The sequence below is a fragment of the Homo sapiens genome, chromosome 2, assembly GCF_000001405.40.
Source record: "Homo sapiens chromosome 2, GRCh38.p14 Primary Assembly".
NCBI classification, from domain to species: domain Eukaryota; kingdom Metazoa; phylum Chordata; class Mammalia; order Primates; family Hominidae; genus Homo; species Homo sapiens.
In genome coordinates this window covers 472,035-526,308 of record NC_000002.12, presented here as the reverse complement: position 1 = coordinate 526,308, position 54,274 = coordinate 472,035, and the positions used below count along the sequence as shown (strand labels likewise).

At 45.3% G+C, this 54,274-nt stretch overlaps 2 long non-coding RNA genes across 3 annotated transcripts, besides 2 other annotated features; one reads left to right on the top strand and one right to left on the bottom strand.

Annotated features, from left to right (window-relative positions):
• Positions 11,814 to 12,396: an enhancer, noted in NCBI's record as "NANOG hESC enhancer chr2:513913-514495 (GRCh37/hg19 assembly coordinates)". NCBI's record gives its function as "activates a minimal SCP1, AML or CMV promoter by ChIP-STARR-seq in primed H9 embryonic stem cells {active_cell/tissue: H9 hESC(primed)}" and the evidence as "EXISTENCE:reporter gene assay evidence [ECO:0000049][PMID:30033119]".
• Positions 29,673 to 30,496, bottom strand: LOC100996637 (uncharacterized). Its single transcript, NR_168371.1, has 2 exons — positions 30,371 to 30,496; positions 29,673 to 30,124 (listed from the first exon to the last, which is right to left on the bottom strand). It is a non-coding gene; the product is annotated as an uncharacterized LOC100996637 (long non-coding RNA).
• Positions 30,048 to 31,247: an enhancer, noted in NCBI's record as "MED14-independent group 3 enhancer chr2:495062-496261 (GRCh37/hg19 assembly coordinates)". NCBI's record gives its function as "activates an origin of replication core promoter dependent on BRD2, BRD4, P300/CBP and CDK7 cofactors, and independent of MED14, by STARR-seq in HCT116 cells {active_cell/tissue: HCT116}" and the evidence as "EXISTENCE:reporter gene assay evidence [ECO:0000049][PMID:35650434]".
• Positions 33,654 to 35,362, top strand: LINC01874 (long intergenic non-protein coding RNA 1874). Of its 2 annotated transcripts, none has more exons than NR_146437.1 (2): positions 33,654 to 33,788; positions 34,991 to 35,362. It is a non-coding gene; the product is annotated as a long intergenic non-protein coding RNA 1874 (long non-coding RNA). The 2 variants fall into 2 exon arrangements; NR_146436.1 differs by having other exon boundaries at positions 34,968 to 35,362.
• Positions 35,363 to 54,274: the final 18,912 nt, after the last annotated feature.

The window sequence follows — 54,274 nt, the reverse complement described above, 5'->3', positions numbered from 1 at the left end:
AAAATAAAACAAAGCAACACTAGTATTCATATAAACTCCCCCAATTTCATTCCCAGCATCCCTTCCCCAGAGATAATCACTATAATGTGAAGTTGGTAAGTACCTGCTTTGTAAAGTGCTTTATGCTTTGACTATACATGCAAGAAGAAGTTGACTTAAAACTAAGAGTTACATATGTATACATACATCCGCATTGCTGTGGGTAAGTTTACATGCCCCCACATGCGAACGGGCACAGGCGAGTACAGGCCGTTCCTTGTTCACTGCTGTGTGATACTCCACTCTCTGTTGCTCACCGTTTTCATCTATGTCCCTGTCCATGGACACTGGCCTGCCCACGTTTTTGGTTCTGTGGCCCATGCTGCACCATGCACCCTTAGCCTGGGCTCCTTGTGCCTGACATGAGCCCCTGCAGGGAAGAGTGGCTGGGCCTTGGTCCTGCATAGGCACTCCTCCAGATTTCCCTTCCTGAAGCCCCCCGGCAGGTCAGAGCTCCTGCTGTTGAACAGGCAGGGCCCGTACGGGGGCTCAGGCGCGAGGTGTCTGGTCTCAGAGTATCTGTGTAGTCCCGGGCCAGCTCCTCGTGGAGGTCTTGGCCTCAGCTACCCTGGTGCAGTCCTGGGCCAGCTCCCTGTGGAAGTCTTGGCCTCAGTTTTCCCGGTGTGGTCTTCGGCCAGCTCCCCATGGAGGTCTTGGCCTCAGTTTCCCCTGTGCTGCTTTTCTCATCGTGACTGGTTGCTTTCATGGCAGGCACTGGCCTTGTCAGCGCTGTGTCACAGCCACACCTCCTCGTCATAAGCCGGGCTTCGGGGGAGCTCTGGGCTCTGTTCTTGGTTCCCTCTGAAATGTGCCCTGGCTCCTGTATTGGATCCGGCTCTTAATACATGGCCAAAAACTTGATTGCATATTTGATTTCAATGAGCTGCATACCACCCCGTGCTTCTATAGATCAGAGGGAGGCCTGGTCCCGTCCCATCTCGCTGCCTTTTGTACAGCAATCATGTCCTTTAGGTCAGGGGTTAGTGGGATTCTCTGTAAATGTCCAGATAGTGACTATTTTAGACTTGGTGCGTCATGCTGTCTCTGTCACAGCCATTTGCGGTTGCAGCACTGGGCAGCCTGGAAAGGAGGCAGGTCTGGGTCCCCACATGAGTGTGGCCTGGGGCACGGAGGCTGGACCAGCCCAGGGGCCACAGCTGTGGACCTCTGTCTCACACACACAATCTAAGGAATCAGTTTCTAAAAGCATATTGTAACTTCCTATATACTAAGAAATGCCTGCGTAAAATAAAAATCATGTAACTCAGCCGTCCTTTTCAGGAACAGAAATCTGTAGAACGACAGAAAGTTAGTGATTTCCTCGTCTTCACTTATTTTAACAAATTAAATCGTGTTTTCCCAATTATGTGCACCAAAGCTGATCAGCTTCTGTTGATTCAGCAATGTTGTGTGTGTGTGCATGTATGCTTGTGTGTGATTTGCGGTATAACTCTTGGAGCTGGTGAGGTGAAGGGAGTACCTTCATCTATGCTGGTTTTTTTTTGCCCCTGAATACAGGAGACAGGAGTGTTCATTTCTACAGGATTCCTGCTCAGGGCGTGCTGACTTTGGCTTAGGGTGAATGACTCTTCACATATCTGTATGGTTGTTCATGGCCTCTGGAGTCTGGCACAATTTGTAAGTTCATGAGAAAGCAGCCTCTTCCAACGTTTGCTGTGGCTCTGTTCACCAGGAATGTTAGACCAAGTCACTGCTATGCCATGTCCTGGTGGAAGGAACTCAGATTAGAGGAGAGTGTCTATATCCCAAATGATCTTTCTCAACTATTACCCAATACCTTTGCAGAGTCTATGAAAGGAAAACTCTCTTAAGCCCACATAGGTTTCATTAAAAGAAATACATTGTGGAGCTCTAAGAAATCATTTTTTTTCCCGAAAACTGGCATATGGTGAAGGTATTCATGACCTTGAGTGATGGGATTTCAGCTTAATTCCTCTTGAGAAAGACAGACGGTGTGATACAAAGATAATACGGTTTGTAAGGATGTGGACTCTGGCTTCACTTTGTCAAATACCTCCATGGTCTCAGGCAAGAAACTGAACCTCTCTGAACTCGTGTTCCTGCTGTAAAAATGTGTTTTGCTTCCTTGTCTCCCAGGGCCACTGGCCATGCCTGGAAAGTACTTTGAGAAATGCAAACTATGCAGTTTTTCTGGCTCTCTGGACCTGCACGGCGACATTGCTGCAAGCCTGGAGCCCCTCAGCCCACATGGGCACTGTGCATCCCCTGAGGTCGGGGTCCTAACATCCAGGAGCCATTTCACCCCCAGCTGTGTGGGGAGCAACAGAGCCAACACCTTCCAAAGGCGGCTTCTGCCATGCGGAGCCTTGGGTCTCAGCTTCTCCCAGGCCATCTGGAGCGAGAGATTCCAACAACCACTGTCATTCCCTGGCATCCTGGGAATCTCACCCTTCCGAGAGAAGAGGACACACTCTCAGCCTGCTGCCCCAGGACAGGAGGGCTTCCCACTTCACGTGCAACTCCCGCCCATGAGACCCTCAGCTGGCTTGTGGAACGTGAACCCAGGTGTCCTCCGGCACAGCTCTCCTCACACAGACTCACACTTCTTCCCTGGCCCTGGTCTCTGGGGCTGTTGAGATCTCTACTCAGGATCAGGAAACTGCCTCTTCCCCCCAGTGCCTTCACAGCCCCTGCCCCGGCCTCTGCTCAGCCTTGATCACAGGAGCCCCGCATCCTCAGTGAATTCTGGGGCACAGAGTTCCCAAATTTCCCTCTTCCTCAGGGCCTGGCCTACATCTCTCAGTGCTGGTTTCTATTTCTAAACAATAATGTTCAAGGTCCTGGCCCCTTTGGGGCTCACCTTGAACACTATAGAGCCCTATCATCTTTCCATGGGAACAACTGATGTTTTCTCACACTTCCTTTCTGTGTAACTCCTGCTATTCTCATGAAAACATCAGGAGCCACACTCATGTCCTACTGGGCCTCCTAATCTTGTCTTTCTCAACTCCACTGCCATTGACTTTAATTTAGCGTTGGCCATCTCTGGAACATGAGCCCTAAAGCACTGACTTCTGATGGGAAGTGTCTGCCCTTCTAAGCATCCTCATTCACTCTGGTGGCTGCACTTGCTCTTTGAACCCTCAAATTTTCCACATTCTCCAACTCAACCCCTTGTTACAGCTCCAACACGCTACCTACTCGTTACGGATCCTCCTCCCACTCTTCGTGAAACACATCAAGCCATGCGTCTTCATATTCAGTGAGAAGCCCTGGAGAGTGCTGGCCGCGGTGTGGGCTTGGGACAGAGACCACATACGTGGCCGCCTGGCTCCCCTGATGGCAGAGGTGCAGGCTGGACTTTCCCTCACCTTTAATCCTCAGTTCCCTCATTTATAAGATCAGAATAATTATAGTACTTACCTCATTGGCATACTGAGAAGATTAAATCAATTAAGTTTCTATGCCTGTAACAGAGAATGTCCTCAGCAAATGTCAGCTAAGGGGTCATCTCTGGTCTTCCCCACCCACTCCTCATGCGATGGTCCCAGCCTTCACCACAACCCTCAAAACGCTCATTCCACCCAGCAGACAGCTACACCTCCTCATTCAGAGTCGAGTGGGCCTGGCACCCTAGGCTTCTCACTCCAAATGCTGGAGTTAAATCCACGTCTTTATCCGCAGGGAGAGAGAACGCCCTTGTCCAGGACCAGGTAGGTTCTCCTGCCTGAGTTCATGCTCCAGTCTCCTCCGGCATCTTCCAGGTTCCGTGCTGCCCTCAGGTTCTGTGCCATAGGGTTCTGAGCCGTCGGGTTCCATCTGTCAGGTTCCAGCTCTGTGCCGTCGAGTTCTGTGCCCTCAGGTTCTGTGCTGTCAGTTCTGGTTCCGTACTGTTGGTTCCGGTTGTGTACTGTTGGGTTCCATGCTGCCGTTGGGTTCCGAGCCGACATCAGGTTCCGTGCTGTCAGTTCCGGTTCCGTGCTTTCGGGTTCCATGCTGCCGTTGGGTTCCGAGCAGACATCAGGTTCTGTGCTGTCAGTTCCGGTTCCGTGCTGTTGGGTTCCATGCTGCCATTGGGTTCCAAGCCACCGTCAGGTTCCATGCTGTCGGGTTCTGGTTCTGTGCCATCAGGTTCCAGTTCCCTGTAGTTGGGTTCCATGCCATCGGGTTCCATGCTGTTGGGTTCTGAGCTGTCGGGTTCTGGTTCTGTGCCGTCAGGTTCCGGTTCGGTGCCATCGGTTCTGGTTCCATGCCATCGGGTTCCGTGGGTTCCATGCCATTGGGTTCCTTGTTGTCACCCCTTCTCCAGACCTCCTTCCACTTCCCACCCCTTTTCACGGACGGCTGCCCTGAGAGCTTCTCATCTCATCAAGTCTACCCAACTTAAAGCATAAAAGACAGAATCTGGGTCTTTCTGTCGCTATTTCTTATAGAATATCCCACAGCCAAACAACACAAATTTCACTAATTACTCTTACAGTATCCCATCCTATCAGGACATTCAAATTCCCAGAGAAAACTGATTCCTCTTTGAAATATGTAGAAAAAAATACAAATTAAAATATCAAAAACAGCCAAATACCCAAGGGAAGTGAAGCATTGGGTCTTCGAATGCAGCTTGCTAAGTGCCCGAGGGTGAAACGGAAGACACTCAGCCTCACAAGTGAAGGTCGTGGCCTCCGTCAGCACTTGGCACTGAGAACATGAACAAAACCACACATTGGAGATTCCCCGACAATCCAGGACTCTTTAGAAAAATTAAATTGAACCCAGCAGAATAGTCAAGTACTATAGGGCTCCTTTCTTAGGGAGGTAGGGGGATCGTTTGAAGGAATCTTCTGTCACCATCATGGATCTGTCTGGAGTCAGAAAGGTCAAGTTCACCCACTGCGAGGGGGGCACCCAAGATATGGATTCTACTTCATTCTGTAATCACCTCACCTCAGAAGACAAAGAGAAAAAGAAACAAAGTAAAGGATTGCAAAGTCAACCTGTGTATGCAACTCACCGGTAGAATATCCTAATGTATCCCATGAGGTTGAGGGGACATCCACGTGGCAGGCCCTGTTCTGAGTGCCTGAGAGGAAGCAGTGAACAAAAAGATCCTCATTCCTGCAGACCCTGGCCTCATCTCTAGGTCTGGCGCTGCGCCTCAGTTCAGATGCCCATCGTCTTTTGCCAGGCCCACAGCAACTGCTTCTGCAATTGGTTTTATATCATTCAAAGAACAGTTACCTACAATTTTCCAGGTGCCATTCTAGGTAATAGTGAATTAAACAGACAAAAACATCCACCCTCCACACTGCAGCCAGAATTATGTCTCCTAAGTGAAAGATGATCTTGTTCCTGTTTTCTCTTCGCTTAAAGCCCTCAGTAACTCCCCTTGAAGACAATGGGAGTCCAGGCCCTGCCCATGTCCCCTGCGCCCATCAGCCTGTGGTGCCAGGAGTCTCAGTGGATCCACAGGGGCCCCTCCGGGGCAGCACGTTGCTCACACTTCTTCCGTCCTTCCTGGTCCTGCCAGGTCCTCTCCTCCCTACGTTTCTTTTCATGTCACTCCTCCACCTCACTCATCTCCAAGATGCAGCTTGTGTCACTGTTTGTGAATCATTTACTGAAAGATTGGGTAGAACTGCCTACAGCTTCCTCTCTGTTTCTTGTACCATTGCTAACACTTTCCTCACTTGTTTCTTGTTTACTTGTGCATGTCTGCAGTCAGATAGACTCCCTGCTCTTTAAACGAAGAATCGTTCCTACGTTCAAAAGTGTCTTGCTCTGCAGCAAGGCCCAGGAGAGTGGGCACTGTTCTTAAGTTTAGACAATCAGAAAGTAGTAGAGTGAAAGTCTGACACCCAATCTGTTGACTCTAAAATTAGTGCTTCTGAAAGTTTAGATCTGGCTGGGTGAGGTGGCTCACACCTGTAATCCCAACACTTTGGGAGGCCAAGGCAGGCGGATCATGAGGTCAGGAGATTGAGACCAGCCTGGCCAACATGGCGAAACCCTGTCTCTACTAAAAATACAGAAATTAGCTGGGCGTGGTGGTGAGCACCTGTAATCCCAGCTACTCCGGAGGCTGAGGCAGGAGAATTGCTTGAACCCAGGAGGTGGAGGTTGCAGTGAGCTGTGATTGCACCATTGCACTCCAGCCTGGGTGACAAAGCGACACTCTGTCTCAATAAATAAATAAATAAATAAATAGAAGTTTAGATGGAGTCTTTGACTTCATGTCCAGCAAGTTGAGAAGCTTCAAGCCAAAGGGTCTTTCCCTGGAATTCCAACAGATAGACACGCTGCCCCTGGTGCTTCAGCTGCCATGCAGCTGACCTGCCTCCATCTTCACAGTCTAAGCATTCGGTTTCTCCCCAGAGTTTGCCTTTCATTTTTGTTCTCATTACATTCATCTATTTAGCTTAATATGTTTAACTAAATGAAGACATTAATAAATATTAAGTGCCTGTTTTCAATGAAAAGCATTGGGCTAGGTGTTTTGGGACATAAAAATGAAATTTATATTCAACTTATTAATAATCATATTTTTATGTTCTGCAAAACTGTCTTTGAATATGGAAAAGTCCTGAGTTTTGCAAAAAATGTAGAATTCCATTCATTTATTTATTGTGTAGAGATGTGGATCCCCTAAGTTGCACAGACTGGTTTCAAGCTCCTGGGCTCAAGCAATCCTCCTGCCTTGGCCTCCCAAAATGTTGGGATTACAGGCATGAGCCACTGCACCCTGCTGCATTCTATTATTTTAAACACAGAATGGAGAAGGTAGGGCTGTTCTATGATTCAATCCACACATCAACATGTTACGAAAAGTTTACTGAGTATGACAGAGCCTTTCTGAGGAATGTGGAGATCAACTGTCCTTCCTAAGCTTGGGTTCAGGCCAATCAATGGCATGGCACCTAGATCTTCAGGAAGTGGAATAATCTCTAGGATAAGAGCATCTGCCTAACAGAGAAAAATCTAGCATTTATTAGGTATTTTCATAAAAATATAGTATGAAGTATTTTTAACATTTAACATTTTAAAAGAATTTTAAATCTATAACAAATTGTTTACTTGGTTGGCAACTGTTGGCTTAGGTCACAGTAATGTCCAGTGACCCTGTCACCTACCACCTAGACTACAAGAAGAAAGAATTTCCAAATGTAAGTGCATTTGTGCACTGGAAGCTACATAGGCATGGCTACAATGGCCAGTGGGACCTCTTGAATGACTCCTGAAATCTACGAGCTTATTGGAATAAGGAGAGGGCAGATTGATAAATGGCTATAAGACAGGGTGGACAAGATGGGTGTCATTAAAAATAGACAGCAATCACATAAGTTGTTACTGTTCCTGGGGTCAGTGGGCAAAGAAGGGAGTGCTTTGCAGAAAAAGTGGCATCTGAAATAGAAAATGAAAGCAAGGACATGTCAAAGTCGGAATGGAGTGGCTGGGGTCAGGAAAGACCCAGGAATTAAGTGTTAATTGACCAGGTAGGATGTAGTGGAACTATAAAGAAAAGCTTAGCAATGTCAGTGGCATTGAGAAATGTCTTGGATATGTTGGTGGGATCCAGAGGTCCGGATGGCAGGGCTGAGAAGCTCAGCTAAGGAGTCTGGACTGTGTTCTGCTGCTGTGACCCTGGAATTTGCTGCTCTGAATTGCCTAGGTGTGGTGTGGTGCAGCTGGAAATCAATGTCTGCAATGTGGAAGGTCTGTGCTGGTGGCTTTCCACTTGGGGATGATATTGGAAAGTGCTTATTTTCTGTATTTATATCTTGCTGGTATGGCATGTCTTCCTGAGAGTGTGGGGACCACGTGCTTGTCCCAACCTCCCAGGAGGATGACTGGCAGGCTCTTTGTGGGGCATCCCACGCCTCTTCAGAGTGAGGCTGAGACTTAGACGTGGACGGCTTTTTTAGTCGTAACACCCAAAATTCACAATCCTAATTTAGCGAAAATCTACCCAGCTATTTCCATGTATTTTTAAATGTTAACTAACAGACGGAGATTTCATTTTATTTATATATGCATAGCAGATAGCAAAACTGTTAAAGAAAAATAGACTGCATTTAAATCAACAGTGTTATCAAGAGCAGTTCCAGAACTGGAACCAAGAGAGAGCCATTCCTTCCCTTGCCTGAACTCGAACACAGGACAGGACACATTTGTTTCTGTTCCAGTCTTTCATTCCGTGCATGGCCTGTGTGGGGCCAACCAGTGGGCAACGCTGAAACACTGTATCTGAGATCTTTCTTTCTGGATTATATTTGTTTGAAAAAATGCTTCCGTTCTTTGGTAATCTCAAATCAGGCAAGGCCAGTTTTTTTGGAAAATATAGTATTAGTTTCCAAGTTGGTTAAAAAAATACAGTCCTCATCTTTTATGTAGGTGAGAATTACCAATTAAACAGCTTTATTTCCTCTCAATCTTCCTAAATGGCAGACTAGTAGAAGGGAGGTCCTTCCTATAAGAAACAAGCTGGCAGCTGCAGAAGTTCAGTGGCAGAGAAGAGAGGGCCAAAATCCCAATGGGAGCAGGACAGTGGGCCGGGTCTGTGGCCTTCACCAAGGGCCGCCACTCCAGGGTTACTATTAGTGATTAAAATCTTACTACAGTTACTCAGAAACATTTAGATTTTGATCAAGATAGTATTTTTCCTAAAGCAAGAACACCAAGATTGATTTTATTTTAAAATGTTTAATGGAAAATGTTGCTTATACTTAAAGACTGTTACAATTATTTGAAAATTTTTACTCATCAGAAACACTTGATTCATTGAGAAATGCCAGATCAATGGAGTGCTGCTGTCCTTGAGAGAGATTTCTCATAAGGTGGGAGGCTGGATGGACACAGTCTATTCTGAGATAGCCTTTTGGGGCCTCTAGAAGCCAAAGTATTCCTTTCAAATGTGCTTGGTGACTATCATGTAGACACTCACAAAGAAACACAAAACTCTTTGAAAACTGGAAGATTTTGCATCTATTCACAGCCACATGCTCACATAGCCCAAAAATACCCACAGCATTAACTTGATTAAGAAGGCGGGGTAGAAGCAAAACAACTCTAAACAAAATCATTTGACGCAGGAAGTCCCAGTTCGTTAGGACTCTATTTAGATGCCTTTGATTGCACTTCTGAGCTGAGAATCCAGGCTCTGAGGAGCACACACTCCAGAGTTAGATGTGGCAGCTGCTCCCAGCTACGCTCCATTCATGGGAAACTACACTTAGTCTGATTGTCTCTCTGAATAACTATGATATCACTGTGGAACTAGCTTGAAAAAAAATAGCAAAGGGAAATTTAGCAAAAGTGTGCGGTAGATGTGTTTTGAATTTTGGAGGAATTTTATGTTATAACTAGAAATTTCACTATACTCATTATACAAGCCAAATGCTAGAATGCAAGCATAGTTTTTAACAGAAATTTAAAGCCTGAAAACTAAATCACCACTTTATTTTTAATCTTTTCAATTGCTTGAAATTTTTCTGGAAACTATTAATACTTTACCTATAAAGAAAAGAAAATTTGAGTTTCATAAAACCAGGTTCAGAATGAGACAAACGAAGTATCTAGAGAACAGCAAAGGCCTGCTGTTGGTCTGCTCTAAACAATTTTTTGGTGTGTGAGTCAGATGCAACACCTACATAAGAAATCTTTTATTCAACAAACATAAAAGTCAGAATAAAGGAATCTATTTCTTGCAGAGATTCAGTTATATCCTTTGACAATTAAGTTAATACTTTAAACCCAAATTGGAAATGACTTCTTGCTTGAAATTTGCCAATGTCTGCTCTCTGTTCAACCCTTGCATTGTGAAGAGGTTGAAACCTGCTAACATTTGTATTATTTAGGTCCATGAGCAGTGATGCTGAGTAACATGTTTGCTGAGATGTGCATCACCCGCTCAGCCATGCCTGTCATCACTGCGTGTCCTTGAGTATCAGCGAGGAAGAAACCAGCTGCAGGGCAGAGCGGGCAGCCACAGACCCGCAGCGCCCAAGCTCCCTAGAATCATCCCCAGCAAGTGTTCAGGGAGGCAGAGGCCGGACAGAGAGGGACAGAAGCCAGCCTGCCCATCACTCATCCTGTCTTCTCCCCTGAACTGTTCAGCTGTCCCAGATAACACTTTCTCATTTTATGATGGGGTGGTAGACAAGATGACTCCAGGATTTTTCTCACTATAAGACTTGACCATTTTGGTTATTGCTTTTCTAATTGCAGTCCTGGAGTTAGTCATTTGTTCTTCCTCCAGCACAGAGGGTCTTTTCCTTCCAAAGTGGACATCATTGACAAGGCTGATCTTCATAGTGAAATATCAGAGACCTCAATCACCAGAGGTCAGACAATGTGCCCTGCACCACTCCAGCGGGCCGTGAGTTCCCTGCAGCCACAGACAGACTCACCTGTGCACCTCCAGTACTTTACGGGGTCTTGGCACATGATCTCTACTTAAGTGAGTTAATCTACCCTCCCTTGTATGGAACCATTTTACACACATAAGCATTTTCCAAATAAGTATCTGGTTTTTATTAAATAAAAACTGAATGCTATTATTTTCTTAGAAAGTGCTCACTGTTTTGTTTCTTTGTGATCACCAGCAAGAGAGTCATGAAGAGCATTTGAAAGGATAATCTGGCTTGGAGAGACTTGGAAGAAAATGAGTCCACCCAGCCTCCCACATTATTCATTATTTTCAGGCTCAGAAACTGGATATATGTGCTTAAAAATGCTTCCATATGTTTGGCAATATTAAGACTGACAGATGTCTATAGGGAATAACCTAAAACTTAGTACATATACCTGAAGATGGTTAAGATCTTGAGGACAGTGCAAATATTTAGGAAATTCTAATGTCTACACTAATAAATTATGCAGTATAATGCACAAAGTCAATGATGGATCAACTAAACTATATCTTTCAAAAAACTGGAAGTGGAAAAACTAATATTGGTAAATACTTTTAAATGCATGTTTTGAAATGCAGGCTATAGAGGAATAGGAAAGCCAGCACATTCCTGGTTTCTGCTCCACATGCAGAGAGCTTGGCCATCACCATTCACATCATCAAAGAAGAAGCTGAACAGAGGGTCGGCAGCTCTTCTTGGATCCAGCAGAAAATTGAGGTCACAGGGCACACTGCTGCCCCCAAACTGGAGAGACAGGCCGGCTGATGCAGAGAGCAGAGCTCACAGCAGCAGAAGCCAGAGGTGGCAGGAGCACTTACAGGGTGATCACCTAGCTCCTGGGACCAACAGTGGCTGAGTGTATTAGTCTGTTCTCATGCTACTAATAAAGACATAGCAGAACCTGGGTAATTTATAAAGGAAAGAGATTTAATTGACTTACAGTTTGTCAGGGCTGGAGAGGCCTCAGGAAACTTACAATCATGGCAGAAGGGGAAGCAAACATATCCTTCTTCACATAGTAGCAGCAAGGAGAAGTGCCGAGCAAAAGGGGGAAAAGTCCCTTATAAAACTGCCAGATCTCCAAGAATTCATTCACTATCACCGGAATGGCATGAAGGTAACTGCCCCATGATTAAATTACCTCCCACCAGGTCCCTCCTACCACACATGGGTATTATGGAAACTACAATCCAAGATGAGATTTTGGTGAGGACATGGCCAAACCATATTAGTGAGCTTGAAAGATAAAATCCCTTTTCTGACCACAACTGTCCTGAGATTGACCTCAAGGAGCCACACCAGGTTCTTTGGGTGAAGATCAGAGAAAAAAATCCCTTGTGCTTCCAGCAGGCACTGGGGGTCAGGGCTCAGAGCACTCTGTCTCACAAGGCCTCTGCCCTCCAGGGAAACGATTTCACCAGAGTCCAACCTACCGGGGCCACATCAGAACCAAGCCCACTGGGTGAAGAAAAACACCCAACTCCAAATCCCATGGGCTTTCATCACCTAAAAGGAGAGGGTGCAAGAAGCACTGGCAAAGACCACAATCTAAGGACAGAGGCTCATTGGATGATGGAGACCTAATCAGAGGTCATGAACTGCCTCCCCTCCCCACTTCTCAGCACTGTATCAACAGGGCTTTTGTATTGCAACAGGGGATTACAATGGAAAGAACTGCACACCTCAGACCATATTAACAAGTCTCTAAGGAAACTCAAAGACAAAAGGGGAGATAAAGACAAGGGCACTGGGGGAAACTTTAGCTTCTGACCCCTGCAGCTACAACAAACAGCAAGCACAGCCTCACTGACTCCTCAGCAGATCAGCATGCAGCCTGACACCAAAGGCCTATTTACCTCTGTTAGTTCAATCCAGTACATCATGTCTAGCTTTCCAAAAATTTCCAAAGTATGCTACAAGGCAAAAGAAACACAGCCAGAACAGACAAAGCAAGCATCAGAACCAGATTCAGATGCTACAAAGATTTCCAAATTATCGAATTAGGAATTTATTTATTTATTTATTTATTTATTTATTTATTTATTGGGACAGAGCCCTGCTGTGTCACCCAGGCTGGAATGCAGTGGCTCGATCTCAGCTCACTGCAACCTCCGCCTCCTGGGTGCAAGTGATTCTCTTGCCTCAGCCTCCCAAGTAGCTGGGATTACAGGTACACACCACTATGCCTGGCTAATTTTTTTGTACTTTTAGTAGAGACGGGGTTTCGCCATGTTGGCCAGGCTGGTCTCAAACTCCTGACCTCTGGTGATCTGCCCACCTCAGCCTCCCAAAGTGCTGGGATTACAGGCGTGAGCCACTGCACCCAGCCATCAAATTAGGAATTTAAAACTAGTATAATTAATATGCTAAGAACTCTAATGGAAAATGTAAGAATGGACAGGTGATATAACCAGAGGAATGGAAACTCAAAGAAAGAATCAAAAGGTAATGCTAGAAATTAAAAATAGTATAACAGAAATTAATGCCTTTGATGGGCTCATCAGAAGACTGGACATGGCCAATGAAAGAATCAGTTCACCTAAGGAGTCAATAAAAATTTCCCAAACTGAAAACCAAGGAGAAAAGAAAAATAAAAACAACAGAATGTTGAAGAAATATCGGACAGTTAAAAAAGCTGTAACATATGCATAATAGGAATACCAGAAGGGGAAGAGAGAGATGATTAAACAGAAGAAATGTTTGAAGTAATAATGGTTGGCTGAGAATTGTCCAAAGTTAATGACAGATACGAAACCACCCATATAGGAAGCTCAGAGGACACCAAGCAGGATAAATACCAAAAAACTAAACCCAAGCATATCATAATCAAACTTCAGAAAGCCAAAGACAACGTCTTGAAAGGATCCAGAGGGGGAACATCCACCTAACCTGGAGAGGAACAGGAGAAGGACAGCACCAGACTTCTCTTCACAAGACACACGAGCAAGGTGAATAATGATATTTAAAATGTTGAAAGAAAAAAAAACCTCATTAACCTAGAATTCTGGCCAATGAAATTATCCTTCAATAATGAAGAAATAAAGACTTTCTCGGGAAAACAACTATTTATGAAATTTTTGGCCAGCAGATCTGCACTGTGAAAAATGTTAAAAGTTCTTCGAAGAGAAAGAAGTTACATAATTCTGAATTTCAGATCTACATAATGTATGCATATTAGAGAAGGGACAGGTTAAAGGGATATTTTAGGGCAGAGGATCAATTTGGTATGATGTTGTAATGGTGGATACATGACATTACCCATTTGTCAAAACTCACACACAACAGAATAATGAACTCTAATACAAACGGTGAACATTATTTAATAATAATATATCAGTATTGATTCATCTAACTATAATGCATTTGCCACCAATATCAGATGTTAATAACAACAGAAGAAACTGGCTGGGCATGGTGGCTCACGCCTGTAATCCCAGCACTTTGGAAGGCCGAGGTGGGTGGATCACAAGGTCAGAAGATCGAGACCATCCTGGCTAACACGGTGAAACCCTGTCTCTACTAAAAACACAAAAAATTAGTTGGGCGTGGTGGCGGGCGCCTGTAGTCCTAGCTACTCTGGAGGCTGAGGCAGGAGAATGGTGTGAACCTGGGAGGCGGAGCTTGCAGTGTCCCGAGATCGTGCCACTGCACTCCAGCCTGGGCGACAAAGTGAGACTCAGTCTCAAAATAATAATAATAGAAGAAACTGTAACTAAGGCAGAGATTACAGGGGATATATGGGAGCTCTGTACTTTCTGCTCAGTTTTCTGTAAACATACCACTGGTCTGAAAACACAGTCGATAAATGTTTAAAAACCTAAATGGCAAAAATTCAGGGCATCTCAGCTTTTCCCCAGACTAATTTATATCACCCTTATCTCCCCACCAATTACTACTAGAGCTAATACTAATATTACTGCACCTTCCAGAGGAATAACTTATAGTCTAGCATTAATTTGTCTATCTCTACTCGTAATGTGTATGTATGTTTTTCTGTCTGCTTGCATGTAGACATGCACGTGTGTGTTTGAAAGAGGTTTAGGATGTGAGGAAAGTGAATTGTGTGACATGTCAGTGAACTCTTTCTTGAGAATAAACACAGGACAAGTTGATTTTTGTTATGGCAATGTGGAAACCCTTCATATTTTCTGTTGAATTATATTTGCAAGTCTCTGCTGTAAGGGGACTAGCCAAGGGGTTCTGGTTGAACATTTGGTGATTATTAGACTTTAGAAACTATATTATAAATTTGGCCTCATCACTTGTTGAGAATGACAGATGGGGAATCATTGCTATCTACATTGAACTACTACTAACTTTAATTTTTTTTTAACTTCAAAAATTGCATTTAAAAGCATAAAGCATGATTACACTCATAAAAGAATCCAAGCTGCTTCATCTACAACTTGGAGTCAAGGCTAATTAAGGATAATTAATCTCTTTTTAAAGAAATGAGGAAAATCTGGGTTGAGGAGCTTCTCAGACTGCAAGGTGAAACAGCCAAAGTGAAACACAGAAGTCAAAACACAATGAGTCATGTGAAGCACTCCCTCCATTCTTGCAAACAACAGACTTTTCAGGACTATTCCCAGGAGCTTCCTGACCCACAGCAGAAACCTTAGAACACTGTCTACAAAAGGCTTCTAGCCCGAAGGGAACACCATGGACTCACTCATCAGAGTGAAGCTTTCCAGATTAAGATGGAAGAAAGGCAGTAGTAGCCTCTGAACTCACATCTACCCTGCTTTGTTGTTTTGGTATTAAACTCCATCACAGGCCCATGGGATCCCATGAAACTCAGCATACAAGGACCCAAGGACCACATAGACCACCTGGATCACATGACAACAAGACACAGGAACACATGGACCACAAAACATACAGATAACAAGACCACAGGACCCCATGAAACTCAAAATGTGAGGACTCAAGAACCACATGCACCACATGACCACAATATACAGGAATACATGGACCACAAAATATGAAGATCACAAGACCATAGGACCTGATGAACCTTAGGATGCAAAAACCCCAGGAACACAGTTCTTGAAGAAACAAGGAACTCAAAACCTGAGGAACACATGTATCTCAGGACACCAGGGCCTAAGGACCACAAGGACCATGCAGACCTCCAAAGCACATGGGCCACAGACCACAAGACAACGTGGACAATAGAACTACAGGGACTCAGGACAACATGGATCACAGGACCCCAAGACCACTTGGATAGCGTGGACCACATAGACACAGGACCATACTGGCCACATGGACCACAGGACCACATGAGCAATAGGGCCTTAGGAATTCCAGGACCACATGGATCACATGAACCACATGGACCACTAAACACAGGACCACATCAACCACATATATCACAGGGCCACATCAACCACAGGAACCACAGGAATCATAGCACCACATGGACCACACAGACTGCAGGAGCACATGAACCATGGTAACACAGAATCATAGCACCACAGGACCACATGGACCACAGGATCATAGAACCAATGGATCAGAAGGACCACAGGACCACATGGGCAATAGGACCCCAGGAACCCCAAGACCGCAGGACAACAGAACCACAGGAAAGCATGGGTCACATGACCACGAGGACCCTAGGACTACATAGACAACATGAACCACAGGACAACATGGACCACTAGACACAGGACCACATCGACTGCAGTAATCACAGGAATTATGGCACCACAGGGACCACACAGACAAAGGGACCACATGGACCACAGGATCATTGACCAATGGACCACAAGGACCACATGGACCACAGAATCACAGCACCACTAAGTCACATGGAGCACATAGACCACAGGACCACAGAATCACAGCACCACATAAACCACATGGAACACATAGACCACAGGACCACATAAACCACATGGCCCATAGGAACCACACGGTCACAGGATTATAGGACTCCTAAACTCATCAACTCTGGACCCACAACAGTCACGAACTCTAAATGCTTCCTTTTTATTTAGACAAGGATTCCTTCATAACTAATTAAGCCTAAAAGAAACAATAAAGACCATTGGTCTTCCCTAGAAAAGGAAACTCCATTCCACTAGGTCATGCCAAAGTCCATGTTCTGAAAAATTCTGTTAAAAATGTCTGTGATCTTTCCCTGTTGCCCATTCTGGCCTTTGGTCAGTAGCAGCCTCAGGATGGTGAGGCCTGGATGCCAGTGCCCGTGGCACTTGATTGAGGTGTTTTTGCAAAGTACAGACGAAGCATTTGCCTGAGGTGCCTGTCCACTGTGAAAGCTCCCCAGGGGCAAGTGGAAGTTACTAGGATGGAAGCCTCCCTGCCACCCTGGGCATCCCCTCTGGGCCAGGCCTTATGGCAGAAATCTGTGTCTCAGTTGAAATTCATTAAGACAATAACTGGAGGACAAATGTTCCCCTCAGAATTCTTATAGGTGACAAATAGGAGACAAAGCCCCTCCTGGAGGCGCACTGAGCTACCTCAGGGCTGGATTGTCGTGACAGTCTGTGTGATCTTGCTGCGATTGTCCTCTTCAAACACAGCCCCCGCCTCAGGTTCCCACCCCACACCAGCCTTCTTCCTGCGTCCTTGGCAGCATCTGTATGGCCCCTTGAGGTGCCGAGCATGCTTGTTGTTCTCTGTAGCCCTGAAGTTCTCAGGGTGCAGTGGCTACACAACTCTGGATGGATGGAGACAAAGGAAGTGGTGAGTCCTTGTCCTTTCACAGTTGCAGAGAGAGAACAACTGGAAATCCTCATATAAATCACCTCTTTGCTTAATTGGAAAACTATTAAGGGCCTTCTAACGTATGTCTTCTTTGTACCGTAGAAAGCTTTTTAGTTTAATGGAATCTTCACATCAGACTCCTTAGGAAATCCACATTTCCTTCATCATCGGCTGAACTGGGAGTAACTGAGCTAATTCAGTTTTATTCATCACACACACACACACTCAGATGCTAATCACTTAATAATCACAAGATACTAAGAATATATAGGAATTAAAAAAAAAAAACCTGGCCTGAAAATTGCAGTCATGTAACACAGGAAAAACTAGGCACATGAGTTCAGTGAAAACCAATATATTTAAAGTAGAAGAGATGCTCAAACAAAACAAAGCCATAGCAATGGAGAAGAGGATGAGGTCTTGCGCACAGGGGCCAACCAGGACAGCGTTGGGAGGGAGGCATGTCTTCCTGGGGGCTCCTGGGACAGGAATCACATAGACCTCAGGACCTGGGTCTCTCTGTGTGAACCCAAGTCTGTGCTCACCCTATTGGCTCTGCTCTTTGCCTTTGGCCATGAACCCATTGGGCCCTTTTGCCCTTTGGCTTCCAGGCTTGAGAATTGGGTTCCCAATAGGGAGCCCTAGCAAGAAAACAGTGTGCAGAGAAATCGAGGCTGGAGTGGGTTTTTGCCTTCCCCTTTCAGTCATGCCAAAGATTGTGCAGCATCTGAGGCCTTGCCTAGGTTGGCTCTCGCCAGGCTGCCACTGTGCCCCACGTCCCTTCCTATCCCTTCTGATGAGGGTGGTGACTGCTCCCACTGTCTGTAATGCTGGGGTGTCTTGCCACCCCTTGGGGCCTCCTTGAGTGGCCCCATAACTCTGCCTATCCCCCACATTGAGCCCTCTCAGTTATGCTCCTCTGCATGCCCTCTGACTGCTAACGGCACAGGGCTGCATCTCTGTAGCAAGTAGATTCCAACACAAGGCAAGACTTGTCCTGGGAAGACTCAAGGGCAGAAAGAGAGCTAATGACAGAAATTCACAGGACCACAGACTTCAGTTCACAGCAAGAAAGGACGTTCTGAGAGCCATGCACAGTGGAATGGCTTGCCTGGCTCCGTGGCCTCCTTGACTCCAGGGTGCATAGGACTTTCCTGGAAATCTGCTTACAAAGCAGGTGGTCAAATTTTCAGCCCAAGAAACTGGAGTGGGGGCAGAGGACATGCATTTTGACAAGATCCCAGGTGGTCTGTAAGCATGTGGATTGAGGGTCCTAATTTGAGAAACTCTGAGCCAGAAGAGTTAAGCCACTTCACTGACCTACCCCATTGCATTGTGAGACAGGTTGTCCATGCTGTCCCTTCTAATGGTGAGATTCCAGGATTCCACAACCAAAGATCTTCTTTGGAAAGATATGTTTGCTTTGTGCTTGCAAAGCAGGCAGGAATCATGGGAAGACCTACAAAGTTCCAACCTTGTCTAGGTGAGGATGTCCCTCCCTGCCCTGGGTCAATGGGAATAAAACAAATCCCTCTCCTTCTGTTCTCTGTTTCTGGCCCTAACCAAGCCACAGGCCTCAGTTACTGTCAGCTGCATCTTAGGCCTTGCCCAGATTCCGCATAGTTATCAGATTGCCCACTGGTGTTCTTTGCTGCAATGAACTAGCAAAAGTATCTAAGAAAAACATCAAATTGACAAAATAAATACTTAGTTATTGTTCTCTAAGAAATGATGATAGTGTAATAATAAAATAATAGAATAAAGGTTTTCAGGACTTAGACTAAAAGAAAATCGTCAATTCACCTGTGGGTGTTTAACTGACCAATATCATACGAATTGTAGATAGCCCTCTTCAAATGGAACACCCATTAAAATTATCCAACATATTACGGAAGTTAGAGTAGAATTCCATGCTATCTGGGAGAAGAATTAAAGAGATGTTCTCAGCTCAGAGGAACATGTGACTGCTGGACCAACAGAGAACCTCTCTCCTGTCTGGTTCCCTCAGCATGCCATCTCCCTGGAGGCTGCATCCGTCCCTCTTTGATGTCTTCCATGATTGTAGTGGCCACACCGGAAGCATCCTTTCTTCTGCCACATCGCCAGCCCCCACAGGTTATGACGGATAAAGGCAATACACTTCATACCATTCAATAGTCAATTTTTTTTTGGTGTATCCAAATATGCTTTCCCTACTGCCTTGGGCTTCCAGGAAAGCTAGAGGGCTGGCTTACTCTGAACTTAAACTATAGGCATCATCACTTTGTGAGAGCCTAGCTTTCAGTTCTTAACACTCCCAGGCTGCCTGTCTTTGCTGACATGCATCATCAGATCTCCAGCAAAGACTGTACTTATAGGCTTTGATTCTGAAAGCCATGTGGTTCTACATCTGGGCCCCATGAGAATTCCTTCTAGCCGCTCTTCTAATTTTCTGGGGTCAGCATTGTCATATGGACACTGGCCATAGGTCGTCTCAGCTATTCCAAGGGGACGGAAAATTGGAGGGTTTTTGAGAGAGTCAAGACCTTTAAAGCATATCCTAATTCTAATTGCGCTGGAAATTTTCCAGTTTCCCAACAAATACAGCATGCGGAATGTGGACAATTTGCCATTCCTTAGAGCAAAACTGAGTTTCAACAACTGATTTATCATTGCCATTTTTAAAGAAGTATCACATGAAGCTTGTGAGAATCGAAACAGAACACTGAGACCAGCACACAGCAACAAAACAGGCCAAGAACAAAGAAAGAAAAATGTCCACAAAAGGGTGACAGAATACACAGGGCTGAGGTGGGTTCTCATGCTCTCAACCAAAATGAGTTAATGACCAAGAAAAGGCATTTTGATCTCTTTGCCATTAAAACAAAACAAAACAAAACAAAACAAAACACAACTTCTCTCTGAAATGAGCTCCTCCACTCCAGGCAGTGATTTGACCTGCTGGTGTGGTTATTGTTCCGAGGGATTGAGGCAACGTTCACTTTGCAAATGTTTAACAAAGACCTGTTACGGGTCAAGCTCTGACCTAGAGGCTAGGGGAAGGAGGAGACGCTGTGCACCCTGGGGTCTTTCCATCCCCTCGGAGGAAGCTGAGACTTAGGTCAAAGCTGAGCATGCCGGCAGGGCTGGCCCTGGGAGCAGCTGACAGTGCCACCCGCCGTGAGGACATGAATCTGTTTCTAAATTCTTTTTTTTCCTAATTTAATTATTTTTGCAAGTACACAGAGCACCTTTCATTCTACACAATAAGGAATTACAAAGATTTAATTTCAAGTTGATTTGGAGTTTTAAATATGACTTCTTGTATAGAAATTGTGGGAAAAGATACAACTAATTATCTTTAGCATGCCATAGAAAACAGCATCGTTAGGGAGGTGGACTCCACTAAGGATTCCACGTGATAATTCTACATTAGGGAGTAGGCAGTGTGCATAAATAAAGCTGTGCTAAAGCTTGAAAATGATCTCAAACTGCCTACACCTAAAAACGTCATTTTTCTCAAATTGGCTATACAAAAGCCCTTACAGTGAAGGGAGGGCCAGGAGGAAACATGTATTTCAAACTCCAGGCCTTCGTTTACCTGCCCGTGCAATTGGTGGGCACCCTTTGTGAAGGCTACACCAGGAGAAGTGGCGTTGGCAAGTTTCAGGGCCGCCGCCTGACACCAGAATCCAGGCTGGCTCCAGCATGATTATCTCAGGAGAAGAATCGACTCTCTAAAGTGAGGGGCAAGGTGCCACGACACTTCCAATTAGGTTGATATGATTTTCATTTGGTGATTTTTTTAGGTCACTTCATGAAAAATGTGACATTTTGAACTGAAAATAATTTGAAAAGATTTAAAGATGAAACAGGTAAAGATTAAAGTTCCAGGTTAACATGAATAGAATAATGATAAAACTTATAATTTGATTGTAGTAATGCTCTGAGCATTATTTTAGTGGTTCCTTATAAGAATCCTACGAAGTAGAGGCTTCCACAGATATTTAATAGAAGAAGTTGGCTCGGAAGTTGCGACTCCCAGGAGTGCCCAGTGACAAGGAGGCGTCACCCAAACCTAGTTCTTTTGTCCCTAAAGGCAGGGTGAATTTTTTTTTCTACACAGGACAGTCTCTTTGGGAATAAAGGATGAAAACATAGCATTTGTGAAGAAAAAAAAGAATACTTCTAAGAAAGTCGTAAGAGGCATATGAATGTGGAAGGAATTGAAAAAGAGAGACACTGAAAGTTCTGAGGTGAAAATTTAACTGAAGATTTACAGCCAAGAAGAAAGGGATAAACCCATCCCTGGTGACAATCCCAGAGGCTCGCAGAAGAGCCGGTCAGCACAGCCTCCTCCGGATAGGTTCCATCTGTCGGGGGCTCCCGGCCTCACATCTAGCACCCAGCACAATGGCAAGCAAGTAATAGGATCAAATGCTTGTTAAATAGATCAATGAATGCAAGAATTAATTCACTTCATGGCTTAATCACCACAGATTGTCCTAGATAGGGCTGGATAGGGCTTGACCATTTCAGCAAAACTCTTATAGTACAATTATGTTTCATTGAATTCTATGAAAATCCAATTAAATATGTTCGGATAACAATGAAAGAAATAAGGGAAGGCAGAAAGGGAGGAAGAAAGGAACAAAGGAATTAAGGGAGGAAGAAAGGAAGGGAGGGAGAGAAGGAAGCGGGGAAAGGAGGAAGGGAAGAAGGGAGGAGGGGAGGAAGGGAGGGAAGGAGGGAAGGAGGAAGGGAGAGAAGGAAGGAAAGGAGAGAAGGGAACAGGGAATGTGCCAGGCAGTTCTACCACCTATCACTCTTCCAATTAATCAATTTGTGTTCTGGAGTGAGTGCAGGATGGTAGGAAAAAACCTGTAATATATATAAAAGAACAGGCAAGACTAAGGCATATGAATTATAGAGACACGTTTTAGAGAATTGTAAAAGCATTGTGATAATTTAGAACTGGCCTTATCCTGGGCCCACGCTGAGTTAGGTCACTCGTGGTGGCAAATGCTGGTGTGTTTATCGGGCTGGGTGTGCGCCCAGGGACCTGGTGCTGCCATATTGTGAAATCATAACAGAGTCTTCCACACCAAGAAGATTTTAGGATTCAGTGATGCCAGGCAGCCATTTTTGCAGACCTGTTGGATTTCTTTCACATTTTACCTTTCGCTTATTTGTTACGTTATTTTCATTGTAAGTGTTTACGGCAGCCAGTGTTTCTGATCTCATGCGTCCTCTCCTCCCTTTCCCAGGCGGCGCTCCATGCGAGTTGTGGCCACCGCAGTACCCCAGCAAAGGCGGGGATCTGATGGGTCAGGTCTCGGCGCTGGACGGAAGGCTGCTGCTCTGGTTTGATCTGGTGGGGCAGGCCGGTGGGGCGGGTGGGATCTGGTGGGGCAGGTCTTGGCGCGAGACCAAAGGCTGCTGCTGTGGGATCTGCGGGTCTGGGCGCAGCTTTTACACGCGTGTTCCTCGGGGCCTCCGCAGGCAGTGGACTGTGTCCTTCACCAATGTTGACTGAAAACCAGTATGAGGTTCTAGGTTCAGCATGGGGGTCGCAACATGTCTGTAATCTTGCCAGCGTCTCCTAATCCAAATGCTTAGCAGGAAGCAGTGTTCTCCTTTTCTGAAGAAGGACAAATTCCTGAAAAAACGTGGCGCAGCCGCTGGCGCCGCCTCCCCCGCTGGCGCCACGAATTGGGCATCTCCACAGCCGCAGCGCCGCCTCAGCGCAGCCTCATTTCCGTCAAAGCTCGGTGAAAAGCTGTTTGCGTGTGTTGAGCCCAACCCGTGTATGAGCTAAATTGTTGAGGGAGAGTAGTCACTGGACAACATTTACTGAAAAGACCACATACGAATTATTTGTCATTGTATTAAATACACCACTCAGAGAATTCTGGCATGTCTCCCCTGCGTCAGTCATTTATGGAGAAGCTTGATTCCCGCGCCCCGTGATTCTGGCGTCCCTTGATTCCGGCACCCTGTGATTCCCGCGTCCCGTGATTCCCGCGTCCCGTGATTCCCGCGTCCCGTGATTCCCGCGTCCCGTGATTCCCGCGTCCCGTGATTCCTGCGTCCCGTGATTCCCGCGTCCTGTGATTCTGGCACCTTGATTCTCGCGCCGTGGTTGGATGTGTGGCTGTGCTACCCCGAGCGCCCCGAGCCAGCTCTTCCTCTTCAGACGCCCCTGAGATCCCCAGCCCTGTGGTGGGCGCCTTACCCAGTCTCCTGGCGCCACAGTGGCAAGGGCCTCCTGCCCACCGCCCCAAACTTTTGCCATTTTGTGCTGAAATACCATCAACTTCGCCTCCCCAGAGATCTATTCCAGAAAAACATGTGCTATTGTAAATAACACAGGAAAGACATTTTTTGAAAAAAATATAAATAAAACAATTCCTACCATGAAGGCCTCCTACTGTAAGTTTAATCATTAGAAGACATCATCAAAACAACAACAAACAAAACTTGTTCCTTAGCCGATTTTCCCTTTCTTGAACTGGACATTAGCATAGACATCCAAACAGCTGGTTTTAACTTTTGTTATTTTTCCCAACTCATTTCCTGTTGAATAGTAAACTGAATATTTTAAAGAAGAAGAAAAACAAGAAGCCTGACCAATGAATGTATTTAAAAACTAATTGGCTATTTAGACTATTTTAGCTTTTGGTACATGAATTTCCTTATGGCATTTTGTATATATATATCTCCAAAGCAAAGAAAAATAGTAAGTTCTGTGTTTTTGCAAATGAGAACACTGGTGAACACTTTGCACATGCCTGAATAACCAGATTGTTATGATCACCCATACCTATTGTACTTTGCTTCTCTGTAAATCTCAGAAGACTGAATCAGAATTAATAGAAGAAAACCTGAGACGTCATCTTGACCAGATTCCCAGTTCTCAAAGGGACCGTGCCCAATTCCTCCATAAACATGATGATCAGCACACGCACACACACACAATACACAGGCACACACACATGTGCACATGCACACACACACAATACACAGATACACATGCACACATACTGAAACAGTGACACACAGGGACACACAGATACACACACATACCTAATCACACACATGCAGATACACAGATGAACAGAAACACAAACACTTTTATGATTCCAAGGCCTGTTTATCAAACATCCATGGGTGGCCCTGAGATGCCTCTGAGGCAGGTGCAGTATAGACCCCAAGCCTGGGAGCCTGCAGGCAGTGTGCACACCAGGAGACCCCAGGTGGACGTGGACAACGCGGGACCATGCTGAATCCTAGATGCTGTAATCACAGGTGGCAGAGAGGATCTGGCATCTCAGCACCTGGTCTCCCGCCAGGCACTATGCTGCAGACCTCTATTTTATTCCCAAACCTCTATGTCCGTCTGTGGAGAAGGGACGTGGTGTTGAAATGCTGCTGTGACAGTGAATGTCCAGTTAGAAAGCGCTGTCTTCACCAGCCTCTGAGGGCAGGGAGGAGGGCTCCGAATTACCCCAGAAATTCAGTCACCAGTGCACTGGGGGAGGTATGTTCAGCAGACGTTGAAACCTGGAAACATAATTTTTTTCCATGACTCTGGGAATATGATTAATAATCAAATGAGTTCCTTCTACACATAAGACTTCAACTCTATCCCCGGGAATACTGTGGGAATTCAGCGAAGGGGAAAAGTACTTTGATTGTTTGAAAGCATCTGAGGAGCTGCAGTTCCCAGCACTTTGTCCATCTCCAGCCTGAGTTTAAGAAGGGGGACTTGTCAGGCTCTGAGCTTCACGCATCTTCCGGACATCTGACTCGGTTGTAGTTCCCTCCATGGCCACACAGCATCAGCTCTCTGGATAAAGGAAAAAGGTCTTCAGGGAAGCAAAAGCTCCATGACCTTTTGAAGTCCTTTGCAACTGAGGGAACTTAAACCTCTAAAGGGGACATTATTGGAACAGAACCAGCCACAATCAAAAACTACCATCTCCAGAGAAAATAGACTTTTTTTTTGCACTAAGAATACATCTCTGGTTTAAACAGGTTGGACAATTGTGAGGCATTCTTCACTGAGACCAGAGTAGTTTATTTCTATTTCGGCTCAATAGCAAAATGCTACAAAGTAGCAAAGTGATCCCACCTTGTCGTACCAGTATTTTAGAAATGGGACTACAAAAGTAATCTGTGGGTGACTTTCTTAGGAAAATTAGGATTTTATATCTTATATTACGAACGCTTATTTATAGATTTTATTTCCATAAGATTGTAACTCCTTGAGGGTTTGAAACTTGCTTTGACCAGCTCTGAATTTCTAGAATCTGGCATTATGCTAAAACATGAAGGGCAGCTTCAGTAACTGTGCCACACATACAGGAGTCATTCTTCTTGGCTGACCAGGGTGTTTTCCATTATGTTCTTTGCAAGATTGCAAGTATCAGACTTAATAAAAGTGGGATACTGCTGGCTTAGGCAAAGACTGGCATGGGTGGAAGAGGAAGCCCCCGTCACAGCCCCGCTCCCCTCCACTAGGCAGCTGGCCCTCAGGGGTCAGGTCAGCCTCCAAATTCAGTCCATTGTTTTCTGGCCAGTGACCATGGGCACATTATTTAAGCTCTCTGTGCCCCAAGTGTCCAGCTATGATGAAAAGGTGACAGAGTAGCTCACAGGATTCAGGGGACAAGAAGAAAGGGTGAGCAAGGCTTGGCGAAGATTGGATGCAGCCATGGCCCTTGGCACAGCAGCAGCCCTAAAATCCACCCACAATGTGAACGGCTTTTGTGTTTGTTTTTGACGGAGTTTCGCTTTTGTCGCCTATGCTGGAGTGCAATGGTGCAGTCTCGGCTCACTGCAACCTCTGCCTCCTGGGTTCAAGCAATTCTCCTGCCTCAACCTCCCGAGTAGCTGGGATTACAGGCATCCGCCACCAAGCCCGGCTAATTTTTGTAATTTTAATGGAGATGGGGTTTCATCATGTTGGCCAGGCTGGTCTCAAACTCCTAACTTTAGGTGATCTGCCCGCCTCAACCTCCCAAAGTGCTGGGATTACAGATGTGAGCCAACGCGCCTGCCTGTCAACAGCTTTAAATGCCATTGTTATTGCGTCAGTCCCCACACATCACACACATAGCAAACTCAACCCGCCAACATCCTGAGCATCAATCAGGTGAACCCGTTGGTGCTGACCCTGTGAGGCATTTGGAGATAAAGATAAGTGTAACACAGGAAACCTGGTCGGTCACAGGGATAAATGCCAGTGCTGGAGGTGGACACATATGTGGGGCACCAAGGGGGGTCCTGCACAGGCAGCCAGTAGATGGTGCATGGCGACTCTAGTGCTTGAGCAGGGCTTAAACGCTGAGGCATCTAAGCAGGTGTAGAAGAGCCAGGTAAGGGCAGTTGTGCCAGAGGAAACAATGCAAGGGAACAGTATAGGGCAGGAAAGCTGAGTTTTTGGTTGTTTCATTACGACATGTTCAGCTGTAGAATGCCCAGGTAATAATAACTACTATTCTTAATGCCTAGTATGAGCCATGCAAGTCTCACACTCTCTTCTTTAATCCTGATGACAACCTTAAGCAAGGGTATTTATTTTTATTTTTATCTTTCAGATGAGTTAAATCAGGTGCAGAGAGAGTAAAGGATATCTTTAAGCAAAGGTCAAGCGTGGACTCCCACCTGGCTTTGCTTGCTCTCTCCTCTGTCTACCCAAATCCTCTGCAGGGTCCAGTCCTTCCCCTACAACCTCCCATCTGCTGGCAGTGGAGATCCCCTCCTGAGTCTCCTCCCATTGGTGCAGAATAAGTCTACACTTGGTCATAACTCATGTGCAGATGGATTGATTTTTATTTCGTGTATAAAGTGTACACGTATAGGATTAAATGCTGACTCTGGAACATGGCAAGTTACGTAAACTTTAGGAGTCTCTGTTTAGTTTTTTTCCATGATGTTAATTCCACAAGGCTTTCATAAGGAGCGTATGGACACATACGGCACACCTGCACGCACCCACACATGCTCACACACACAAATGCAGACATGTACACTCATGCACGCACCCACAGATGCTCACACACACAAATGCAGACATGTACACACATGCATGCACCCACGCATGCTCACACACACACATGCAGACATGTACACACATGCATGCACCCACACATGCTCACACACACAAATGCCAACATGTACATGCATGCACGCACCCACACATGTTCACACACAGGCACACGTGCATGCACGTACACAAGTGTGCATCACACACACACATGCAGGCACACACATGCCCATGCACTTTAATGCCGTCAGTCAACACCAGGCCATTTCTCTCTTCTTCCCCAGGCAAAATAACTTGATGATTAGCCAATTAGCAGAAATTGAAGACCTAGCAGGATTATCTCTGGCTTAATTTGACCTATAGGAATTTGTCCCTACACCTTGTGTGAACACACCTGGCTTTTAGAAAGGATTTGCTGAGGGAACAAGCTCAGCCTGACACCCCTTCCTGTTGCCCTGGCATGGTTTCCAGGTCTTCCTTCTCGTGAGCCCCAGGCCGACGGAGCAGCAGCAGCTGAAATTGTGATCAGATGACAGAACTGCTAGGTGAACTGACCTGGGAACATCTTTCTTATTATGCAGTTGTCAGGTTGAGCAATTTCAGGACCCAAGTCTTCCAACACAGGCCTCATTAGTTGGAGAGTTTGCCTCATGGAACTACTTAAAAAAACACATGCGAGCTGCTGTGAGCCCCCAAGTAGGTATCACATCCAGCCACACTCCCCGAGTTACTGCAGCCTTTCTGGACGTGGGGCAGCCCTCTGCAAGCAGATCTGATGGTTAATTGGGGGATTGTGGCCATAGGCACCATTGAGCCAGGGGTTTGCACATGAGCCTTCGTCAAGTCAAGAAGCAACATTTTCATTTCACAGAGCGGCTGCCCCATGGATGGACCTCAGAGACTGTGGGCATTTGGTACCCAGATGTTTGGCAATTTTCCCATTTACAAGGAAAAAAAAAAAACAGATGAAAGCCTCTCTAAGGAAAATGTCCAGCCTTATTACAGAAAAAGATGAGCATTTTTCTTAGCAAGCTCATCATTAGAAAGAATTTTTGAAAGCAGCTGTGTGCCCATAGAATGAAGCTCAATGGAATCCTGTTTCTCCACAGATCACAGCAGCGGGGCTGACGGGCCAAGTCAGTCTCCTGATCCCTCTCCTCTCAAATCCTCACTGAAACAAGCTCCAGATCTAATCTTGTTGCTCATAATTCATGAATAATATTATGGCTTTGAGTTCGAATTCTTCTTGCCAAATCTTTGCTTACCTTGTTTCCTCATGCAAATGCTGATGACTCACGTTTGGAACCTTGTGCTTATGGGATGCCAGTGTAGGTGTGAAGCAGGACCCTGAGCCACGCGGAGCAGGAGGATGGACGTCCATCAGGGGAAGCGGGGGGCGCGAGAAGAGGCAGCCACACTTTGAAAATATCAAACCTGATGAAGGCAGGCAGTGGTTTTTTAAAAATTGACAAAACTCCACTTTCATCAACGTTCATTGAAACAGGAAGCAGGTGGTGCAAGCCACAGCCAGAAACCGGGGGCTCCTGTGTGATTTCACCTCTCATTAAAACTATACTCCATCACCTCTGCAAAAAAAAGGTGGGTGCTCTTCTCGCTATTAAAAATCAGAAAGTCAACTTACGGAATTCTTTAAGAGGTGGCAAAGACGAAACCTCTGTTTTGTAAAATCCTTTAGTCCTGCGCCCCCTCCCTGGCCCCGTGTCCTGAGTCCGGCCCTCGGCATCTCTCCATGCTCTCACTCTTGGCAAGGCCACGCTCATCCACACAGTTCACTTCTAATTCTAAGAACTTGACACACTGACGTGAACCAAACGGAGGAACCTGTCTCCCCTGACTGAACTGGCACCAACCAAAAGAGACACAAAGAATTTGACCGATACAAAAATGTAGGTGCATTAGCGACACGCACGCACAAGCAGGAATATAAACCAAGAAAGGGCACAGTGGGGAGGGCGGCTTCTGAGAGGCTGCGGGATGGAGGGGCTATGAGGACAGACAGGCTGGGACGTGATCTCAAGGCACAAGGTCAAGGGGCTGCCAGTGCTGCTGGGAGTCAGAAACGCGAGTTCGGAGCCAGCACGAGGGGTCAGGACTGAAGACGTCCTTCTGGGATCAGCAGAGCTCGGGTGAGGCCAGACGCTGGGCAGGAGAAGAGGGGAAGCGTGGGTCTGAGCGCCGGGCCTCAAACGCTACCCCGGGAGGCCAGGACCACGACGAGACGCGGGGCAGGAGATGCATGAATCGGGGCAGGCAGGACCGTTTCCAGGGCAGGGCGTCCACCCGTCAGATAAACACCGAAGTTTCCTGTGGGATTTGGCATCATGCGGCTCTTCATGAAACTGACAAGAGCAGTTTCAGGGGAGCTCTGGGGTCAAAGGCTCCTGCGAAGGGCAGGAGAGAGAATAGGGGCAGCATTTTTTCCTTGGTGCAGCTTTTGCCATAAGCAGCAGGAAAACGGGGAGTGGTTGGATAAAAAGCAAAAATTTTATTTTTCTTTTAAAGACAAGAAACATAATGGTAAGTTTGTGGATGGGAATCAAGCAGGAAGGAGAAACTGAAGATTCAGGAAACAGGGAGCCTGTTGACATCCCCAAGCAGATGGGGGGTGGTTTGCTGCCCTGGGCATGGAAGGTGGGGATGTGGAGGAGGAGCGGGTACAGGGGAGGGCTGCGTCTGGGGAAGTCCTCTCAGGAGGCTGTGATTTCTTCAGTGAAAACAGAAGCCAGTCCTCCGCTGAGAGCGGGGATGGGGAAGAGCTGGAGGCCTGGAGAGAGGAGAGAAGGCCTGAACTCTTCTTCTGGGAGACCGGAGGAAGCCGGTTTCCCCCTGCAAGGTGCTGCCCACGGTCCTGGGCGTCAACAGCCGCTCGGCCTCCTGTAGCTTCTCACCATCGATGCTCAGGATGCTCAGGTGACTGGGAACAGTCGCAAAATAGAGAGAGTGAATTTCCTCAGGAGGAGGATTAGCCATCCGGATGTGCGAGGGGCTGAGGGCGCAGGAAGGAAAGCAGTGCTGAGAGGCGTTCAACCGGGTGGGGAGGGTGGCAAGGTCATGGTAGCCGAGACATGGGGGAAGGGACCAGGGATAGGAGGCCCAGGACTCCATGTGGAGTGGCCTCTGGGGCCGGGCATCGCCAGGGGCCTCTGTCTTGCTTCCCCACCTTCTGCCCTCCAGCCTGGGGATCCCGGTGGCTGCCGCCACCTCCTGCCACCTCTGCCATCACTTTTCACGGACCCCCAGCTCCAGCCTTTCAGTTCCTGTGTCCGTGTGGGACGGTGCAATAGTTCCTGTGTCCGCGTGGGACGGTGCCATAGTTCCTGTGTCCGCGTGGGACGGTGCCATAGTTCCTGTGTCCGCGTGGGACGGTGCCATAGTTCCTGTGTCCGCGTGGGACGGTGCCATAGTTCCTGTGTCCGCGTGGGACGGTGCCATAGTTCCTGTGTCCGCGTGGGACGGTGCCATAGTTCCTGTGTCCGCGTGGGACGGTGCCATAGTTCCTGTGTCCGCGTGGGACGGTGCCATAGTTCCTGTGTCCGCGTGGGACGGTGCCATAGTTCCTGTGTCCGCGTGGGACGGTGCCATAGTTCCTGTGTCCGCGTGGGACGGTGCCATAGTTCCTGTGTCCGCGTGGGACGGTGCCATAGTTCCTGTGTCCGCGTGGGACGGTGCCATAGTTCCTGTGTCCGCGTGGGACGGTGCCATAGTTCCTGTGTCCGCGTGGGACGGTGCCATAGTTCCTGTGTCCGCGTGGGACGGTGCCATAGTTCCTGTGTCCGCGTGGGACGGTGCCATAGTTCCTGTGTCCGCGTGGGACGGTGCCATAGTTCCTGTGTCCGCGTGGGACGGTGCCATAGTTCCTGTGTCCGCGTGGGACGGTGGAATAGTTCCTGTGTCCGCGTGGGACGGTGGAATAGTTCCTGTGTCTGTATGGGATGGTGTAATAGTTCCTGTGTCCGTGTGGGATGGTAGAATAGTTCCTGTGTCCGTGTGGGATGGTATAATAATCCTCACAATCTTCCTGGTTAACATTCTCACCCTTTGCTTTTTCCGCGTGAGAACTTTCACGTACCACGTGTTTAACCAGTTTTTAAATGTTCCACATTGTATTTATCTGAAATGCAATCATTGCTCTAGGGTTTCTTGAGGCCCAGTGTGAGATATCAGCATTTTAATTCCCATGAAGAGAAAAGCCCTCCTTCTCTGAGAAAGAGGGAGAGGTGGAGGAAGAGGCGAGGAGAAGAGAAAGGGGGAGCAGGGACGGAGGAGGCCGGAAGGCCGGTGCACCCCCGTCCAGCACACACAGCGGCTCCCTGGTTAATTCAGGACACGCTGCTGCCAGGGATCAATTATCATCACAGCTACTTTAACATTTATTGATTCTTTATAAAGCAACTGACTGACTCAAGAAACATAAAAGTTTTACCAACTTAATGTTCCAGAGATGAAACCATATCACCCCAGGATGAAATTCAGGCATAGAGAAGCTTGTCTTGGCCACGTTACCCGGGAGGCCACCAGGCATGCCATGAAACTTTGTTGTCATTTAAAAGAATGTAAATCAGAGCACCCCTGCGAGGCACATGCTGTGCTGGGGGAAGGAAATATAAGGCAGGTAGTATTCCTGCCCTCAGAGGATACAGTATCTCATTAATTTCCCATTATTGTAAGTGTAGTCAAAGAATCTCCTCATGCCAACAGTGTATGAGCATTCCTTTTTCTCCACAACCTCGCCACCATCTGTTAGTTTTTGACTTTTTAATAATAGCCATTGTGATTGGTGATAGATGGTATCTCATTATGGTTTTGATTGGAAGTGTTTTGATTGGAGTGTGGCGATTCCTCAAAGACCTAAACACAGAACTACCATTCAACCCAGCAATCCCATTACTGGATATATATCCAAAGAAATATTAATCATTCTATTGTAAAGACATACACATGAGTACGTTCATTGCAGCACTATTCACAATAGCAAAGACATGCAATTAACCTAAATGCCCATCAATGGTAGACTGGGTAAAGAAAATGTGGTACATATGCACCATGGAATACTCTACAGCCATAAAAAGAGAATGAGATCATGTCCTTTGCAGGGACATAGATGGAGCTGGAGGCTATTATCCTCAGCAAACTAATGCAGGAACAGAAAACCAAACACTGCATGTTCTCACTTATAAGTGAGAGCTAAGTGATGAAAACACACGGACACATAGAGGGGAACAACACACACTGGAGCCTATTGGAGGTTGGAGGGTGGGAGGAGGGAGAGGATCAGGAAAAATAATTAATGGGTAATAGGCTCAATACCTGGGTGATGAAATAACCAGTACAACAAACCTCCATGATACATGTTTATTTATGTAACAAACCCTATCCCTGAACTGAAAATAACAGTTAAAAAAAAAAAAAAAAAGAATGTCCTTGGGTCACTCTGGTAAGCAATGGTGCCTTCCGTGCTGAGCCCAAGCTACGTGGCCTCCCATTGGTGACCCAGGCTCTCTGGGGCCTTTCCTACCACTGCCCCTTGTCTTTCCTGAACTCTTATCCTGATGTGATGATGACATTGCCTCTGGGTCTGAGCTCCGTCCTGACGTGATGATGTCATTGCCTCTGGGTCTGAGCTCTATCCTGACATGATGATGTCATTGCCTCTGGGTCTGAGCCTTACTTCAGCAGTTCCTTCTCTAACCCTGTAATGGCTTCTCTTTGCCTAGACTTTAAATGCCCCTCTTCAGAAAGGATCAATCTATCATGTTCTTTGCTTCAACCTCTATAATTGCCCCTGGATGACTCATCTTGGGATGAATAATATTATTAAATTTTTAGCTCAGGCCTCCCTCCTGAGTCCCGCTCTGTGCAGCAGTCACTGCGTATTTGCGCATTCATCATTGTCATCATCACCACTGACGTCAGCACCATCACTGACACTTTACACGGCTTAAAGCATTTTAAGTTTTAAACTCATGTGTGGCCATTACCTCATTGTATCCACCTAAAACTTCCATGAGTTAGATACTCTTTCCACTTGACTTTTCCAATCAGCAAATGTTTATTTAGGGTGCTCTGTGATGGGGATGGAAAATATTAAATGACTATCCTGGGACACAGGGGATTCAATCTAGTTGAGAAGACAAACACACTTGCAGATAATTTTAATAGAGTGAAATATGTAGAAAGAGATTTCCAAAATGTTAGAACGTGGGTCCAGTGCAACTTGGTAGCAGGATACAAGGTGAGCCCTTCTGGGGACAAGCCTTAAAGCAATCAGGCATTACCCACGTGTGTAAACGGAGAAAGAAGTCATTCCACACAGATGCCAGCTCAGCGGCTTGGGGTGAGAAATGCCAAGTCGGGGCATTCTAGGTCGTCTGAAGTTCACAGAACATAAAGTTCAAGGCATGGACGGCCATTTGTGGGGCTGGACAGAGGAGCATGGGGTATGTCAGGAAAGTTCGTGCTGCTAGGCAGAGGAACTGCAGCTTGTTGGCAGGTGAAGGGAGCCTGTTTAGCTGTGTCCAGCAACAACTTACGTGGTCCTGCTTGTGTTCCAGGTGAAGCGTCTGGCCGCCGAGCAGAGGGTGAGTTTTATCAGAACAAACCTGAAAGCCTAGAGTGCAGACAGAGGCTGCTGTGTAGCAGGAGATGATATCAGCTTGAGCCTGGGAGAGGGTGGAGGCAGCAAGGAGCGGGCGTCCCTGAGGCTCAGGAAGTGAGGCAGGAGGCTGTGATGACTGCACCGCAGAAGGTCCAGGGTGTGATGGGGAGCAGGGATGCAGGTGCTGAGAAGCCTCGACCGCACCGTGCGGGAGCACCAAGAGGTGCCCTGTGGGACGTCCGCTGGAAACTGGTCACTCATATGGGAGCCTCAGGGAGATGCCCAAGCCAGAATGAGGACATGAGAGTCCTCGGAGCAGGGCTGATGACTGAAACCCAGAGAGCTACAAGAGACATCAAAATCATTCACAGATGCAGCACAAAATCTAGAGTTAGGAAATCAGAAACCAGGTAAAAAATGGGCTTAATGAGGTTAAAAACAGAGGCAGGCATAAAGATATCGGAAGTGTCATTTCAGTGAGACAAATGGTATGAGCAAAGGTGGAAAGGGAAAAACCCAAGGAATGTCTGGGAGATAATAAGAAATTTAGACTGGATTAAAGATCTATAAAATATTATAAGGTAAAATATAAAGAATAATTAAACAGGACTTGATTAGACTTTACTATGTGAAAAGAGTAAACTGGTTTTAAGGAAATTAGTTACTTGTTCAAATTAGCATTTTAGACATAAAATATCCTGCACACATAGAAAATATATTTCAGAAGGGGAAGGGCAGAAGTCAGAACCCAATAAGGAGCCACGAGTGGAGGGGATCAGGTAGACGGGATCCACATCTGCAGAATCAGGGAATTAACTCAGATCCCACGGCCTCTCTCTCTATAGATACATGATAGAGAGATAGATAGATAGATATTTTAGATGGATATTTTAGATAGATGATAAGATAGATAGATGGATAGATAAATAGACAAGTAGATGATAGATAATACAGAAAGATTGATAGATGATTGATAGATGATAGATAGATGAAAGATAAATAGATAACAGTAGGCATATTACAGATGGATGACTGAATGGATGGGTGGATGGATACATACACAGACATGAATATAAATGTGAATGCAGCTATAAATATCAATAATGGAATGCGATACTGGCCTATGTATAATATATGTTATTTATTTGGAATAAACATGCAGTTGTTGCTGCTTCACATTCGTAGAATCAAGACCTGCTCATTCTTTCCTCGGGGGATCCATCCAGCAATGACATCATCTCATGCTGCCACAAGGACCCCAAGTCTGGGCTGCTGGGGACCAGCCACGCTCCCCACTGCTCATTCCTTCATCCTAGAGACATTCTGACTCTCCTCCGACTGCGCTGTGCACAGGTGTGACAAGCTCTTTTACATCTCAGTCTGCACAACTTCAGGCACTTAGCAGATTGATATGCATCCAACAAATATTGATTGAATATCTGCTAAATACCCAGTAATGTTTCATGAGTGATTGGGTGAATAAAGGAATGCTGGTTCCTTCTGGCCATATTAACTCCTGCACAATACTAAGAAAAATAAATTGCACTAGCTGTGGAATAATGTGAATCCCAATGTCATCTATTGAAATATTACCTGACTATTAAGAGGTATTTATTTTTGTATCTTTTCTAGCAAAGTAAATAAAATTCTTAATACAGCATATCCCCTTATTCACGGGGGGTATGTTCCAAGACCCCCGGTGGATGCCTGAAACTATGGATAATACCAGATCCTACATATACCGTGTGTTTCGTATGCATTCTTACATATGATAAAGTTTAATTTCCAAATCTGGCACCGTAAGAGCTTAATAACAATAACCAATAGTAAAATAGAATTATCGTGACAATGTGCTGTAATGAAAGCCATGTGACTCTGGCCTTCCTCTCTCTCAGCATATCCTATTGCACTGTGCTCACCCTTCTTCGTGGGGTGACATAAGGGGTTGTGATGCCCACGTGACGAGGTTCAGTGCGGTGAGTATTGCTGGCACTGTGACCTGGCTTGGCTGCAGCTGTCTCCCAAGGAGGCACAGAAGGAGGGTCCCTGCTTCCATCATACAGCCCTGGCGGTGCTGGTGGCTGACGTCAGGAGCAGGCGACGTGGATACCAGGTAGGAGCACAGACCGTGGGTCTGCTGGAGATGGGAGATCACGACCCGGGCAGAATGGAGCGAGATTTCATCATGCTACTCAGAACAGCACACAACTTAAAACTCGTGAATTGTTTATTTCTGGAATTTTTTATTTAATATTTTCCAACTGAACACAGAAGGGGAAACTGGATAAGAGGGGACGACTATAACTGCAAAGCCACCGTACACACTCAGCTGCAGCTCCTCAGCACCCGGGGGGCCACTGAGCTACATGGTAACCACCACGCAGCAGCCTCTTTAATTTGCACAGGCATGTGTGTGCACACACACATGCACACACAGATGCGCATACACACACGTGCACACACGGATCCACACGTGCCCACGCACACACACAGACACATACACACACATGCGCACACACACATTGTCTTTTCTTTGACAAATTGGTCAGTGTGAACTTGTGGACACTTAGCTGCACCAACCTGGAGTTACCCGTGAACCTGCAGATGCTGATGTCACCCGTTGGGGAAAAACATTTGGAATGGTCTGAATGTGGCAGGCCCTGCTGTGTTGGAGACAGAAGCCTTTCCACAAGGACCTTTCATGGACCGTTCCTTTAAAGTCACTTAGTCCTCACAACCACTTCATGCTGAACAACCTTCCCAATCTAACAGGGAGGAAACCCAGGCCAAATGTGTTTCCGTGATGTGTGCATAGATCCCCAGGGAGCAGTCACAATACGGGGTTCGGCCTCATCTGATTCCAGGGCTCACACTCTGTCCAGCACCCACGGTTTCTGCCCTTGAGGAGTTTCTTGTCTGAAATAAATATTACATTATGGACTGGAAAGCCACGTGACAGCATTAAATAAGAAAACTATGGGAGTCCTGAACCTCAGAAAAGGATTTTCATCGCAAAGATAATTTAAGTTGAATTGCGAGAGCATTGGAATGCACAGCTGATGGGTGTGATGAGGTCAGTGTGTGCAAAGTGGAGAAAGCGCTCGAGATGGGAAGGAAAGGAGGTCAGAGACCTCACAAATCGCGTCCCACCTAAGGGAAGGGGATGCATTCGCTGAGGCACGACTTGAAAGGCAGGTAGAACCACGTGACCTCACACTTGCAATCCACCAAACCTGACATGCGCCCTCCCTCTCTGCTGGACTCTGCCTGCCGCACTCTGCGTCCTCTTGCCGGCTTCCTCTCTCCCTCTCTAGAAACTAAGTGGTATGAGCACAGGCATCCTGAGGCCTGGCTCCTAGGAATACTCGGACACAGCGACACTTGCCCAATCTTTGGTGAATCAATGGATTTAAACTGCAGCAAATCCGGGGGAGGTCAGAGGAATTTTTTAAAGCAGGAGCAAAATATGAAAACATATGTTTTGCCTCAGTGAGGAGGGTGCCCGGAGCAGGGAGAGCCGCAGAGAGCAAGGGCATGTGAACAGCATGAGGGTCCTGGCTGAGGGACTCCAAGCTCAGTCCAGAGCCGCCCTCCCCCCGTTCCTAGCCTGCCCTCGGCACACAAGAGAGGCCTGAGGACTGCAGGTGTGTTTGCTACACCATTTTCCTGAGCTTGGAACCCTGGGGGATAATGAGAGAACTGAGACAGTGGATATTATTCTGTTTCCCTGTTCAGGCCATTTCTGGGTCAAAGACATTGTATTAGAAGGATTGCTTAAAAGTGTTTAACAAGCACTGAACCCAGGTCACCTAGCCCCAGCGTGTTCTCTGGGAACTGCGAGGGCAGGGTGGGTGGTGCTGCAGAGAGAATGAGTGTGGGGTCTGCAGAGGGAACGGGTGTGGGGTCTGCGGAGGGAACGGGTGTGGGGTCTGCGGAGGGAACGGGCGTGGGGTCTTCGGAGGGAACGGGCGTGGGGTCTGCGGAGGGAACGGGCGTGGGGTCTGCGGAGGGAACGGGCGTGGGGTCTTCGGAGGGAACGGGCGTGGGGTCTTCGGAGGGAACGGGCGTGGGGTCTGCGGAGGGAACGGGCGTGGGGTCTGCGGAGGGAACGGGCGTGCGGTCTGCGGAGGGAACGGGCGTGGGGTCTGCGGAGGGAACGGGCGTGGGGTCTGCGGAGGGAACGGGCGTGGGGTCTGCGGAGGGAACGGGCGTGGGGTCTTCGGAGGGAACGGGCGTGGGGTCTGCGGAGGGAACGGGCGTGGGGTCTGCGGAGGGAACGGGCGTGGGGTCTGCGGAGGGAACGGGCGTGCGGTCTGCGGAGGGAACGGGCGTGGGGTCTGCGGAGGGAACGGGCGTGGGGTCTTCGGAGGGAACGGGCGTGGGGTCTGCGGAGGGAACGGGCGTGGGGTCTGCGGAGGGAACGGGCGTGGGGTCTGCGGAGGGAACGGGCGTGGGGTCTGCGGAGGGAACGGGCGTGGGGTCTTCGGAGGGAACGGGCGTGGGGTCTGCGGAGGGAACGGGCGTGGGGTCTGCGGAGGGAACGGGTGTGGGGTCTTCGGAGGGAACGGGTGTGGGGTCTGCGGAGGGAACGGGTGTGGGGTCTGCGGAGGGAACCGGCGTGGGGTCTGCAGGTCTGGGCTCCTCCTCACTCCCTGTCAGTGGCTTTGCCCCCGGGGAGAGTCGCCTCAGGACCACTGCTGGTGGCATCTGCCCCACAGGGAGCTTTTGAACATCAAACGCACGGTGAAGGTTGGCAAACGCAGGGTGAGCGCCACGGTCATTGTCATCATACAGCAGAACCAGAACGAATGCGGTTCCACGTGCGCTCACACAGACACACTTACTGGTCTTCCAGGGTGAGGGGAGGTTGCATGTGCCTGGTCCACAGCCCCAATCACAGTGGCTTGAAACCACAGGTGCATATTTCTTGCTGTCCTGACAGTCAGGATGCATGTCCCACGTATGCTAGGAGCTACAGGCTTACCCCAGATCATGCCTGTGTGACCAGCAGGAAGAGAAAAGGAGAGACCATAAGGAAGCCACAGCTGCTTCTCAACTCTTCTGAACTGGATATAACAGACGTCACTCCTTTCTTCAGAGAGCATCAGTCTCATGGATCGCTGGATGCAAGCAGGGCTGTGAACGGTGGCCCCGGCTGGGCAGCTGCTCCCAGAAGAACAGGCTGCAGGGAGGCGGCCCACAGAGCTCTGTAAATAGGGCCCCACTGCTGCGATTCTGTCATTCCAAAAAAGATGAAGATGCATGAGCCACATTGTAGTGCATTAGGCAATCTCATAACTGAGTTACAATATTCAAAAACATTGCTGCAAATTAATTGATGTAATTATAAATTAAAAGTTTCTCAGTAGAAAATAAAAGTCTTTGCCATTTCTTCACATACTTCATGTCTTGCTGAAGTCTTATCATGTTCCCGCTGACCTAATGACTAAATTTAGACAATGCCTCCAAAAAGGTAAGTTCTCTGTCCAGATGCCTGCCATGTATTTGTTTATGAATGAGTGCCTTGAATGAGGAAATGATGACACTCATCAAATCTGAAACTTACAGAAATTTAGGAAAAGTAAGAATCTAAGTGGCAGAACCGAGACCTGACCGACCTGAACCAGCGGGCACAGTGGGGTGCGCCTAGGAAGATGGCAGTTAATATGGGGCAGCAGAAACCCTGCCATTTGGTTTCTAAAAACTGCTGCTGAATAGGTCTCCCACTCTCATTGGACTTGAGACAGGCACAGCAGGGCCACACAGCACCTGTTGGTGTCCAGCACAGCCAGCAAAACGCCACCCACACATTACCTGTCAGTGCCCAGCACAGTCGATGAGATGTGGGCCGCACAGCACCTATGGGTGTCCAGCACAGTCGGTGAGATGCCGGCTGCACACAGCACCTGTCGGTTTCCGGCACAGCTGGTGAGATGTTGGCCGCACACAGCACCTGTTGGTGTCCAGCACAGCCGGTGAGATGCCGGCTGCACACAGAGCACCTGTTGGTGTCCAGCACTGCTGGTGAGATGCCGTACCCAGCTGCCAACAGGGCAGTGTCTTAAGCCTCAGCAGCTGAAGTGCAGGCTCCAAGAAAGAAACCTCATGGCTTTATCATCATTTTTACTTTCCAGACATGAAATGTTCTATTCAGAAGGACTTTCCTGAAATCACACTGGCAAAAGAGGAGGCTGGGGGCAGGCGGGCCAGAGACCGAAGGTGGTGTCTCTGGATGAAGCCTCCACGCCTGCCTGGAGGGGACAGTGAAACTTCCATCAGCTTCCAGATTTTGCAAGATGTACCGTGGAAGAGAACTTGACCTGCTGTGCGTGGACCTAATAAATGGTGACACTGATGACCCAAATGAGTGACAGCTGTACGTCTCAAATCACCAAGGTTCATTGAGCCAGCGGGAGAGTGTGCCCAGGAAATCTGCATCACAGAAGCATCCACTGCCGTTTTTGCAGAGAGGTTCTTAGGAGACTTGGTATTCATACATTTTCCTCAGAAAAAGAAGTGGGGGCAACAGTGAAACAAATGAGTACATACTTGTGAGTCTTTAGCTAGTGCCCGCCAGTCTACGTTTGACCTAAGAGAAGGTGAACATTTGAGGAAAAGGGGAATAGAGGAAGCCCAGGTCTCGGGGCAGAAGGAGGGTTAACCTTGTTTCCTTTGCTCTGTATCTGGGAAGATCAGCCAGACTTGAAAAGGCTGTTTCTGCTCAGCCCTTGGGGAAGAAAATCTAAGGACTGTTAGTGAGGGATGGATATAATGGGGTGTGTCCTGTTGCCCCTGCCTTATGGCTCTGAGTTCAGCTGCCAGGGTTGCTTGGGGATCCCTGGCCCAAGAGGAAATCTGTTCAGTCAGCTGGGGGCTTAGGATTTCGGTTTTATTTCTCAATATAAAGGGTGAAGTTACTCAAAGCAAAGCATGACAGTGAACTTATCAGCAAATTCCCAATTGAGAAGATCTTAGTGTCACCTCCATTTTGGGAGACTTTGTTTTAAACTTCCTCTCTCCTACTCTCGCTGGACTTGATGTAGACTCTGATCATATTTTATTAATTTGCATTACATTATCATAATTCCGAGAGGCCCTCAGAAATGAAATATTCATAGAGAAAAATAACAGATCTAGACAAATAAATTAACACATTAAATTTTCGGTTAGTAGCTTTGCACTTTCTTTGTTATTATTCATCATTAGCTAATGTCCAAATATTAGGTTCTGTAGGCACGGGAATGTCAACGGCTCTGGTCAATTCCTTCCGGGAATATTGTCACTCCTTATTTTACTATTATGATGATGATGATGATTAGGACTAGTTACACTGAGCTTTTCACTTCTAACACATTCTCAAACCCATGAAAATTTAGTTCTTTAAAACTCTCCAGTCATAGAGACTTATTTTCTCCATCTTTAGTTCTCCATAACTTTGAGCTCAATATCTTATATCTGCTTTATAGAAAATTCATGTTTTGAAAGCATAATGAGTGCTCCCAAGTGGAAACCACCCTTCGGGTTCGCACTGTGAACCCCCAGGACACGCGCCATGAAGCGCCTGCAGTCTCAGCAGATGTGGTGCCAAGTCGGGCTCATTACCAGATTCCGAGAGCAGGCCGCCGCTGCCTTGTGCACGCAGACTTCACGCGAACTCTCCCACACACATTCCTCACACGGTTCACTTCCGTGTATGGTCCTACGTGTGGCTCGATTGAACTTGCAAATACCTCTTCTATCCACAAAACCAGGACATGAGTGGTTAGAGCAGTGTGAGAAAGGTCTGCCCCAGCCCCACGTCCTCACCCTGATGCACTGGGACATGGTCTGTGGGGCCTTTGCACATTGAGCCCCTTCCCAGAAAGCTTGTGCATCTTCATGGTCACAAAAATGACACAGTGACCACGTCTTTTTCCATTTCTATGAAAAATCAAGTTACAGGAACTTTGAATCAGTATCTGTTCCCCTCTGCCACGCATGGGAAGCGTGTCTCTGGGTGGCTGTGATTTGATTTTAGTCTCTGTGATGTAGGCCCCGGAGACTTGCTCATTCCTGGTGGGGGACCGGCATTAACGCAGGTGAGAAGTCCTCCTGGAACCCGGGGCAGACATCCACACCAGCTCCAGTGCCTGACCCAGGAAACGGCATCCCCTCTTCCAAGACATGTTCACATTATTCCACCACCTCTTCAATGCATGCATAGAAGGTATAAAACTTTTTCTGGCCTCACTGGACCTTACAAAAATAAAGCGACACACACTCATGCGTGTGTGACCTGTATCCACAAGATTGGCTCTCATTCAGCCCCCAGTTGCCACGGTCCACTTGCTATCTGGGTAGTTTTTGGTGCAGGTTTTCATAATAATGAAACAAAAATAATAAACCCATCATAACTGAAGTTTGCTCATGCCAATAAACTGTTCTAATATTGACACAACGTTCCTTTTTATCACTTGAAATCATTGAATATCTTGGGAACTGATAATGATGCATTATCCTCCTGTTTAATTCAGATAAACTAAGTTTTTAAGGTTAAGAGTTGGTGGCAAAGTGGCCAACACTAACTTCCAGGCCATTTCTCACTGCGCCACTATATATTTTCTCTCAGGTGTAAATTATGGTTGGTTTATGCCCTGACATGGTTTGGTTCTGTGTCCCCACCCAAATCTCATGTTGAATTGTTATCCCCAGTGTTGGAGGCAGGGCCTGGTGGGAGGTGATTGGATCATGGGTGTGGACATCCCCCTTGCTGTTCTGCTGACAATCAGTGAGTTCTCACAAGATCTGCTTCTTTCAAAATGTGTAGCACCTCTCGCTTTGCTCTCTTCCTCCTGCCCCACCATGTGAGATGTTCCTGCTTCCCTCGCCTTCTGCCATGATTGTAAGTTTCCCGAGGCCTCCCCAGCCATGCTTCCTGTGCAGCCTGTGGAACTGTGAGTCAATTAAACCTCTTTTCCTTCTAAATTACCCAGTCTCAGGTAGTACTTTATAGCAGTGCGAGAACAGACTAATGCATGCCCCCACCCCATAATGCATGCCTATGTAGTGAAAAATAAACTAAGTTGATTATAAAGATGGTATAAAAAGTGGACCTGATGCAATTAGTTGTGTCAAAATTCCTAAATGTGTGACATGTTGCATTACTTGAAACGAGTGTAAAACATCATAATAAACTTTATGTTTTTCACATTTTCTAATAGTTCAATTGAGTTATACTACTTTTTTCAGGTTTGTATGATTTCCTTATTTGGTATTTGTAATTCTCTTTGTTTTATAAAGTTGTTAAGTTAAACTAAATCTTATTCAATGGCATCTATCTTTCCCACACAGAAAATCTCAAAATCTTAAAACTAGAAGCAGCAATTACCCTTGAAATCACAATGTAAAGTCAGGCAAAAAATAGAAATAATGGTTGAATCTTCAAAAGCAGAATAGAGACTCCTGTCTCTTCTCTATTCCAACCGATGTCAGGAAGTTTCCTTTGGAGAGACTCAACCAGAGAGATTCCAGTCAAATGCTTGGCATGGCTAAGGGCTGAGGCGATCTGCAGTGCACAAACTTTGGGAACAGGTAAAGTCCTAAATTCAGAATGCTAAGGTCATGGGTTCCTCTCCTATTCTCTGCATCTAGAAAGCTATCAGCCAGAGAGGTAGCCAACCTGGCCCCCAGCACCCACACACAGCAACAGGAGAGTGAGAGTATCTGGAGTGGGAACGTTTCTCGAAAACATACTGACTATTAGGGTTCTCAAAAAAAAGGTGGGTCCCACAGGAGCATCTAAGCGTATAGTGCACAAACCCCACAGTGAGCTGGTGGTCATAATTTTCATAGCCTTACTCTGTAACATGATAACCAGGTGTTAGAAAAATACCTCTAAAATAAACAAAATAGATCAACAGAAAAAAATTTTCAGCAGAAATAGGAAGAGTAAAGAGAGCAGGAACAAAAAGGCTTCAAAAAGTGAAATCATAATAATATCCTCATCTAGATAGAAATGAACATTGCACATCTGAAACAAGAAGTCTGAGGAAACAACAAAAAGTCATTTTAAAAGTAAACCGACTTAAAACTAAAACTAACCAACTTAAAACTTCATAAAACTAAACCAAGTTGAATTTGTGCCTTTAATCAACAGATAATTTTTATAGTATAAGTATGCCCCATACAATAATTGGCCGTACTTACGCAAAAGCTAAGAATTATTTGTTGATTTTCTGAAATTCAGATTTAAGTGGGCATTCTGTATTTTTATTTGCTAAATCTGGCAACTCTACCTAAAACTAAAAACATAATAGTAGAAATGAAATAAAAATCAACAAAAAGATTAGAAAATAAAGTTGACGAGTTCTTCTGGAAATAGGAAAAATAGGTAAAGAAATAAAAACTGTAAGAGAAAAAAATAAGAAAATTAGATACCTGTTCAGGAAGCTCAATATTTAAATAACAGAATCCAGAAGGAAAGAACACAGGAAGCCCAGGATGGGAAGGGAACTGTTTTTACAGAAAACTTAAAAGCAAAAAGGTTCCCAGGACTAAAGGCCACACATTTCCAGATTTAAAAGACCCTCCAATGCCTTCAATAAAGAATAAAAAGGACTCGGATTGAAACAATCAGGGAATTTCAGGACATAAAGGAAAAAATAAGTAAGTTTTTTAACTTCCGAAGGAAAGCAGCAGGTAGCAGGTAAATGCTGGGAGGCAGAGGGCCTGGGATTCCAGCAGCAGGGGTGGGAGCTGAAGGGGCTGGAGCAGAGCCCCCACTTCCAGGAGGAACCCAGGGTTCTTCCTGCCAGTGGCTGGGCCATCTTTCAGCACCAGCTCCCTGCCCCGCGCTCCTCCCTCCCCTGCTCCAGGACGTGGGGCTCCGCCATTTCCCAGCCGGGCTCCTCAGAGGTGCTTCCGTGCAGGCACCGGAAGGAGGTGAGGAGGAACGCCCTGGTGTCCCCGTCAGATTTGTCCATAAAGGCTCCGACTCAGAGAACCGCTGGCTTCAGGTGTACCCGGCCGCCCTCCCTCCTTGCGGGTCTGAGCCCCTGCTCTGAATGATTCCCCGCTGAGCCTCTAGGCTCTGCAAGGCTCTGTGTCTGTTTGCCTGCATCGAATCCTTTCTGTGGAAATACCTGTTTCTATTTTCCTAACGGGAATCCAACATACTTAGTACTAACAGTTGATAGGTTTATGTGACTGTCTTGGCTATCTTCTTGTGGTTTGTGATACCTCATAATTTATTAACATATGAAGATAATTTTTAAAAAATTGGTGATCTGGTTTTGGAAATGTATTCTGTATAGTCCTTGAGTATCCGCTGGCTATGGGAACTGTTCTGGCTTTTCACATATGCTGTGTTCTCTATTTTTTACAAGATAATTTTCTTATACTAAATTTTTAGGTGAAAAATGCTAAGAATCCACAAAACTGGTCATTATGGGAAACATCAGATTGTTACAGCTGCTCTCAAGCTTCAAGGTGGATGTCTTATAGTTTTAGAAATAATAGCATACATTTAACAGGAACAAAAAAATCAGACCAAAGAGATACATAAAAGGGAAAAATAAGATTGGAAATGTTAATTTAAGTTTAAAAAAATAACCAGAGTTAATCAGCAAAAGATGTATCGTGAGATAGAGTCCTAACGGCAGGGCCGATTCAGGGTCTTCGGTAAAGTCTCGGAATGCCGTGGACTCATCAGCAAGACTTTCTTCATCATGGCATTAAACTCATCAGCCTATATTGACCTGATGCTGATAAATAATTTAAAGGATAATACCTCGTACTAGCTGTATATGAGTTCAATAAACTCAGGATTTAAACTTAGTGTCTCCAGGGAGAGACCGTGGTGACCCTCACATTGCATGTGTCTTGGCTGTGTGACTATTTTTATTGCAAATGTAGAAGAATACATTCTGAGCTCCGGAGGCAAAGTCCTGACCTGAGCTCATCTGTGGGTGCTTTGAGCTGCCTCCCCTCATTGCAGGTGCCAATGGGCTTTGAGACAACGTGGTGGAGGGACAGACCCAGAGCACTCTGGAAGGTCAGAGATGGTCACCCCAGAAAGTTCCCTCCTTGCTCCACCTGGGAGCAGGGAGCACCCTTTCATTTATGTGAAAACATTATTGTCTACACTTGTGCATATTTCACATAAATTTTAGAATCAAGTTTCATTAAAAAATCCTATTGGAGAATTGAAATTTTTAATGAATAGATTTGATAGTTTCAATTTAATTGATTTAGTAGTGCAATCTGGAAAGAATTGACAGCTTTAAAATGGTGAATTCATCTACCTAGTAAGGTTGTCTCTTTAGTTAGGCTTGACTTTTATGTTCTGAAGCTTATAATTTTACACAATCATGAACCTTGCATACTTCTTGATTCCCAGATATTTGGGGGGATTTTCTGGAAACAATTATATCTAACCTTTACAATTTCTAACTAAAAATTAATTGCCTGGTTAATGTTTTACTTTACCAATTTGTGCGCATGCCCAGATGGAGCGCATTGCCTGACCAGGTTGGAACGCAAGTACTGTGTGCTATTTCTTTTCGTTTGGACAAGTTCGCCCTGCAGAGTAATCATATTAGCTTCTGCCTGGAAGCTGAGTGGGGAAAGGAGAGTGCAGGTTTCACTTTTCAGTTTATAAACTTTCCCTCGTTCTCCACTTTCAGTTCGGAATGTTCACCTTCAGCTGTGCCGGAGTCCATCTCCTTCAGAGGTCCACAACCTCCACAGCCCATTGAAATCACACAGGAGCTTTAAAAATCTCAACACTCAGGCCACACACCAAGCCAATTAAGGGGAACCTCCAGGGTGGGATGCAGGCCCAGGCGGATTGTACAGCTCGCCAGGTGACCCACTGTCCTGACCCTTGATACTGGAAGTGTGAGACTCAGACGGATGCAGGGGTGTCCCCGGGGAGCTTATTAACCATGCATGTCTCTAGTTTCACAGACCTGTTAGATTGGAAGCTGCATTTTAACAAGCATCTCAATGCTCGTGAAAGTTTGAGAAGCACTTCTGGGCCTCCAGGCTTCTGCTGAGGTGGGCAGGGCTGGTGGCCAGGCTTTTGTGGTGGGAAAGGAACTCTGGGACATGAACATTTTCTCACACAGCAGCAGGTCCCAGACTTGAGGGAGCTTCAGAAGCACGTGCAAAGCTTTGGGCTCTACCCTCTGGAGTTTCTGACTCGGGGTTTAGCACGGGACCCATGCTGTGCATTGCTAAGGATTCCCAGGTGATGCCCTGCTGCTAGTTGGAGACTATACTTGGAGATACAGCATTCCACAGACTCGAGCAGCCTCCACTGCATTTTCAGCGGCATTCTCTGCTGTATTCAGCTTCAGCTGCATTCTCGGGTGCATTGACCTGCTCCCAGGCCTTTCTTGAGATGCCTTTGGGGAGACGCTGATTCCAGCCTTCCCTGCCGGTAGCCTGGCTTTTGGCTCTGCCTGGAGTGTTTCGTCCGCCATCACGCTTCCATCCATCTCCCTGCCTCCTGTATTTTGTTGTTTACATTTCATCTCTCTCATCTTCTTCTTTATCGTGGGTTTTATTTCTTTATTGTCATTTCAGTGGGATTTGGTCACAAAACAAAGACAAATCTGTTAAATTGCCTACAATGATTTTGAAATCCCTATTAGTTACTTTTTAACATTTGTGACAGCCATTAAATTCTGAGGTTATTCATTATATTGTCAAGCCCTGTTGTTTGCTGTATTCACTTTCCTTGGGTTTTAGCTCCTTTTCTAGTTAAATTTGATGCATTTTTTGTAAATAAAAGTTTATATTAAGATCATTGTAGATTTGCATGCTATTATATGTATAGAAAGAACTGGTGGACGCTTTATCAGTTTCTGCCATAGTTACATCCTGCAAAATTAAAGTACAAAATCACAACAAGGATAATGACATTGATAGAATTAAGAACAGCTCCGTCGCCACAAAGATCTCTCCTTTGGCAACCACCAATCACACTTCATCTCAATAATTTTGTTATATAATGCTATATAGCATTACATATTATATATGTATATGTGTATATGTATATGTATATGTATATCTTCTGTTTCAAGAGTGTTATATCAATGCAGTCATATGGTATGTGACTCTTGGGATTGGCTTTTTTTACTCAGGACAATTCCCTGCAGATTCGCCTAGGCTTTTGCAGCGTTAGGAGTCTGTTCTTGGTTTGCTGAGGAATCCACCGTGCAGTTACACCACAATTTAACCATCCTCCTATTAAAGGATGTCAGGGCTGTTTCCAGTCTGGGGCTATGAAGAACAAACCTGCTACAAGCATTCATTCACGTACAGGTTCTATGTGAACATGCTGTTTTATTTCTCTGTGATAAGTGCCAATTCTGGGTCCCATGGTAGTTCTAAGAAACTGCCAATCTACTTCCATGGTGGCTGCAACACTGAGACTCGTACCCGCCGTGGGTAAGCCATCGGTTCACCACACCCTCTGCAGATTGACTGTTGGCACTCTCTTCTTTTGGGCTTTCAGATGGGTGGACAGTAGCATCTGATTCATTATGGTTCTTTCTCTTTGTGTTTCTCTGGTGGCTGATGGACTTGAACATCACCGCACGTGTTTATTTGCCATCTGTCTGTCCTGCTCCATGAAATATCTGTTCATGTTTTTGGCCCATTCTCTAATTAGATCATGTGTTACCTTTCTGTTGGGTTTTGACAGCCCTTTTCTATTGCAGATTTGAGACCTTTGTTGGGTATGTGGTTTGCAAACATTCAGTCTGCAGCTTATTTTTCATCCTCCTAACAAGGGCTTTTGTAGAGAAAAAGTTTCAATTTGGAGTCCAATTTACCAATTTCTCTTTTTTTATGAATTGTGTTTCTCACGTCAAGTCTAAGAACTCGTTGCCTACCCCTAGATATTAAAGATTTCCTCCTATTTTTTTCTAAAAGTTTTACAATCTTACCTGTTACATAAGAGTCCATGATTCATTTTGAGTTAATTTTTAAAGTGTGAGATTTAGATTTATTTTCAACTCTCTGCGTTGTAAAGGCGAGTCTTCCTCTGATGCATGGCTTTTGCCCCTTGTTGAAAAGCATTGAGCATATTTGTGTGGTCACTTCTAGTTTCTCTGTTCTATTCCTTTGAGGTGCATGGGTAGTCCTGCACCAATACTATGCTGTCTTCATTAATGCAGCTACATGGTAGGACTTGAAATCTGAGAAAGTGATTTCTCCCACCTTGTTCTTCCTTTCAAATACCATTTCAGTCAACTCGGGGTCTGTGCCCTTCCATATTATGGTAGAATTAGCTTGTCTATATGTACAAAAACCCTGCTGGGATTTTGACAGGAATTGCATTAAACATAGAGAAACATTTTAGGATAATTGACATATTTATGCTATTGAACTTTCCTATCCATAAACAATATGTTTTTCACTTATTTAGGTCATTGATTTCTTTCAGCAGGAGTTTGTAATTCCGCATTCAGATGTTGTGCATGTTTTATTAAATTTACACCAATTATACCACTTTTGTAGTGATTGTGTAAATGTTCTTGTATTTTTAATTTCACTTCCATATGTTCATTGTTACTGTATAGAAATGTGATTGATTTTAGTGTGTTGAACTTGTATCTGTGACCTTACCAAAATCCCTTATGGGTTCTAGCAGGTTTTTTGTAGATTCTTAGGGATTTCACACATAGACAGTCATGCCATCTGCAAGTAGAAAGTTTTAATTTTTCCTTCCTGCATTAGTTTGCGAGGGCTGTCATACACAAGTACTACATTCTAGACAGCTTAGACAACAGAAATTTATTTTCTCAGAGTTATGGAGGTTGGAGGTCCTAGATCAAGGCCTCAGCAGGCATGGTCCTTCTGCAGGCTGCAATGGAAGGACCTGTTTCAGGACTTGCTCCTTGACTTGTGACCCCGTCTTTTCCCTGTGTCCTCACATCTTCCTTCCTCTGTGTCTGTCTGCATCCTAATCTCTTCACATAAGGACACCAGTCTACTGGGTTAGTGCCCACCCTGATGACCTCCATCTAAATTACTTACTGCAGTAAAGTCCCCCTTATTCTCAGTTTTGCTTTCTCAGAATTCATTTACCTGTGGCCAACCATGGTTGGAAAATATTAAATGAACAATTCCAGAATAAACAATTCCTAAGCTTTAGGTTGTGCGCTGTTCTGAGCAGTGTGATGAAATCTCCCACAGTCCCTCTCTGCTCCTCCCGAGATAGGCATTGTGTCTTTGTCTGGCATGTCCATGTGGTATACACCTCCCTCCCAGAAGTCACTTAGTAGCCATCATGGATCAAATAGAAAAATGGCAGTGTATATACGGTGTGGCTCCATCTGTGGTTCCAGACCTCCACTAGGAGTCTTGCAACACAGTCCTCCCTTGTGAGTGTGGGGGTGGAGGGAAGTGGTAGAGGGAGGTCAGTGTACCTCTGACAAGCCCCATCTCCAAATACAATCACATGCTGAGGTACTGGGGGTAGGAGTACAATGTGAATTTTGGGGGCACATAATTCAGCCCATGACACTTTCCAATCTGTGTGTTTTTATTTTTTTTTTCTTGACTAATTGCAGAGGCCAGGACTTTCAGCAAGTTGTGGACAGTGGTGAGAACCAATGGCCGTGCCACAATCTTGGTCTTGGAGGGGATGCGTTGGGTTCTCATGATCACATGCGATGCCAGCCCTGGATTTCTCAGATGCTCTTCACCAACCTGAGGGATCGTCATTGCCTGAGAAATTTTATAATGAATGGGTGTTGGGATTTGTCAAATGCTTTTTCTAAATCACTCCATAGAGCCACATATTTTCTTCAGTCTGTTTATATGGTGGATTACCTGGATTGATTTTTGAGTGTTGAACCAGCCTTGCATACCTGGGAAATGTACGATTTGATTGTAGTGTGCAGTAATTTTATGCATGGGTAGATTTGCTTTGCTAATATATTGTATGGAGTCTTTGCATCTAAGTTCATGAGTGATATCAGACTGTTGTTTTCATAAGTGAGGCTCATAAGAAGAATTAGAAAGTGTGCTTCTTTTATATTCTGAAAGAGATTATATAAAATTTACATTAATTCTTCTTTAAACATTTGCTAGTGTTTTTCAGGAACTCCATCTAGGTCTGAAGATTTTTGGGTGGGAGTTGTTAAATACAAATTAAATTTAAGAGGTTAAAGCTGTTCAGGTTATCTATTTCACCAGAAGTGAACTGCAGTAGTTTCTGTTTTTCAAGGAATGAGCCCACTTTATTTCAGTTGTTGAGTTTCTGTGTGTTTTTAAAATCCCTTATGATTCCTTTAACAGCTGCAGTACATTTATTGATTTCTCACTTTCATCACGATATTGATGATTTGGGTCTTTTTAAAAAAATATTTACTTGCTAAAGGTTTATCAATTTTACTGGTAATTTTCATCAGCTTTTTGGTTCACTGATTTCTCCATTTCCTATATTCAGTTTCATAGCTCTTTATTCTTATCTTTTTATCCTACCTATTGCTTGCTTTGGGTTTATTTTGCTCGTCTTTTCTGGTTGCTTTAAGTAAGAATTTAGATTATTGATTTAAAACCTTCCCACTTTCTAAAGCGAACACTTAGTGTTATACATCTCCCTCTCAGAACTGGCTTGCCTGCATATCCCCAATTTTGATATGTTGTATTTTAATTTTTACTTATTTTTACTTCCTTTGAGATTTTCTCTTTGACCCATGGATTATATGTAAGTAGATTGTTTAATTTTCAATTGTTTAAAGAGCTTCCTATTGTGTATCTCTTATTGACTTACAGTTTTATTCCATATTGGTCAAATAGTATACTCTGTCATTTCAATTCTCACAGGATATGGCCTACCATGGTTTATGTTCCGTGACCACTTGACAAACATGTGTATTCTTCTGTTGTTGAGTAGAAGGTTGATGTGGTTTGGATCTGTGTCCCCACCCAAATCTCATATTGAATTGTAATCCCCAGTGTTGGAGGTGGGGCCTGGTGAGAGGTGATTGGATCATAGAGACGGTTTCTCATGAATGGTTTAGCACCATCCCCTTGGTACTGTTCTGTTGATAGTGAGTTTTCAGGAGATCTGATTGTTTAAAAGTGTGTGGCACCTCCCCCGTCCCTCTCTCTCTTCATCTTTCTCTGGCTATGTGAAGTGCTGGCTCACCCTTCACCTTCCCTGCATTAGTCAAGATTCTCTAGAGGGACAGGACTAATAGGATATATACATATATATATATATATATATATATATATATATATATATATATATATATATATGCTTATTAAGACATATTAAACTCACACAGTCACAAGGTCCCACAAAAGGCTGTCTGCAGGCTGAAGAGCAAGGAAGCCAGTCCAAGTCCCAAAGCTGAAGAACTGATGTTCAAGGGTGGGAAGCATCAAGCACAGGAGAAAGATGTGGGCTGGGAGGCTAGGCCAGTCTAGCCTCTTCATGTTTTCCTGCCTGCTTTATATCCTGGCCGTGCTGGCAGCTGATTAGATCTTGCCCACCCAGATTAAGGGTGGGTCTGCCTTTCCCAGCCCACTGACTCAAATGTCAGTTTCCTTTGGCAATACCCTCACAGACACACCTTGGATCAATACTTTGCATCCTTCAATCCAATCAAGTTGACACTCTGTATAGACCATCACATTCTCCATGACTATAAGTTTCCTGAGGCCTCCCCAGAGGCCAAGTTGATACTAGCATTACACTTCCTGTAAAGGCTGCAGAACTGTGAGCCAATTAAACCTCTTTTCTTTGCAAATTGTTCAGTCTCAGGCTTTTCTCTATAGCCATGTGAGAATTGACTAATACAAAGGTTCTATATTATGCCAAGTAAATTCTGTTGAACAACTATGGTATTCAGTTCTTCTATCTCCTTACCAGTTTTCTGTTTAGTAGTTCTATCATTGCTGAGAGTGGAATGCTGAAGTCCTCAACTATAATTGTGGATATGCCAATTTCTCCTCTCAGGTTTATAACATTTTAATTGTGGTTAAAAAAACATAAAATTAATCATCTCTACCATTTTCAATTGTACAACTCAGTAATATTAAGTGTATTTACATTGTTATGCAACAAATCTCCAGAACTTTTCCATCTTGCAAAAGTAAAATTCTATATGCATTAAACAACAACAGCTCTATTAGTTTTTGCTTTATATATTTTGAAGCTCTATTGTTTGGTGCTTACATGTTTGTTGCGTATATCTTACAGGTGGACTAATACTTTTATAATAATGTAATGTTCCTCTTTGTCTCTAGTAATTTTCTTTGCTCTAAAGTATACCTTATCTAATATCAATTTAGCCACTTCTGCATTTTTAAAAAATTAACATTCCCTTTTCCATACTTTTACTTTCAACCTACCTATATTGTTGTATTTGAAGTGAGTTGCTTATAGACTGCCTATTGTTGGAACATATGTTTTTATCCACTCTGATAACTTCTCTTTTGATTGGTGTATTTAGGCCATTCACAATATGGGTATTTAGGATATTTTTAGGGCTTAATTCTACTATTTATCATTTGTCTGCTATTTATCATTTTCCTCTATTCTCCCTTTCTATATTTTTCTTTTCTTACCTTCCTTTTAGATAGTTGAGTCCCTTTGTGGGATTCTATTTTTAATTATTTATAGATTTTTGAGTATACAACTTGGTATAATTTTCTTTGTTGTTGCTGTAGGTATTACAATATACATACACAACTTATCACAGTTTAGAACACATGTTTAGGATGTTGAGTGAAGTATAGAAATCTTATTTCCACCTAAATCCCATTACTCTCCCCAAGTTTAAAATATAATTGTCCTAAACATTTCTTCCACATACATTAAACACCACCTTAGATAGTATAACATCTTACTTTAATTGTTAAAAGTGATTAAGAAACCCTTGAGAAACAGAGCAGTCTATTACATTTACTGGATTTAGAATTCTGGACAGACAGGTTTTTTTTCTCTTTTTATCTTTTTTAAATTTTTTTATTTTTTGAGACAGGGTCTCACTTTGTCACCCAGGCTGGAGTATTTTTCTTTTCAGCACTTGGAAACTGTCTCCCCAGAATTCTATATTCTGTGAAAAAAAAATTTCAAGGGAAAATAAAAATATTTCAAGTAAAAGAAAATCTAAGTTAACGTATCAATAGCAAGCCTGAGCCTGCCCTTAAAAATTGCTACAGGACATTCTCCATACAGAAAGGATATGATAACTGGAAAAGGGAACTTCAGAAAGGAAAGAAAAAAACATTGGAATGGATAAAAATAGGGGTAAATATATAGACTATTATGCTTCTGAAGAGCCTCTTAAATTATATTTGATAGTTAAAGAAAAAAATTATCACAGCATGTCATGTGATGCTCAATGTATAGTTTTTAGATTTTCCTGAAGCTTTCTATTTGTTAATTTGTTTCAAGGTAATTCATAAATGTTTGTTGAAGCATATTTATATTGCTGCTTGAGAGCCCTTGCTAGATAA